Source organism: Triticum urartu, chromosome 6A (genome assembly GCF_056163025.1).
Source record: "Triticum urartu cultivar PI428250 chromosome 6A, HENAU_Tu73, whole genome shotgun sequence".
Classification (NCBI taxonomy): domain Eukaryota; kingdom Viridiplantae; phylum Streptophyta; class Magnoliopsida; order Poales; family Poaceae; genus Triticum; species Triticum urartu.
In genome coordinates this window covers 34,749,899-34,820,519 of record NC_141878.1, presented here as the reverse complement: position 1 = coordinate 34,820,519, position 70,621 = coordinate 34,749,899, and the positions used below count along the sequence as shown (strand labels likewise).

The window sequence follows — 70,621 nt, the reverse complement described above, 5'->3', positions numbered from 1 at the left end:
CGAAGGAGTCTTGCTATTTTTTTTGAGTGGCAGGGGTACGTCAATCCATCAATCTACGCAGCCAATAGGATTTGCCCTGGGCCTGTTGGGAGTTCGATTAACGCTCACTTCACAAGCACATGTTCATGGGCCGCAGCCCACCAAATGATTATTTCCTGGTTTTGGTTATAAGTTGTTGTTGTCCCGTTTGTCGGGTTCTTAGGTGCTTTGGATGGCAACAGACATCTGCCTTACCGAAATATTATCGGTGTTGGCCGAAGTCGTCCGTTTGGTTGGACGACAAAATTATCTAAAAGGCGTAAAAAATAAACGGAAACACTAATGTCCATATGTATGGGCGTTTGCATCTCGCCCACACGCGTGGATCCGCGTTCGTTTGTGGGTGCATGAATCTTGGCATGTTTATGATGCCACGTAGGACTGGGCTGGTGTGTGGGCATTCATCCGGTCGCCCACACGTCCATTTCACTACACGGAGGGTCCGGTGTGTGGGCGTCTAGCAGTTCGTCCACACGTCAGTTTTTACTCATGCACAAGGGTTGGTGTGTGGGCATTTGCCATCTCGCCCACACGCCCGTCTCCTCTCTCCGCATCCAAGCTGCCAGTTGCCATGCGTTTTGCAGTGTACATGGCAACTGCCCTAGCGTGCTTGTAAGCATATGGCAACTTTTTTTTTACCGAACATGTCAGTTGCCATGTGTTTTGCAGGGTACACAGCAACTGCCCTATTGTGCTTGTAAACAGATGGCAACTCTTTTTTACCCGAACATGTTGTTTTGCCATGTCTCTTTGTAGCGCTACGCGGCAATTGCCTAGTGTTAGTAGGTGGCAACTCTAAGGTTTTCAAACCATGGCAACTGTAGTAAACCAGACCATACATGGCAACTGCTTAGTGTTAGTAGGTGGCAACCTCTAAAGTTTTCAAATCATGGCAACTATAGTAAACCAGACCATACAACAGCTGCAGTTGTCCAAAATGGCATCTGGGACTTGACCTGAGATGGCAACTGCAGTTGAGCAACCATGGCAACTGTAGTTGTCGACATGGCAACTACAGTTAAACGGACATTGAAGAGGGTCCGGACCATGGCAACTGCAGGGACGCGTGGTGACTGTCATGCGGGGCGTGCGGGACCGTGAGGTAGGTGGCTGAGAGAGGTCGTGTGGCCGTTATGCATTTTGCCCACACGTAGGTGTGTGAGAGGGACCGTAAGAAAAAAGGAGATGTGTGGACGCTAGTTGTTTTGCCCACATGTAGGTGTGTGGGCTGGTCCTCTTAAACACGATACAAAACATGCAGGCAGACCCCTTAGGATGCGTTTGGATGCAAAGTATTTTTGCAGTTTTCTGAAAATACTATGGTTTTTGAAAAAACTTTGATATTAAATACTTTGAGGTGTTTGGATAAAATAAATATTATAGTTTGAAATACCAAGGTATCTGTCATACTGTGGTTTTTTTGTGGTATCTAAAAAAGAGGTCGGGACTTTTTTTTTAAACCGAACTGAGCAAATTCGTTGCCTGCTCGTCTACATCTATCTATTGTCTTTTCAACAGAGTGCTCCTAATTATTTGGCGTTTCAGGTTGTTTGTTGGTTTGTCTACGGAGACGACGCGCATGTTACGTTCTTCTAGTGATCTTGCAAGCTTCTATCCGATCACTGGCTGCAAAATACACGAGTAAAGCGGGATTCAAACAAACTTGCTCGTGGAGTATATCGATTGGTCGTTGGAGCACTCGTACGCAGCAGGTCAAAGCGAGCTACACAATCGATTCTATCCGTATATAGGCGCATGTACACACACAATTTATTTATTTATTTTTGCCCGGGTAGCTAGGAGGGGATTTGACGTGCATGACATGCTGCATGCATTAGGCGCCGTTTCTACATGCAGATCAGCTCCATGGGTATAGTTGAGCAAGGCACAGCAAGTCAAACATCAGTTGCCAAACTCATCGGTGGTATTGTGAAAACTGAGGAAAACCATGGTTTTTAAAAACCGAAGTATTCGTTGCCCATGCATTTAAAAATTGAGGTTTTGGATTACTGTGTTTTTTCAAAAATAGTGCTGCCAAACTAAGCCTTAACACCTATACGTGTGGCAGTTATCGTCGTCTAAAATAAATCACAAAATTATGATAAACGCACGAACCTCTCGTCGTGAATTCGCGGTGCCGAATTTCATCGCCAACTATTTGCACTAGTAGAAAACAGGCCTATTGTCCCGGTTCGTAAGGGCCTTTTGTCCCGGTTCCTGAACCGGGACTAAAGGGTCGTTACTAATGCCCTCACCCTTTAGTCCCGGTTCAAACCAGAACCGGGACAGATGGGCCTCCACATGGCCTGTGCGCCGAGCCCAGTCAGGAGGGCCTTTGGTTCCGGTTGGTGGCACCAACCGGGACTAATAGACCTCCACACGTCAGCATTTCTGTGGCTGGGGTTTTTGGTCTTTTTTTAAAGGGAGGGGGTTTGGGGGTTTTGGGGGGGTTAATTTAGGTATTTCATATATTGTGTTAGATAGCTAATTAATAGAGAGAAGTGTCCTCTCTTATGTCCGTGCTTGGTCGACGCTACATACTATACATACGTATAGAAAGGACTAGGCACGCTAACTAGCTAGTAAGCAAACGAAGGAAACCGAAGATCGTCATGAACATATATGCATACAGAGAGAAGTGATATCGACCACCTCTCCTTCTCCGAGAGATTGGTCGAACAACAAATTCTCGTATATCTATCGTCCGACACTACCGGCTACATATATACAATAATTATCTTTTACAAATATAATCTCCTAAATTATGGGCGCATGGTCCATATAGTATTCTCCGTCTTCAGCGACCACGTGGTCAAGAAAGAATGCCGCCAATTCCTTTTGAATTGCTCGCATGCGATCTGGTGCTAGGAGTTCATCCCGCTACCGAAACATCTAATTTGAAAAAGGGGGTCAATACACACACACACACACACACACACACACACACACACATATATATATATATATATATATGAATGAATGAAACTCAACACAAATGATGGTAATAAACAAAAATTGTGAATATTATTTCTTACGCACTTCATATTGTTCGTCAGAGTACCCGCCCCGCTCATAGGTCGTGTGGCGGATGGACTCGCAAACGTAGTATTCACAGAAATCATTCCCTTGTTCCTGCCACAACCACTTTACAAGAAATAGAGGTCAATCAAACAGATAAGCAAGAATGCCAAATGGTATTGATAAAACTAGCGCTTGAATCAATAGCTAGGAGACGCGCGGAACATGGTACTATAGTACTTACTTTCGGGTATCTAAATTCCAGCTCCTTCGGCAGACCCGGAGATTTTGTGCTGAATTTTCTCCAAACCCTGCCAGACAAAAGAAAACAATTACTTGATATCAGGAAATGAACAAATTTGCTGATATGGTGGATAATGATCGATTTAACTTACTTCTCGAGGATTGCAGTCATGTCCGCATACTCCTGGGGATCTTTTCGTCTCGAGTCCAAGACAGTTACTACTCCTTGCTCAAGCCTAATCTCCAGGAGAATATAGTGGAAACTGCGCACGCATGCATAACTCATCAATTACATTACTATAATCTGAACTAATATATAAGGGAAACCGAATATGCACAAGACAACACTCACTTGAAGTTGTAAGGAAAGAGTATTATATCTTTGTGTTCATTTATTTGGAATGATCGTAGCAAGCTGGCCTCGGTTTGTGCGGCATGATGTTTAACCTGAACTGCATCTATGAGATTTGTGTTAACGAACCCAATATCACCGATTTGTCTTTTCTTCAATTCGGCGATCTTCAATCTGCATAATATAGTGAGGATAATTATAAATACATGCAATGAAAGAGCTGAGCCGAGGGCCAATTGATTGAAAAACTGATAGAACTCCTCAAATGGAATAGGCAACAGATCAATTCCAACAAGGTCATGCTCCGGTTTAACTCTCGCATACAAAGTACTCCTCCCCCCAGACTCTCTGCATATTTTCAGGTACCAATCGTGCAATCTTCGCATCATCGTTGATAGAGATCTTTCATCTTTGACGAGAGGCTTCCCGTACTCGTATCTGTGTATCTGCACGTCCAGGAAATCATAATGTACATCGTCGGGCAGGTAATCGTCAAGATTGTTATAACCGGGCACCATCCTCGGATCGACGCTAGGCACCTTGAGCGGGGGGCACGATTGCTTTGCTTGTTCGCCGAGCTGGGCAATTTGTTTCCCAGCTTGTCGTTCTTTCATCCTTTGATCACTGACAGTACTTCCCGACCGCTCCGCTTCGACAAATGCCTTTCCAATAATGCGCTCATAGTTGCCTTTCGGCGAAGACTTGGGTGGTTTTGCCAGGGCAGCCAAAGTGCGCTTCACTTTCACCGGATCTACCTTCTCCTTCGGAGGTGGATGTCTCTGTGCTTTCAACCCTTGAAACCAGTCATCCTTCTCGATTCGCGCGATCCTCGCGTTCTCCTCCGGGGTCCTCTCGTATGGTAACTTCTCCGGAGTCTTCAGAGAAGGACCGAATTTGTATTTCCTCCCGCCTCTGGCTGTACTGCTAGACGTCGGCAGAGCAGACGGAGCGGCAGTCTTCTTGACTTGCTTACGAGGCGGAGGAGAAGGACTACGACGCGCTGGAGCAGCTGCCGGAGCGGCGGCGGATCTCTTCCGCCCTTGCTGACGAGGCGGAGAAGGAGTAGGCTAGCTGCTCGGGCGCGCCGACGCAGGCGGAGAAGGAGGCGGAGTGCCGCCACGCGCCGGAGAAGGAGCCGGCCGAGGGCCCTGATCGTCACTCGCCAGAGGAGGAGGCGGTGGAGGAGGCGGAGTGCCCTGACTCGCCGGAGGAGGAGGAGGCGGAGGCGTCCAGTTTGGAAGGTTGATGAGTTCCTTCCGCCATAGGCATGGAGTCTTCAGAGCAGAACCCAGCCGAGTCTCCCCTTCTCCGGTAGGGTGGTCAAGCGGGAGGTCCTCAAATCCCTCCGTTATTTCATCCACCATCACCTTAGCATATCCTTCTGGAATCGGCTGGCAGTGAAAAGTTGCGTCGGGTTCATTAGGAAAAACAGAGCCAACAGCCGCCTTGACCTTCATATTCATCCATTGCGTCATAAGGTGGCAATTTTGAGCCTCCGTGATAGCATCCACGGGATAGCTGGCAGGAGCCGTCAAAACAAGCTCCGGCTGAAGCAGCTCGGTGGAAGCCATGCTGCTTCTCCGCTGAGATGGAGGGGTAGCTTCGGCAGTTCGTTTGCTGCGATTTGCTTCTCGTTCCTCTATCCCGAGTACCCTTGCTTTAAGCGCCTGCAGTTCGGACTGCTACACTTTCTTCCTCCTCTCCTGGCTTTTGTAACTGCCTGCGTCCGGAAACCCAGCCTTTCACGGAATGGAGCCTGGTGTGCCTCGTATCCATCCAGGGTGCTCAGGATTCCCGAGGACCGATGTGAGCTCGTCGTTCTCTCTGTTTGGAAGGAACGTCCCTTTCTGCGCTGCAGCGATATAGTACCAAAGCTTCTTCAAGGGTATGTCAAGTTGCTCGTCCGTCCAAATGCACTTCCCTGTTACAGGGTCCAAGGTTCCGCCAGCCCCGAAGAACCAAGTCCGGCAACGGTCTGGCCAGCTCATTGTCTCTGGTTCGATCCCTTTTTGAACCAGATCATTCTCAGCCTTGGCCCACTTAGGCCGGGCTACGAGGTAGCCACCTGACCCCGTGCGATGGTGAAGCTTCTTCTTCGCAGCATTTTTCTTGTTTGTCGCCGACATCTTCTTACTCTTTTCCGATGTCTTGTGGGCCACAAATGCAGGCCAGTCATCTCTGATCTTCTCATATATGCCCTTGAATTCTGGTGTCTCTTTTTTCTCGACAAACCTATTCAGGTCTTTCTTCCACTTCCTGAATAGGTCTGCCATCCTCTTAAGAGCAAAAAACTTGATTAATTGCTCTTTAACTGGTTTCTCCGGATCATCCTCTGGCGGTAGGGTGAAATTTGTCTTCAGCTCAGTCCAAAGATCATTTTTCTGCATATCATTGACGTTAGACACCTCAGGGTCTTCAGTAGCCGGCTTCAACCATTGCTGGATGCTGATCGGGATCTTGTCCCTAACCAGAACCCCGCACTGAGCAACAAATGCCTTCTTTGTTCGGATGGGTTCAATAGGTTGGCCGTTGGGCGCGATTGCTATGATCTCAAACCTTTCATCCGAGCTCAACTTTTTCTTCGGGCCTCGTCTCTTTACCTCAGTTGTGCTCGATCCGGAGGGCTAGAAAAAAGAACAAAGACTTAATTAATATGTGTACATACCAAAACAATGAATGCATCAATTAGCTAGTTAGCACAGGCTTAACTAATATATATATACCTGGCCGGACTCGGTTCGGTCACCGGAGCCGTCATCACGGTCTCCTTCTTGCACCGGCATTGGGTCACCGGAGCCGTCCTCATGTTCTTCTTCTTGCACCGGCATTAGGTCACCGGAGCCAGCTTCTTCACCCTCTCCTTCCAGACCATCAGTGTCGTTGAGAAACAACGAGACGGCATCACTTCCTTGTGCGATTATGTCCCTCAACATCGCTTCGTTTGCTTCGTCTCGGGCGGTGTCCATAGTTTCTACAAATATTTACAACATGGCAATTATTATTCAAACATGACAAATGGATATATTAGTGGCAAACGTAGTAAGGAATCATATATATTAATTAGTGGCCTCGACGCTGCTTCTCTAGGGTTTGGGGTGGCCTCGACAACGCTTCAAGGGTTTGGGGTGGCCTCGAGAACGCTTCAAGGAGGGGGTAATATCGACCCCCCCCCACGTGTTGAAGCTATCGGGAGGGGGTATATCGACAACGACGACACTACATCTATGTCCCTCGACGACCCTTGTTCCCGATAAAAAAAAGAGGAAGAAGAAGAAAAAAAAGAGGAGAAGAAAGAATGTTCGAGAGGATCGCCGAGGGGTCGGGAGGTTGCCTAGTGCCGAGCGATCCTCGACCCCTCGAACCCTCGACCCTAGTTCCCGACCCTCGACCCCTCGGCGATCCTCGACACCCTCGTTCCCGATAAAAACTAAGAAGAAGAAGAAGAAAAAAAAGAAAAAAAGAGGAGAAGATCGAAGAAAAAAAAGAAGAAAAAGAAGAGGAGAAGAAGAAAGGAATAGTGGAGAGGAAGAGAAAATAGAAAAAAAAAGAAAAGGCTTTGGTCCCGGTTCATGGCACCAACCAGGACCAATGTCCCCCTTTAGTCCCGGTTGGTGCCACCAACCGGGACCAAAGGTCCCTTTTCAACAGCCCAAAGGGCGGGAAGCGGCGGTCTTTGGTCCCGGTTGGTGGCACCAACCGGGACTAAAGGGTGGCATTAGTCCCAGGTCGTAGCACCAACTGGGACTAATGCCCCCCTTTAGCCCCGGTTGGAGCCAACAACCGGGACCAAAGGCCTGTGCTGCCCCGAACCCAAATATTTAGTCCCACCTTGCTAGTTGAGAGGGAGGCGCACCTGTTTATAAGGTGCGGTGCGCCATCCCTCTCGAGCTCCTCTCTAAAGCAGGCTTTTGGGCCTAACACTGCAATCTGTGCCTGTGGGCCTACTGGGCCTCCCGCGGGCCTGAATCCTGGCCCATGGTAGGGTTTCTAGTCGTATTCAGGCCGTGGGGGCCTAGTAGGTGGCACTTTTTTGTTTTTTTTTGTTTCTACTTAGAACTAAATACTTATTGTTCCTATATTTAATTTTTTTTCCAGTTTTTTTGTTTTGTTTTCTGCATTATTTATTTTCTTTTGTTTCTTGCTTTATTTTTTAATTCTTTTAGCTTTTAGTTTTAGAAAAATTATAAACTTTCTGTTAGTGCCATTATTTTTCAAATTTGAAAACACTTTTTTAGTTTTTTTTGTTTTCTTTGTTGCTTTATTTATTTTATTTTGTTTCTGGCTTTATTTTTTAATTCTTTTTGCTTTTAGGTCAGCAAAATTATAAACTTTCTGATAGTGCCATTAGTTTTAGAAAAAATATAAACTTTCTCTTAGTGCCATTAGTTTTCAAATTTGAATAGTTAAAATTTGAATTCTTTGAAATTGGTGTGAATCACATTTGTGATTAACTTTACTAAAAAAATGAACATAGATGCACCTATAGAGAAAATTCGACCTAAATTCATAGTTTTCAAATGAACTCTGAAAAAGTTGGCATAGCATACTCGTCTGTTACAAATTTGGCATGGTATCATCATAATAGTTGTGGGAGAAAGTTTTCACTTTTTTTTCGCTTGTGTCATTTGCTTATTGCGCCGTAACCATGGATATTCTTCATCGTTTATCAGGATGCTTGGGTCAGCCTTGACATTGAAGGCAGGAATTTCATGAAACCTTTCATAATCTTCAGACATGTCTGTCTTGCCCTCCACTCCCAGGATGTCCCTTTTTCCTAAAAAAACTATATGGCGCTTTGGCTCATCGTATGATGTATTCATTTCCTTATCTTTTCTTTTTCTTGGTCCGGTAGACATGTCCTTCACATAGATAACCTGTACCACATCATTGGCTAGGACGAACGATTCGTCAGTGTACCCAAGATTTTTCAGATCGACTGTTGTCATTCCGTACTGTGGGTCTACATGTACCCCGCCTCCTGACAGATTGACCCATTTGCATTTAAACAAAGGGACCTTAAAATCTTGTCCGTAGTCAAGTTCCCATATGTCCACTATATAACCATAATATGTGTCCTTTCCCTTCTCGGTTGTTGCATCAAAGCGGACACCGCTGTTCTGGTTGGTACTCTTTTGATCTTGGTCAATCGTGTAAAATGTATTCCCATTTATCTCGTATCCTTTGTAAATCAATACAGTCAAAGATGGTCCCCTGGACAACAAGTACAACTCATCACAAACAGTGTTGTCACCTCTGAGACGTGCTTCCAACCAACTGCTGAAAGTCCTAATGTGTTCACATGTAATCCAGTCGTCGCACTACTCCGGGTGTTTGGAGCGCAGACTGTTCTTGTGTTTATCGACATACGGGGTCACCAAGGTAGAGTTCTGTAGAACTGTGTAGTGTGCTTGAGACCAAGAATGCCCGTCCCTGCATATTATTGAGTCCGCTCCTAGCGTGCCTTTTCCAGTCAGTCTCCCCTCATACCGCGATTTAGGGAGACCTATCTTCTTAAGGCCAGGAATGAAGTCAACACAAAACCCGATGACATCCTCTGTTTGATGGCCCATGGAGATGCTTCCTTCTGGCCTAGCGCGGTTACGGACATATTTCTTTAGGACTCCCATGAACCTCTCAAAGGGGAACATATTGTGTAGAAATACGGGCCCCAGAATGACAATCTCGTCGACTAGATGAACTAGGACATGCGTCATGATATTGAAGAAGGATGGTGGGAACACCAGCTCGAAACTGACAAGACATTGCGCCACATCACTCCTTAGCCTTGGTACCATTTCTGGATCGATCACCTTCTGAAAGATTGCATTGAGGAATGCACATAGCTTCACAATGGCTAATCAGACGTTTTCCGGTAGAAGCCCCCTCAATGCAACCGGAAGCAGTTGCGTCATAATCACGTGGCAGTCATGAGACTTTAGGTTCTGGAACTTTTTCTCTGGGATATTTATTATTCCCTTTATATTCGACGAGAAGCCAGTCGGGACCTTCATACTGAGCAAGCATTCAAAGAAGATTTCTTTCTCTTCTTTCGTAAGAGCGTAGCTGGCAGGACCTTCATACTGCTTCGGAGGCATGCCGTCTTTTTCGTGCAAACGTTGCAGGTCCTCCCGTGCCTCATGTGTATCTTTTGTCTTTCCATACACGCCCAAGAAGCCTAGCAGGTTCACGCAAAGGTTCTTCGTCACGTGCATCACGTTAATTGAAGAGCGGACCTCTAGGTCTTTCCAGTAGGGTAGGTCCCAAAATATAGATTTCTTCTTCCACATGGGTGCGTATCCCTTAGCGTCATTCGGAACAGTTATTGCGCCGGGACCCTTTCCAAAGATTACGTGTAAATCATTGACCATAGCAAGTACGTGATCACCGGTACGCATGGCGAGCTTCTTCCGGTGATCTGCCTCGCCTTTAAAATGCTTGCCTTTCTTTCGACATTGATGGTTGGTCGGAAGAAATCGACGATGGCCCAGGTACACATTCTTCCTGCATTTGTCCAGGTATATACTTTCAGTGTCATCTAAACAGTGTGTGCATGCGTGGTATCCTTTGTTTGTCTGTCCTGAAAGGTTACTGAGAGTGGGCCAATCGTTGATGGTCACGAACAGCAATGCCTTTAGGTTAAATTCCTCTTGTCTGTGCTCATCCCACGTACATACACCGTTTCCATTCCACAGCTGTAAAAATTCTTCAACTAATGGCCTTAGGTACATATCAATGTCGTTGCCGGGTTGCTTAGGGCCTTGGATGAGAACTGGCATCATAATGAACTTCCGCTTCATGCACATCCAAGAAGGAAGGTTATACATACATAGAGTCACAGGCCAGGTGCTGTGATTGCTGCTCTGCTCCCCGAAAGGATTAATGCCATCCGCGCTTAAAGCAAACCATACGTTCCTTGGGTCCTTTGCAAACTCATCCCAGTACTTTCTCACGATTTTTCTCCACTGCGACCCGTCAGCGGGTGCTCTTAACTTCCCGTCTTTCTTACGGTCCTCACTGTGCCATCGCATCGACTTGGCATGCTTTCCGTTTCTGAACAGACGTTTCAACCGTGATATTATAGGAGCATACCACATCACCTTCGCAGGAACCCTCTTCCTGCGGGGCTCGCCGTGAACATCATCAGGGTCATCTTGTCTGATCTTATACCGCAATGCACCGCATACCGGGCATGCGTTCAGATCCTTGTATGCACTGCGGTATAGGATGCAGTCATTAGGGCATGCATGTATCTTCTCCACCTCCAATCCTAGAGGGCATACGACCTTCTTTGCTACGTATGTACTGTCGGGCAATTCGTTATCCTTTGGAAGCTTCTTTTTCAATATTTTCAGTAGCTTCTCAAATCCTTTGTCAGGCACAGCATTCTCTGCCTTCCACTACAGCAATTCCAGTACGGTACCGAGCTTTGTGTTGCCATCTTCGCAATTGGGGTACAACCCTTTTTTGTGATCTTCTAACATGCGATCGAACTTCAGCTTCTCCTTTTGACTTTCGCATTGCGTCCTTGCATCGACAATGACCTTGCATTGCGTCCTTGCATCGACAATCACCCGGCGGAGGTGTGTCTATCACCGTACATCCATTGCCGGTTCATCTGCGTGCATTATATATAATTGAGTGTCCAAATTAATAGAAGTTCATCATCACATTAAAACCAAAGTACATACATAGTTCTCATCTAACAACATATAGCTCTCCAGAGCATCTAATTAATTAAACCATACATTGATACTATGTAAAACATTTAAATGCGAAAACGAAGATGATCATAATCGCAACCAAGGTAACAATTGATCCAACGGCATAATGATACCAAGCCTCGGTATGAATGACATATTTTCTAATCTTTCTAATCTTCAAGCGCATTGTATCCATCTTGATCTTGTGATCATCGACGACATCCGCAACATGCAACTCCAATATCATCTTCTCCTCCTCAATTTTTTTTATTTTTTCCTTCAAGAAATTGTTTTCTTCTTCAACTAAATTTAACCTCTCGACAATAGGGTCGGTTGGAATTTCCGGTTCACATACATCCTAGATAAATAAAATCTATGTCACGTTGGTCGGCATAATTTTCATAAACAATAAATGAACCAATAGTTATAAAGATTAATATATATACCACATCCGAATCATAGACAGGACGAGGACCGACGGGGGCGGATACCAAAACCATCGCACTATATAAGATGCAATAATAAAAGTAAGAAAATGATACAAGTATCTATCTAAACATACAAGTAAGAATATTTTTCCTTTCAGAAAGAAGATAAGAACAAGAGGCTCATCACGGTGGTGTCGGTGATGAGATCGGCGAGGGTGATCGACGGCGGTGAAGACGGGGGTGGGGCGTGACGGACCGCTAAATCTAGACAAATCTCGAGGAAAATGGAGTTTTGAGGTCGAGCTTCAAGAGGAGAAAGCTTAACTAGTGTGGCTTGGGCATTTCATCGAACACCTCATGTGCATAGGAGGTGAGCTAGAGCACCACAAACCCCTCCCCTCGCCGGCCCAGAAAAACGGAGCACTGAAGTGCTCTGCTCGCGGGCGAGGGTATATATAGGCACCTCATTAGTCCCGGTTCGTGGCGCGAACCGGGACTAAAGGCACCCATTTGGTCCTGGTTCATGCCTCCAACCGGGGCCAATGATGGTGGGCCAGGAGCCAGGACCATTGGTCCCGGTTCGTCCCACAAACCGGGACCAAAAAGTCCAGACGAACTGGAACCAATGGCCCACGTGACCTGACCGGCCCCCTGGGCTCACGAACCGGGTCCAATGCCCCCATCTGTCCCGGTTCTAGACTGTACCGGGACTAATGGGCTGACCCGGCCTGGACCGTTGCCCCCTTTTCTACTAGTGTTGGCTCGCTCGGTTTTGGCATGGCCGGACGCCAACCAAACGACCCTTGTATTCTTGTTTAGTTAGAGGGGCTGGCTTTTCGATGTATTGTCTGGTCCGTTACGCGTAGATCGGCGTGGCTTTTCTCTATTCTTCTTTCTCTTTGTTTTTCATGTTTGTTACTTATGCATTTTGTTTTCATTCTTTTTTTCCTATTCCCTTTTTGCCTGTACATTCTTTCCTTTTTTCTATTTTATTTTATTGTATGAACGTGCATAAAGCAGCCGTTAGCACAAGCTGGTCAGATCGTGTAGCTCCTTGAGTGTAGCTGAGTTTGGCTCAGCTCGATATCTTCATGATTATCCATGCAACCTAACAATCGCTGAAAATCAGAGAAAAGTGACTTGGCAGACGCGTCAGTGGTTTTCCCAAAGCCATGGAAAACTGCATTTTTTAGATACTGAAATACCTTCAGGATCCGCTGAGGTTTTGACATACTGCAGTTTTAGACAAACTGTGCTGCCCAAAGCTTTTGACCCAGAACTGAAACCTGGTGTGGGGATTTGACTGCAATTTATCATCCCCAGCTACACACTCAACTCTATACAGTACAGATCGGTCAGCTCTGCCTGCGAAGAAAACCTAGACATGTCGGCGATAACGCTAACTGACATTGATGCTGGACATGGGCTGCCTTCCAATCGACGTTGCTGCATGGCAGGGCGTGATCGGTGTTCGCCATTCCTCACTGTCACCGGGAGAACCCGGCTGAAGTTGGCATTTCTTCTCCTAGTACTGAAATTCCTTCAGGACCCGCTGTCCTACCCACTACCATATGCCTGGTGATATCCGTTTAAAAAATTGGGGCGACCATCACATAGCTTCAGCCGGATGAGAGATGCTGCAAGAGATGCTGCAAGAGGAGCTCAACCGGACACCTTGTCTCTCTAGTTGAACTGTTCTATGTGCAGAGTGTTATAGAAACGATCATATATACTACTGTTAAAAGGAGTAACTCTAGTGTTGTGTGAAAAATCTACTGCGCTTCTGACGGGTGATTAACACTAGAATACCAGCTAGAGTAACAGGATACTCACCGTGTTTCGACGGGCGTTGTCAGGTGCAAATCTCCTGCTCTTCCGATGTGTGTTGACAGGTGAAAACATTCTGTTACTCCTTTTACCAAAAAGGGAACTAGAGTTGCTGTCTTCAGTAAAAAAAAACCTCCAATTTCCGGCTTCAAATTGACACAAACAGAATTTGGCATCTCAAGCTGTTTCGACCTCCCAGCAACGCACATATGCACACCTCAATCAGAGCCAAAGGATTCAAAGAGCACTGCAACGCACATATGCACACCTCACCATGCCCATCACAAAAAATTGCTACCAGAAACCACCCATTATCAGAGCCAAAGGATTCAAAGAGCACTCCAACGCCTTGGCACAGAATTTGGCCGATACCATACACCTTTGTCAACAAAACAACTCTACAAGTACACTGCATCACAAAGTTGGAGTCCACCACATTGGTGATGAACATAATCGCCGTGCTCGCCATATCATATACGGACTGAGAGAGATCCGCCGTTCCAAAGTAATGGATCTTAGAAATACCCAAAGCAGCGCCAGCCTAGCAAGTTCATGCTCATCCAAGCTACAAGGTCTACAACAACATGCAAAACACCAACCAAATCAAACAGCCTCAAACTTCACCAGTACATTAACTTCATCAAACGAATCTTCAGATTCAGATCCTAGAATAATAGCACTTCTGCTTCATAGTAGCATCTCAGGGATTTATAAGCCTGCCTGTCACCGCCGACACCTCAATCAGAGCCAAAGGATTGATAGTAGCATCTTGATTTCGCACAATTGCTCCCATCCTCCTGTCCTTCTGTCAGCATAAAAGAAGCCATCTGTGTTAGCATTTAACTGCTATACTGCATTCTCAAAATATGCATTTAACTGCTATACTGCATTCTCAAAATATTTTTAGTCAGATGTACCTGAAGAACTTAGATTTTTGTCCTTTCTCCCGAGTATACAATGCGCACGTGCATCTGCAAATGGTATCACAACAGCAGGGAGGAACCAGCGTGCAGCAGCATACCTTCCCCAAGAACCACCGACGGGGCGCTGAAACAGCACCTTCCGCTCCTCCATGGAGTAGACGCCCCAGGTGACGTAGGAGTAGTCATCAACCTCACCCACAAAGTAGATGCAGTTGCTCATGCACCCCGGCACCTCCGAGGCACGCACAGAGAACGATGATTGCTCACTCACGAAAAGCGCCCTGTCAGCAGCAAGCCTCTCCACTTTCACCCATCGTGCCGCCTCGACATCCAGCCTGTACACCTCGAAGCCACCGATGGTATCACGGCATGTGGGTTGTCGTGGTGCGAGCACCGGACCAACAAACAGGACTGCCCCTTCCGACTCCAGCAGGTGCGAGTAGCAGAGGAAGCGCCCGCGGATCGGGGTGTACTGCTCGAGAATGCTCGGCGCACGGAGCTTCTTCAGGCGCCATGGTGGTGGCACGCGTGTGTCCACCGTGTAGGCGCAACCCCGGAATTCCAGCGCGTAGAAGACACCGTCTGTGTAGGCCATCAGATAAATGTTCTTGAACTCTTCAGAGAGCAGCTTCCGCTCGGACCACTCCCCCGTGCACCAGCAGAGCGGGACGCTCCTCTCGGCGTAGTCGTGATCGAAGATCGCGTTGGCGCTGGCGACGGCCCTCACCTTAGCTCCAGTCCCGAAGGGCGCATACACGTCGCTCCGGAACGCGCCGGTGATGGGGTTGACGAGGACAACGCGGTTGCCGACCGCGAAGGAGAGGAGGCCGCAGGGCAGGGCGCCGGATAGCTTAAAGTTCATGCCTTTTGGGTCGCGGACCACGGAGGGCAAGCGGGCAGGGGCCACCAGCGACGGCGAGCCCTCCTCGTTCACCGGCAGGGAGTAGATGGCCCCGCGGTGGCGGCGCTCCTCCTCGGGCGGCAGCATGAACCGTAACGGGGACTGGCTGTGCACGTTGGCGAGCTTGAGCGCGAACAGGTGGGGGGTGGGTCTCGCTAGCCGCTCGGAGACGGCCGCCGCCCAGGACTTGCAGACGACGGCGAGGCACACCGAATCCAGCGGGCTCGTGCTGGACGCGAATCCGAGGATCTTCTCAATGAGGTGGATAGGGAGGGCGCCGATAGCCCCGCTCGCCGCATATCCGCCGTCAGCGGGCTCGTGCTGGACGCGGATCTTGCTCGCTTGGGTGGCCGTGGGTTGGATCGGCTCCATGGGGGGGCGGAGGAGAATGCGGGGGGCGTCGGCGACGAGGGAGGGTGGAGGCGAGGCCGGGGCTGGAGGCGGCGTTGGCCGGAGCGAGACGAGAGAGGTGAAAGGGGATCGGGGAGGAGGACGGACGGAGCCAGGGTTTGGACTTTGGAGCGGGGGGTTCCGTGGTGGACGCAGCTGCTGGGCCGGGTCGGGCTTTGGAGACGGGCTATTTCGAAATCTCATGCAAGGAAAGGAAGTTGATTTTTTTTTCTTGTATATATAACACCTCTAAAGAGGGGTATAAAAACCTTGAAAGAGGAGCAGTAGGTTCGTGCATCTCTCCTCCCCCACGGGAGTTGGTAGCGTCGCCTCACCTTTCACCAACACTATATTACGACTACGAGCGTCTGACAGATGATGTTTCACTCAAGCGCAGCCAATTTGGGCCAGCCCATTTGACGCGTGCATTATAACTAAATTAAATAAACTGACACTTTTCCAAAAGAAACATCATGCATTAACTTATTCAAATTAAATCTTAATAAAATATAAACTAAATCCAAATTATTCTTGTCTTCCTCTACTCATACCCAAATTAAAATGGGATCTTACCAAAACATCAACTATAATCGAAGTTGGCCGGCCAAATTGGCGAGTGCGCGCGTTTCAATTTTTATTTGTTCTCGATGTTTGTTTTTTATTTTTCTATAACTAACCTACTTTTTCCGTACGTAATCGTTGTTTGGTTTTCGCAGTCATTTATGCAAAAAGCGCATATATAAGCAAGGCCCTGCCTGCTTGCTGCTTTAAGCCCGATTGTTGCTTTAAGATATTACTCTTTAAATTATTAGACTTTTTTAGTTTGGAAACAATCAAAGGAGACATACTGGCAATAATAAAACAGAGAAAAATAAAAAAATATATGGAAAAAGACAAGTTTGATTCGGCCGATAGAGATAATCCTTGAGAAAAATTATAGTGAAAAGAAGGAACGTAGAATTTCTTGCTTTTTTTGGCCAACCCTTTTGCATCATAGTTTTATCCAAGGTTTGTTAGTATTGGTGAAAGAAATCAGATAGAGAGAAGGCAAGTCTCGGTGGGCTACCCAATTATGAGCCCAGGCTCAGATGATCCCGAATCTCCCCCATTCATTCGCATGTGGGTCAGCGCCCTGCAATGTATTCCAATTTGTATTCAGGTACTAGTATTGTTTTCGATCACAGCGCGTGTGCTGGCGCATTTATTTCGCTACGCGGAACAGCGGTATTGGACACGACCCAATCATTTTTCTGTACGAGTCTGAGCCGTCCCGAGGTCGCCAGCTACTTCCTCCGTTTGGGTTTATTAGGCCTCGCAACATCACAAGCATGTCCCCTTTTATAAGGCATCGCTTTGAAAAGGTGCATGCATGCAACCACTTCATTGGTTGCACTGAAAGCCATTGTTGTTGATGCCATGGCCAGGGAATTAATACACCGCATGCGTGATTTTTCATTGGCTGCATGGATGTGAGAGAGTGCATTGAGAGTGAAATGAAAGAATTAACAGTTTGTCTAATTCACATCTAGATGTTTTTTAAGAATGTCACATCTAAGCTCCCACAAGTATATAATGTAGCAATAAGAAACAAAAAAAAACTAGGACAAAAAAAGACCACAAACAAAGTAAACATCAGCTTAGATGTGTCCTAGACAGACCTAAGAATTAATGTGAGCAAATTACTACGGGGGTGTTTGTTTCAGAAGTTCTAAGACTTTTTCTAATCCCAGGGACTAATCAAAAAAGACTCTCCAATAGAGTCTTTTTCTAGTCCATGTAGAAAAAGTCCCTCCCGTTTGTTTCCTAGGGACTTTTTAGGGACTTTTTCTAGTCTCTGGGACTAAAAAGTCCCTGAACCAAACACCCCCTATGTGTCTTGGTCCAAGAGAAGTTGTCTTTAGTCCTAATAAACCCGGACGGAGGGAGTACATGGAGGAAAGAAGTAGTTGAGCAGCACTTCGTAGCTGCAGATACGAATGTCATATTGAGTATTCCACTTTGCACAAGAAGGCAGGATGATTTGAGAAAAAGGGTTTCCCCCCGCTTTATATTATAAAGCAACGAACCAAGCATCCGACATAGCAGTACAAAGTACAATCAAATCATAAAGTCATGTTGGGGGCACAACAGGACAAGCCCCAAAGAAAACAAAAGAAAACTAATCCGCCTCGGGAGGGGGTGGCGGTGGTGGCGGTGCTGGAGCAAAAGCTGATGCCGAGGAACGAAGACCCGCAATGACGTTGCCGATGACGTCCCGATCGCGCTGCTTGCTAAGCGGTCTCCAAAGCTGTAAGAAGCCACACATTTTATAAATTGCATCAGTCACACGGCATGGAATCACACGCTCGATGACAAGTTTATTGCGGGTACACCAGAGGGTCCAAGCTAGGGTTCCCAAAGCCACCCAAGTGGGGGCTTTCCTCGGACCCAGGAGCCTAAAGCCCCCCCCCCCAAACAAGTCCAGGAGGTTATCGTGGCACCAGTTGCCGCCCACGACCTCCCGGAAGCATCTCCATAGGAATTGTGCCGCAGGACACCGAAAGAAGATGTGGTTGGAATCCTCCGGCACCAAACAAATGGGGCAGAGACCATCCCCAGGGCCACTACGCTTTCGGACCTCTGTGCCCGAGGGGAGCCGGCCTCGGACCCATTGCCATAGAAATATGCGGATTTTCAAGGGGAGTTTGATTTCCTAAAGAACGGATAATTCCACCGGGCCCGGCGTGGGAACAATCGCCTGATATAGGGACCTAGTCGAGAATCGGCCACTTGGCTCAAGATGCCAAGATAGCGCATCCGACTCGAGGGAGGGGGTGTGGAGGGCGATACATTCGACTAGTTCGTCCCATTGCGCTAGTTCCACCGCCCCGAAGGTACGGCGGAAGGCAATAGCACCCAAGTCAGCTAAGGCCACGGCCAACGATAGGAGTGGGCGGGTGCAGATCGAGAATAATGCGGAAAAGCGATCCGCAAAGGGGCGGGTCCCAGCCCACCTATCAAGCCAGAATAGGGTACCAGACCCGGTACCCACTGTAATAGAGGTCCCAATGCGCATGACTGGCATTAGACGGATCATCGATTGCCAGAATTGGGATCCGCCCGATCTAGAGGCAAATGCCAGCGGTTGCCCACGAAGGTATTTCGCGCGGATAATCTCTAGCCACAGACCTCCCTCCTCGGTCTGAATCCGCCAAAGCCATTTAGACAGGAGGGCAATATTCATCCGCTTGGATGAGATGACCCCAAGACCTCCTTGGTCTTTAGGTTTACAAATCTCGGACCACTTCACCATGTGGTATTTCTGTTTATTGTTCTCGCCAGCCCAGAAGAACCGGGATAGGAGTTTGGTAACCTTCTGATGAAGGGATTCATGTAAACTATAGAATCCCATGATGTACATCAATAGGCTAATAAGGGAGGAGTTCATCAGAATCACTCGAGCGGCCTTGGATAGCCATCTCCCTTGCCATGGCTCCATCCTTGGTTGGAGCTTGGCGATTATAGGGCGGAAGTCTGGGAATCATGAGCGGAATGAAATTTTCACTGCCCGGTTTGCGTACCGAATGCTAGTCGGTACTAAGAAGAGGAGCAAAGATTGGCTTGAAGGTAGAGCCGGTAGCTCAGATCCTGGGGTAGAAGGTAAGGCTTGTCATCTTTGTGGTCCGTTCAGGTTTCGGGAAAAATGCGTAACTTCCTATGGAGATTGGCTAGGCACTCGATTCCTACTAAGGATGTGCGTCTTAACAGGAAGATGGCGACAGGTGACAAATGTCAAATGTGTGGAGCATATGACTCATGGTGACATTCTCTCCTAGAGTGTTCTATGGCTTGATGCGTTTGGGTCTTAGCTGATGATGAAATTACTGACTACATGCAAGCCACGAGGGAGGGAAATGCCAAGCTATAGATTTTCAATACGAATGAGGCCCTGCCACATGCATGTTTAATCAAAGTGGTGGTAGCAATATGGGCAATTTGGACTGCGCGGCGGAAGGCCATACATGAGGGGATTCTTCAGAGCCCACACGCCACTCACTATTTTGTTAATTCCTTCATTTCTGAACTTGAAACGATTAAGTTTGCGCTGCGGTCTCTGGTTCAGCAAGGGAGTTCATCAAATAGAACTATAGAAGGGCTGATCCTGGTTATGTGTGGAAAGCGCGGGGAGTTGCTGTGGCGAAGATACATGTTGATGGTGGTTTGTCCAGGGATGGAAAAGGAGGAGCTTCTGCGACACTGTATAGAGATCACGAGGGTGATTATCTGGACTCCTGCAATGGTTTTTAGCAACATTCATGACCCGGCGACATTGAGAGCTCTAGCTGTGCATGAAGATCTAGCCCTTGCTCTTGACCTCCCGCAAAGGCAAATTGTTATCGCATGTGATTGTAAGCCGGTTGTAGAGGAGATAAAGATGGGCTCGAAGGGAAGCTACAGTGCAATCATCCAGGAAGTTCAAGTAAGAACAAGGGAGTTTATTTCATGTGATGTAATTTTTGAACGTCCTACTTTAAATTTTAAGGCTCATAGTTTAGCTAAAATTTTGACTTATTTAACAGAGGGTCGCCATATGTGGCTGGGCTTACCCCATGACCCATTCATTAGTTAACGACCATCCTCCCGGCAGGGCCTTATCATTTATATTTAAGTATTGCTGCACAAGGGGGATTAATGACTGCGATTTACTTAATTAGGACGGGCCACACCACTTAAAATCCCGGGGGGGGGGGGGGGGGGGGGGGGGCAATTAGATTACGACACATTCTCCACCCCGTGAACGTCCGTTGGAACTTGCCCATGAATGTAGTATTATCGTTTATATTTTCGCTCGTTCCCACATCGGAACCTACACAAACTCATCCCCTGTTTCTCAAAAAAAAAAAACACAATCTCATCCTCATGCCCCACTGCGGTCCTCCACGCCTCTCCTTCTAATCCCACAGTTAACAGTGTCCGCGTCCGCATGTTTTGACTGCCCGCTGTGCACAGGCGTCTGCATCAGTTTAGCTGCTTTCATTAGTGCGTACGGTCAGCTTTGTGTCCCGGTGAGCACGCTATATACGATTTCAGTGTCCAGGTGCAAACTAGCTTGCACATGCATCAATGCTAGCTTTGTATCAGTTTCACATTCAGATTTCAGTCCTGAACAATGTCAAAACTACATTCAGATTTGCAGCAACGAGCAAATCTTCGGTCCATTTAATACAATCACTATCAGAATTTAGGCAGTTGCCGACGGCCATATCTATGCCGACGGTCCCTGTCGGCATATATGGGCATACCCCGACGGCCCAACTAAAGCCGTCGGCGTATAACCATCTATGCCGACGGGGGCCGTCGGCATAGATAAGCCATCGGCGTTTCTCCGAATATACCGACGGGGGCCGTCGGCATAGAGCAGGCCGTCGGCATATCACGTGGGCCCGTCTACCCGGGCGGCGACGGCAGTTTGACGGCGTCAGGCTACGCCGACGGGCTAACGGTGGCCGTCGGCATAGCGACGCCGACGGCCTAGCCGTCGGCATAGCTTCGCCGACGTCATCGATCCGCCGCGCCGCCACGTCATCGATCCGCGTCGTTGGCCGGTCCCGTGGGGTGGCATTTCTATGCCGACGGCTAGGCCGTCGGCATAGGCCTGGCCCATGGTTTTTGCCACGTCATTGATCCCCGCCCCACGCCACGTCATCGATCTAGGGCTCTACCGTTCCGTGGCCGTAGTTATGCCGACGGCTAGGCCGTAGGCATAGATTTCTAATAATATTTTTATATTTTTTGTATTTTCTCTTATTATTTTTTATTTTTTTTCAATACTAATTTCATTAACTTAAATGTACAGAAAACATATATCGATTGCCCCCCACACGGGCCTTCTTCCGTCGTGTCACGGAGAGGTTAGACGGGACGGGCCGGGTACCTGTGGGGGGTAGCAATGCCGCCAGGTGTTGCGGTGGGCCCTCCTACGGTTGTGGAAACGTGGTGGCAGGCGCAGGCACGCGGCTCCGGGGTGTGCCCCCTCCCCCCTCACGGGCGTCAATGCCGCCGTGCCCCGGGGGGGGGGGGGTTGAAACGGCCACGTCGGGCCGACGCAGAGGGAATCTTGGGGTGGGTTGTGCCGGGACTGTGTTGGGGGGTGTACCTATGGCTGGGCTATGACAACAAGGTGAAAAGGTCCACCGGTCAAACTACGTCCAGCGAAAGTCAAAGGGATAGACCCGGCGGTCTTCTGTGTCAGGGTTAGACGGGACGGGGTACCTGGGGGGTAGCAATGCCGCCAGGTGTTGCGGTGGCCCTCCTACGGTTATATAAGCCCGTCCGGCAAAAGTCAAAGGGCTAGATCTACTGGTCAACTGGGATTCGGGATGGCCTTCGGGGTGTAGCTATGCCACCGAAACATCGCATGGGTCGCGATGCATGTGTGAAAGTGTTCTGGCATGCGTAGACACCCGTCTTGGGGCTCCGTGGTGTGGCCCCCCTCCATGGAAGGCAGAGCAGCCGTCAGTTAGAGGGGGGGGATGGTGCGGGTGCGGTGGAATCGGAGGGAATCTAGTGTTGGGTTGGGTCCAGACCGTGTTTGGGGATGTTGCTATGGGCTGACCTATCGCAACCAGGTGGAAGAGTCCACCGGTCAAAGCCCGTCCGACGAAAGTCAAAGGGCTAGATCTACTGGTCAACTAGGATTCGGGGTGGCCTTCGGGGTCTAGCTATGCCACCGAAACATCGCACGGGTCCCGATGCATGTGTGAAAGTGTTCTGGCATGTGTAGACGCCCGTCTTGGGGCTCCGTGGTGTGGCCCCCCTCCACGGAAGGCAGAGCTGCCGTCACTTAGAGGGGGGATGGTGCGGGTGCGGTGGAACCGGAGGGAATCTAGTGTTGGGTTGGGTCCAGACCGTGTTCGGGGATGTTGCTATGGGCCTGGCTGACCTATCGCAACCAGGTGGAAGAGTCCACCGGTCAAAGCCCGTCCGACAAAAGTCAAAGGGCTAGATCTACTGGTCAACTGGGATTCGGGGTGGCCTTCGGGGTCTAGCTATGCCACCGAAACATCGCACGGGTCGCGATGCATGTGTGAAAGTGTTCTGGCATGCGTAGACACCCGTCTTGGGGCTCCGTGGTGTGGCCCCCCTCCGCGGAAGGCAGAGCTGCCGTCACTTAGAGGGGGGGATGGTGCGGGTGCGGTGGAACCGGAGGGAATCTAGTGTTGGGTTGGGTCCAGACCGTGTTCGGGGATGTTCCTACGGGCTGACTTATCGCAACCAGGTGGAAGAGTCCACAGGTCAAAGCCCGTCCGGCGAAAGTCAAAGTGCTAGATCTACTGGTCAACTCGGATTTGGGGTGGCCTTCGGGTGTAGCTATGCCACCGAAACATCGCACGGGTCCCGATGCATGTGTGAAAGTGTTCTGGCATGCGTAGACGCCCGTCTTGGGGCTCCATGGTGTGGCCCCCCTCCACGGAAGGTAGAGCAGCCTTCACTTAGAGGGGGGGATGCGCGAAAGAGTAGAGAGGGTCACGGCAAAAACTGGACGCACTTCGTGTACAAACTGGACAAACTCTTTCCGAGTATCAGGGTTTCGGAGTCCGGAGTGGGTACTAATGTGCATCCCACCAATCAGGAAGAATCACACGGACCGTGTGTTTCTTTCTAGCTCTTGCGAGTCGTTGGATCAAGGGTGTGTTTCTTCCTAGCTCATGTGAGTCGTTGGATCGAAACTACCACGGTCAAACGCTACAGGGTTAGGCGGGACGGGGGCACTGGGGGTAGCAATGCCACCGGAGCGTCGCACCGGGCCCTCATACATGCGGGGTGGTGTGGTGGCATGTCCGAAGAGGCGAGACGCGTCTCCGGGGCGTGGCCCCCCTCACGGACGGCGATGACACGGTAGTAGACGTTCTGTGGTAACGATGCGGCGTCAATATTACTAAATACTCGGAGCGCGATAAAATCATGATTTTTTTTGCACGACGTGGGCACATGTGCTATAGTAACGATGGTATTTTTTCATAATTTTTGGTGATGGAGAAGTATCCGAAAAATTCCCTCTACGTGGATTGCCCTTCGCGCGTCTACGGCTGTGGCCGGCGGCCTCCGGGGGCTAGCATGCCGCCAAATCTTGCGCCGGCGGCCTCTCACAAGTCTGGAAGTGTTGTCGCGGTTGCAAACGCCCGGCACGCGTGTCCGGGGTGTGCCCCCCTCACGGACGGCGCTGCTGCCGGCACCTGGAGGGGGGAAACGGACGCGTGGGGTCTACACGGAGGGGATCTTGCTGTGGGTCTGCCCCGGATATTGCTCCAAAGTGTTCCTATGGGCTGACCTAACACAACCGGGTGGGGAGGTCCACTGGTCAAAGCCCGTCCGTGCAAAGTCAAAGGGGTAGATCCCGTGGTCAAACACTACAGGGTTAGACGGGACGGGGGCACTGGGGGGGGGGGGTAGCAATGCCACCGGAGCGTCGCACCGGGCCCTCATACATGCGGGGTGGTGTGGTGGCATGTCCGAAGAGGCGGGACGCGTCTCCGGGGCGTGGCCCCCCTCACGGACGGCGATGACACGGTAGTAGACGTTCTGCGGTAACGATGCGGCGTCAATATTACTAAATACTCGGAGCGCGATAAAATCATGATTTTTTTGCACGACGTGGGCACATGTGCTATAGTAACGATGGTATTTTTTCATAATTTTTGGTGATGGAGAAGTATCCGGAAAATTCCCTCTACGCGGATTTCCCTTCGCGCGTCTACGGCTATGGCCGGCGGCCTCCGGGGGCTAGCATGCCGCCAAATCTTGCGCCGGCGGCCTCTCACAAGTCTGGAAGTGTTGTCGCGGTTGCAAACGCCCGGCACGCGTGTCCGGGGTGTGCCCCCCTCACGGACGGCGCTGCCGCCGGCACCTGGAGGGGGGAAACGGACGCGTGGGGTCTACACGGAGGGGATCTTGCTGTGCGTCTGCCCCGGATATTGCTCCAAAGTGTTCCTATGGGCTGACCTAACACAACTGGGTGGGGAGGTCCACTGGTCAAAGCCCGTCCGTGCAAAGTCAAAGGGGTAGATCCCGTGGTCAAACGCTACAGGGTTAGACGGGACGGGGGCACTGGGGGGGGGGGGGTAGCAATGCCACCGGAGCGTCGCACCGGGCCCTCATACATGCGGGGTGGTGTGGTGGCATGTCCGAAGAGGCGGGACGCGTCTCCGGGGCGTGGCCCCCCTCACGGACGGCGATGACACGGTAGTAGACGTTCTGCGGTAACGATGCGGCGTCAATATTACTAAATACTCGGAGCGCGATAAAATCATGATTTTTTTTGCACGACGTGGGCACATGTGCTATAGTAACGATGGTATTTTTTCATAATTTTTGGTGATGGAGAAGTATCCGGAAAATTCCCTCTACGCGGATTGCCCTTCGCGCGTCTACGGATGTGGCCGGCGGCCTCCGGGGGCTAGCATGCCGCCAAATCTTGCGCCGGCGGCCTCTCACAAGTCTGGAAGTGTTGTCGCGGTTGCAAACTCCCGGCACGCGTGTCCGGGGTGTGCCCCCCTCACGGACGGCGCTGCCGCCGGCACCTGGAGGGGGGAAACAGATGCGTGGGGTCTACACGGAGGGGGTCTTGCTGTGGGTCTGTCCCGGATGTTGCTCCAAAGTGTTCCTATGGGCTGACCTAACACAACCGGGTGGGGAGGTCCACTGGTCAAAGCCCGTCCGTGCAAAGTCAAAGGGGTAGATCCCGTGGTCAAACGCTACAGGGTTAGGCGGGACGGGGGCACTTGGGGGGGGGGTAGCAATGCCACCGAAGCGTCGGGATTGTCCAGCGTTTTCCATGGACAACCCGAGGATGTGTAGATTGGGTATGTTCTCCATGTTCTACCCCGTTCTGAGACAGGATTTCGGCGGCGCCTCCCCATTGTTCTCCGGAGCACATTCTCTCGGCTATTTGCCGAGACGTGTATCTGGAGAACAGCGGGGAGGTGCTGCCGAAATTTTGTCTCGGAACGGGGTAGAATGGAGAACGTACTCAATCTACACATCCTCGGGTGGGATTAGGACCCATCTTTACCTATTAGAGATGTAGGTGGATTAAACGCGGTAGAAACTGAAAATTTGATGTGATTAATTTAAGTGAATCCTTAATTATGTTGTGTGGCTTGCAAAAAAGCAGAGGATGGCAGATAATCAGTGGATGTACAGTGGTTTTATCCGTTGGAATCGAGTAACATCAGAGTGGATCGCGAAAACCGATGTGTATTTGAAGGAGATATTCCGTCGTCCAATGTGAATTATCCCACCATGCCCCTGTGCGAGATGTGCCAGACGTCACCGTAGAAATCAGACGGACATGAGTGAGCACCTTCGCACACACGGATATATGCCAAACTTTGACATGCCGCCGATAAACATAGCCGAGCAGGACCGTGGTAGAGAGGAGGTGATGCGACAACGCATCGATGGATATGAGGACGACGGGGTCAGGGACATGCTAGATGATGTCATTGTTGCAGAAATGGCAAATGCGACACCTTCAGAGAATGAACCGGAGGAGCGGAGGCAACCGCAAAGGCCTTCTTGGAGGTCTTGGCCTCGTCGAAGAAACCTCTTTATGCGGGTGCGAAATTATCTCAGCTGGATGCCATCTCGCAACTGATTGCAGTGAAGGCCGAGTACGGCTGTAGCCAGAAATGCTTCGAAGCATTCCTGGGAGTATGGGCTAACAGCCTCCGTGAGGGTCATGAACTGCCGAAAAGCATGTACGATACAAAGAAAATCATGAAGGCACTCTCTATGGATTATGAGAAAATAGATGTTTGCCCGAAGAATTGCCTTTTGTTTAGGCACGAGTATGCGGATGACAAGTACTGTAGGAAGCGCGGTTCGTCTCGGTACATTGAGGTGGTCGGTGAGGATGGTGAGAAAAAGCAGCTAACCATCCCCGTTAAGGTTCTTCGGTATCTTGATTTTATAAAAAGACTGCAACGCCTTTTCATCATGAAAGAGTCTGCCAAAATGATGAAGTGGCACAAGGAAGGTATAAGGTACAATCCAAAAAAAATCGTACATCCATCGGGAGGGGAAGCATGGAAGTCATTCGATGAAGAATACCCCGAGGAAGCAGCCGAGGCTGGGAATGTAAGAATAGCCATATCAGGTGATGGGTTGAATCCATATGGTATGTCGTCCAATCCATACAGCTGCTGGCCTGTGTTTGTAATTCCGCTCAATCTTCCTCCCGGTGCCCTAATGCAACGGAAGACCATGTTCTTGTCGCTCATCATTCTGGGGCCTGACTACCCGGGGAAGCAATTGGGTGTGTTTATGCAGCCGCTTGTGGATGCTTTGCACCATTCTTGGTACTTTCCGAGGTTGACATATGACCGGGATCTGCAGAGAAATTTCTTGATGAAAGTTTGGTTGCACTACTGCATGCATGACTTTCCCGGCTATGCTCTATTCTGCGGATGGTGTACAAGTGGTAAGATGCCATGCCCAGTGTGCATGCAGGCTCTGCGAATGATTTGGCTGAGTAAGGGTGGCAAGTATGTTGCCTTTGACCTGCATCGACAGTTCCTCCCTCCAGACCATCCAGACAGGGAAGACAAGAAGAACTTCACGAAAGGCCGGGTTGTTCATGAAGTAACCGAGATTCCAACATTTTCGGGGGCAGATGTTCTTGCTCAGTTAAAAGCTCTCAAGCCTAAAGTCAAAGGCAAAGGCAAAGCCAAAGCCAAAGGCTTCGAGGGATATGGTGAGACGCACAACTGGACGCACATTACCCCCTTCTCGCAGCTTCCCTATTTCAAGGACCTCAAACTTCCTTACAATATTGATGTGATGCACACCGAAAAGAATGTGGCAGAGTCCCTTTTCCACACGATCCTCAACATTCCCGATAAGACGAAGGATAACGTAAAAGCTAGAGCCGATCAATAGAGAATTTGTGATAGACCACGCCTGAACATGAAGCCTCCCACAGGCGGTCGAAAAAACTGGTTCAAGCCAGATGCTGACTTTGTCCTTAAACCGCCAGAAAAAAAAGAAGTGCTTATCTGGCTGAAACAAATTTTGAAGTTCACCGATGGTTATGCATCGAATATAAGTAAGGGAGTCAATCTTTCAACGGGTAAAGTGACCGGCCTGAAGAGTCATGACTACCATGTGTGGATTGAGCGGATAATGCCGGTGATGGTTCGAGGCTATGTCCCCGAGCATGTCTGGCGAGTGCTTGCCGAGCTTAGCCATTTCTTCCGCACGCTCTGTGCTAAAGAAGTAAGTAAAGAGGTGATTGAAAAATTGCATAAGAAGGCACCGGAGTTGATAGTCAAGCTAGAGAAGATCTTTCCGCCAGGCTTCTTTACTCCGATGACACATCTCATTCTGCACCTCGCGAACGAGGTATTGTTGGGGGGCCCTGTGCAAAATCGCTGGCAGTACGGCCCTGAGAGGCAGAACAAGCATCTCCGACGAAAATGTGGAAACAAAGCTAAGATTGAAGCTTCCATAGCTGAGGCAGTTATCCTGGAGGAGGTGTCAGACCTCAGGACATCATACTATCCAGACCACGTTCCCCATCTGCATAACAAGGTGCCTCGATACAATATAGAAGAGCCCAAGTATCAACCCAGACTCGATCTATTCAACGCGCAAGGTGGGAGGGCTGGGGCCTCGAAATCTTATAACATGCCACGACAAGAGTGGGAGGACCTCATGTTCTATATCTTGCACAACATCAAGGAAGTCGAGGAAGTGTGGATGAGGTAATACCACTACACCATTCCTTTATGTCTTCCACATCATCATGTTTCATGTTCACTTAGTCTCGGTCTAACACCGCTTATCTTTTTTGTAGTGATTTCGTTCAAGAGGAATGGACGGGAGTGAATCCTCCTACTGAGGCGGAGGCACTTACTCTTCTCCGTCATGGAAACCCTGGACGTAAAAATTTTGTTGCTTGGTTCATGGACAAAGTAATTTTCCACACTCCCCTATTAAATACCTACTTCAACATTTATTAGTTAACCGAACTAATGCACGCAACAATTTCCATTATACTTGTAGGGAAAAGATCCGAACATATCTATGGATGATGAATTGAGATGGGTTTCCATGGGTTTTGACCCTGCCGTCATGACATGTAAAAAGTATGATGTGAATGGGTATCGCTTCCATACAGAGGAGCACCAAATCAGCCGCCCCGATCCCAAAACTATAAATACTGGAGTGTACACCCCCGGTCAAAATTCAGTAGACTACTATGGAAGGGTACAAAATATATACGAGGTTAAATTCCGCCAGGGGCGTGAGACCCTAAGTCTGCCTGTGTTCAAATGCCGATGGTTCGATCCGTGGGAGGGGGTAAAACATACGCCTTCCATTGGTTTGGTCGAAGTTAAATCATCAACCGTCTATGCCGGAGCCGATCTCTTCATTGCGGCTACCCAAGCTACCCAAGTATATTATCTGCCTTACCCATGCCAGAAAGTGTATCTAAAGGGTTGGGAAGTTGTGTTCAAGGTGTCGCCACATGGTAAGCTACCAGACCCGAATGAAGACGATTACTACAACATTAACCCCATGACATACGAGGGAGTGTTCTATCAAGAGCAACCTGATGATGATGATGATGATGATGTGGTTAGAAACGATGACGCTAGACCATTGGGTGATGATGATGTGGACCCAAACGTCGACGATGCACGGAATGATGGTGAGACCATTGTCAATGAAAATGACATACTTATGCTAGAAAAGTTAAACGAAGACGCTAACGACGAGGAAGAGCCTCCACCTCCGTCGGACAACGAAGATGATATGATTGATAGTGATGATGAGACGGACCGAGAAAGAGGTTACAACAGTGATGATTCATATGGGTTCTAGCAGATGTACGTTTCAAGTATTTTTTTCTATAGTTTAGGAATATGCCTTTTTATGCATTTTTATTAATGTGTTTATTATCATGCTTTTTCCTTCATTTCATTAATTTACTAATTGCTTTTTCTCTTTTCAATGCAGGTTCGTGGAACATGGGCAAGGGGAAGGCCGACGGTGTGGGTTTCCTACGCAAGGTCGTCGGCCTGCCTAGTCGGAGTGGTCGAGCACGTAATCCTCCCCCTCGGCTACTTGACGATGACTCCTCACAGGGAGGTCGAGGGAGAGGTGCCCCTAGAGGAGGAGGGGGCGGGGGGAGAGCCTCTAGAGGACGAGGTGCTGGGGGGAGAGCCACTACAGGGGGTCGCGGCCAGAAACAGCGCACCCTCACCGACTTAGGGGTGTTGTCTTCGAGGCCCTCCTCTAGTGAGGTACCCTCCTCTAGTGAGGTACACTCTAGGGAGGAGGAGGAGGAGGAGGTGGTGGTGGTGGAGGAGGAGGAGGAGGAGGAGGAGGAGGAGGTGGTGGTGGAGGAGGAGGAGGAGGAGGAGGTTGGGGAGGGGGAGGCAGGCGAGGAGGAGGGTGGTGGCGGGGATGATGGTGGTGACGGGAAGGGGGTTGACACGAAGGGGTGGCTGCGTGGCAACGCAAAGCTACCAAAGCAGGTTCCTGCTACTGAGGAGCAGAAGTGGCTCATTGAGCCCACGGGAAAAGAGTAAGTGGTTCATTATGTTGCTTGTCACATGCTTATTCCGGTTGTTATTTATTTTTCTTGTCACATGCTAATAGTTCATTCTTTTGCAGCAACTGGATATATTCTAAAGGGGTCCGTATTCCCAACGGCCTCATCACCGTCTTGCTGAAGTTATATTGGCCGGGGTTGTACTGTCCTGATCCAGTCAGGCAGCCGGACCGTCGAGTTTTGGCCACGAGCTGGGACCACTGGGAAGCGGCCCGCCACGCGGACCATGAGACCCATGCCAAGGCCGTGATCACTACTTTCTGGGTGAGTTCTCTTCAGAAGCACAAGTCCATTCTAGTTTCATGAATGATTTAACTCATGGCTTCTCCCATTCTTGTTTCATGCATGATTGCAGAAATTCTATCGAGTTCTTCCGGAGCACAGGGCTAGAGCGGACTAGATCGTGCTGCGCCAATGCAAGAAGAAGGCCCGCCAGATGCAGTACGAGGTGCGCTATGTGGCCATCTCCACATACTACCACGACTATCTTGGTGTGAAGATGACCAAGGAAGAAGCGCAGAGGATGGGCATTACCTTGGAGAGGCCCGAGTTCTTGACGGTAAGTATAAAAGATTTTTCATTATGCTTTCATTACCTTGTGGTACATTATGCTTTATGCTTTATGCTTCCATAACACCAATTTGGACACACCTACATGTCATTATGCTTTTATTATGTAGGTGTGTCCAAATTGGTGTTATGGAAAAGACGAGTCCTGGGCGGCATTGGTGGATCTTTGGTGTGATGAGGCTGGAGCCTGGGCGGCTATGAGAACCAAAAATAAGGCTAACCGAGGGACGGAGGGAGTACATGCTCAGGGAAACCGAAACCACTATCTCCACAAGGCAGTTAATGTATGACTAACCCCATTAAACATTCTTCTTCTTCTATTTACCATCACTTTCTTATGTATGACTAACCTCTGTTTGGTGGTGCAGGAGGAGAAACTGAAGCGGCCGCTCTCACACATGCAGGCATGGGAGATCGCCCATACGCGGAAGGACCCCAAGCCTGGCGAGCCCAAGTACTATGTCAAGAAGACCGCAGGGAGGAAGAAGGCCTACTCCGAAGCGTATCTGGAGTTACATCCTGACACACCTGACCCCATTGCGGCACCTCTGGACGACATGGCGGTGGTGAGGATGGGGCCCAAGGAGCACGGTCGGGAGGCGGTTCTCGATGCTGTGATCACTCCTAGTATCTCCTACACACAGCTTCGTCGGATCGACCCGAGCCTGAGCCAGCGCACGAGCCAGCCAGTGACTAGTACACAGTCCCTCTTTCAGGAGCAACAATCTGTAAGTATTTTCCCTCTTATCTTCATTTCTCACTTCATTTTCCGCATTTAGTAGTTTTATGAGTTCCATCATGTCATACCGTAGGCCTACATGGAGTACACATGCCAGGAGACCATGGCGTGGCATCAGAGGCTTTATGAACACCAAGTGCAGAGGGATAGCCAGATGCAACAGGCTTTTCAGGATATGGCGGCCGGCAGGTGTCCTCAGTTCCCTACAGCACAATGCCCTCCAGCACAACCAGTGCTGATGAGCTTTGAGGAGTTTGTGGCACAGAACGCTGGCCCCTCGCCGGTTAGTTCATCCCCAATCTATTCACCCAAAGCATTGTTGGGGAACGTAGTAATTTCGAAAATTTTCCTACGCACACGCAAGATCATGGTGATGCATAGCAACGAGAGGGGAGAGTGTTGTCTACGTACCAACGCAGACCGACTGCAGAAGCGATCACACAACGTAGAGGAAGTAGTCGTACGTCTTCTTCCCGATCCGACCGATCCAAGCACCGTTACTCCGGCACCTTCGAGTTCTTAGCACACGTTCAGCTCGATGACGATCCTCGGGCTCCGATCTAGCAAAGCGTCGAGGAAGAGTTCCGTCAGCACGACGGTGTGGTGACGATCTTGATGTACTACCGACGCAGGGCTTCGCCTAAGCACTACAACGGTATGATCGAGGTGGAATTTGGTGGCAGGGGCACCGCACACGGCTAAGGAACGATCTCAAGGATCAACTTGTGTATCTATGGGGTGCCCCCTGCCCCCGTATATAAAGGAGCAGGGGGAGGGGTTCGGCCGGCTAGGGAGAGAGAGGCGCAGGAGGAGTCCTACTCCTACCGGGAGTAGGACTCCCCCCCAATCCTATTCCTAATAGGACTCTCCAAAGAGAAGAGAGAAAGAGGGGGGCCGGCCCCTTCTCCTAGTCCTAATAGGACTAGGGAAGGGGGGAAGGCGCGCAGCCCTTGTGGGCAGCCCCTTTCACTTTTCCACTAAGGCCCAATAGGCCCATTTGCCTCCCGGGGGGTTCCGGTAACCCTCCCGGTATTCCGGTAAAATCCTGATTTCACCCGGAACACTTCCGGTGTCCAAACATAGGCTTCCAATATATCAATCTTTACGTCTCGACCATTTCGAGACTCCTCGTCATGTCCATGATCACATCCGGGACTCCGAACAACCTTCGGTACATCAAAATGCATAAACTCATAATAACTGTCATCGTAACGTTAAGCGTGCGGACCCTACGGTTCGAGAACAATGTAGACATGACCGAGACACGTCTCCGGTCAATAACCAATAGCGGGACCTGGATGCCCATATTGGCTCCTACATATTCTACGAAGATCTTTATCGGTCAGACCGCATAACAACATACGTTGTTCCCTTTGTCATCGGTATGTTACTTGCCCGAGATTCGATCGTCGGTATCCAATACCTGGTTCAATCTCGTTACCGGCAAGTCTCTTTACTCGTTCCGTAATACATCATCTCACAACTAACATATTAGTTGCAGTGCTTGCAAGGCTTATGTGATGTGCATTACCGAGAGGGCCCAGAGATACCTCTCCGACACTCGGAGTGACAAACCCTAATCTCGAAATACGCCAACCCAACATCTACCATTGGAGACACCTGTAGTACTCCTTTATAATCACCTAGTTACGTTGTGACGTTTGGTAGTACCCAAAGTATTCCTCCGGTAAACGGGAGTTGCATAATCTCATAGTTATAGGAACATGTATAAGTCATGAAGAAAGCAATAGCAACATACTAAACGATCGGGTGCTAAGCTAATGGAATGGGTCATGTCAATCAGATCATTCAAGTAATGATGTGACCTTGTTAATCAAATAACAACTCTTTGTTCATGGTTAGGAAACATAACCATCTTTGATTAACGAGCTAGTCAAGTAGAGGCATACTAGTGACACTCTGTTTGTCTATGTATTCACACATGTATTATGTTTCCGGTTAATACAATTCTAGCATGAATAATAAACATTTATCATGATATAAGGAAATAAATAATAACTTTATTATTGCCTCTAGGGCATATTTCCTTCAGTCTCCCACTTGCACTAGAGTCAATAATCTAGTTCACATCACCATGTGATTTAACAGCAATAGTTCACATCACCATGTGATTAACACCCATAGTTCACATCGTCATGTGACCAACACTCAAAGGGTTTACTAGAGTCAGTAATCTAGTTCACACATCTATGTGATTAACACCCAAAGAGTACTAAGGTGTGATCATGTTTTGCTTGTGAGATAATTTTAGTCAACGGGTCTGTCACATTCAGATCCGTAAGTATTTTGCAAGTTCTATGTCTACAATGCTCTACACGGAGCTACTCTAGCTAATTGCTCCCACTTTCAATATGTATCCAGATTGAGACTTAGAATCATCTGGATCAGTGTCAAAAACTTGCTTCGACGTAACCCTTTACGACGAACCTTTTTGTCACGTCCATAATCGAGAAACATATCCTTATTTCACTAAGGATAATTCTGACCGCTGTCCAGTGATCTACTCCTAGATCACTATTGTACTCCCTTGCCAAATCAGTGCAGGGTATACAATAGATCTGGTATAAAGCATGACATACTTTATAGAACCTATGGCCAAGGCATAGGGAATGACTTTCATTCTCTTTCTATCTTCTGCCGTGGTCGGGCTTTGAGTCTTACTCAACTTCACACCTTATAATACAAGCAATAACTCTTTCTTTGACTGCTCCATTTTGAACTACTTCAAAATCTTGTCAAGGTATGTACTCATTGAAAAAACTTATCAAGCGTCTTGATCTATCTCTATAGATCTTGAAGCTCAATATGTAAGCAGCTTTACCGAAGTCTTTCTTTGAAAAACTCCTTTCAAACACTCCTTTTATGCTTTACAGAATAATTCTACATTATTTCCGATCAACAATATGTCATTCACATATACTTATCAGAAATGCTGTAGTGCTCCCACTCACTTTCTCGTAAATACAAGCTTCACCGCAAGTCTGTATAAAACTATATGCTTTGATCAACTTATCAAAGCGTATATTCCAACTCCGAGATGCTTGCACTAGTCCACAGATGGATCGCTGGAGCTTGCACATTTTGTTAGCACCTTTCGGATTGACAAAACCTTCTAGTTGCATCACATACAACTCTTCTTTAATAAATCCATTAAGGAATGCAGTTTTGTTTATCCATTTGCCAGATTTCATAAAATGCGGCAATTGCTAACATGATTCAGACAGACTTAAGCATAGATACGAGTGAGAAAAACTCATCGTAGTCAACACCTTGAACTTGTCGAAAACCTTTTTGCGAAAATTCTAGCTTTGTAGATAGTAACACTACTATCAGCATCCGTCTTCCTCTTGAAGATCCATTTATTCTCAATTGCTTGCCGATCATCGGGCAAGTCAACCAAAGTCCAAACTTTGTTCTCATACATGGATCATATCTCAGATTTCATGGCCTCAAACCATTTTGCGGAATCTGGGCTCATCATCGCTTCCTCATAGTTCGTAGGTTCGTCATGGTCAAGTAACATGACCTCCAGAATAGGATTACCGTACCACTCTGGTGCGGATCTCACTCTAGTTTACCTACGAGATTCGGTAGTAACTTGATCTGAAGTTACATGATCATCATCATTAGCTTCCTCACTAATTGGTGTAGTAGTCACAGGAACAAATTTCTATGATGAACTATTTTCCAATAAGGGAGAAGGTACAATTACCTTATCAAGTTTTCTAGTTTCCTCCCACTCACTTCTTTCGAGAGAAACTCCTTCTCCAGAAAGTTTCCGAATTTTAGCAACAAAAGTCTTGCCTTCGGATCTGTGATAGAAGGTGTATCCAATAGTTTCCTTTGGATATCCTATGAAGACGCACTTCTCCGATTTGAGTTTGAGCTTATCAGGATGAAACTTTTTCATATAAGCATCGCAACCCCAAACTTTAAGAAACGACAGCTTAGGTTTCTTGCCAAACCATAGTTCACATGGTGTCGTCTCAACGGATTTAGATGGTGCCCTATTTAATGTGAATGCAGCTGTCTCTAATGCATAACCCCAAAACGATAGTAGTAAATCGGTAAGAAACATCATAGATTGCACTATATCCAATAAAGTACGGTTATGACGTTCGGACACACCATTATGCTGTGGTGTTCCAAGTGGCGTGAGTAGTGAAACTATTTCACATTGTTTTAACTAAAGACCAAACTCGTAACTCAAACATTTTACCTCTGCGATCATATCGTAGAAACTTTTATTTTCTTGTCACGATGGTTTTTCCACTTCACTCTAAAATTCTTTGAACTGTTCAAATGTTTCAGACTTATGTTTCATCAAGTAGATATCCCCATATCTGCTCAAATCATCTGTGAAGGTCAGAAAATAATGATACCTGCTGCAACCCTTAATATTCATCGGACCACATACATCAGTATGTATGATTTTCAACAAATCTGTTGCTTGCTTCATTGTTCCGGAGAACGGCGTTTAGTCATCTTGCCCATAAGGCATGGTTTGCAAGCATCAAGTGATTCCAAAATCCCATCAGCATGGAGTTTCTTCATGCGCTTTACACCAATATGACCTAAACGGTAGTGCCACAAATAAGTTGCACTATCATTATTAACTTTGCATCTTTTTGTTTCAATATTATGAATATGTGTATTATTAAGACCGAGATCCAATGAACTATTTTCATTGGGTGTGTAACCATATAAGGTTTTATTCATGTAAACAGAACAACAATTTATTCTTTTACTTAAATGAATAACCGTATTATAATAAACATGATCAAATCATATTCATGCTCAACGCAAACACCAAATAACACTTATTTAGGTTCAACACTAATCCCGAAAGTATAGGGAGTGTGCGATGATGATCATATCAATCTTGGAACCACTTCCAACACACATCGTCACTTCACCCTTAACTAGTCTCTGTTCATTCTGCAACTCCCGTTTCGAGTTACTACTCTTAGCAACTGAACTAGCATCAAATACTAAGGGGTTGCTATAAACACTAGTAAAGTACACATCAATAACATGTATATCAAATATACTTATGTTCACTTTGCCATCCTTCTTATCCGCCAATCACTTGGGGTAGTTCCGCTTCCAGTGACCAGTCCCTTTGCAGTAGAAGCACTCAGTCTCAGGCTTAGGTCCAGACTTGGGCTTCTTCACTTGAGCAGCAACTTGCTTGCTGTTCTTTTTGAAGTTCCCCTTCTTCCCTCTGCCCTTTTCTTGAAACTAGTAGTCTTGTCTACCATCAACACTTGATGTTTTTCTTGATTTCTACCTTCATCGATTTCATCATCATGAAAAACTCGGGAGTCGTTTTCGTCACCCCTTGCATACTATAGTTCATCACGAAGTTCTACTAACTTGGTCATGGTGACTAGAGAATTCTGTCAATCACTATCTTATCTGGAAGATTAACTCCCACTTGATTCAAGCGATTGTAGTACCCAGACAATCTGAGCACATGCTCACTAGTTGAGCGATTCTCCTCCATCTTTTAGCTATAGAACTTGTTGGAGACTTCATATCTCTCAACTCGGGTATTTGCTTGAAATATTAACTTCAACTCCTGGAACATCTCATATGGTCCATGACGTTCAAAACGTCTTTGAAGTCCCGATTCTAAGCCATTAAGCATGGTGCACTAAACTATCGAGTAGTCATCATATTGAGCTAGCCAAACGTTCATAACGTCTGCATCTGCTCCTGCAATAGGTCTGTCACCTAGCGGTGCATCAAGGACATAATTTTTCTGTACAGCAATGAGGATAAACCTCAGATTACGGATCCAATCCCCATCATTGCTACTAACATCTTTCAACACAATTTTCTCTAGGAACATATCAAAAATAAACACAGGGAAGCAACAACGCGAGCTATTGATCTACAACATAATTTGCAAAATACTACCAGGACTAAGTTCATGATAAATTTAAAGTTCAATTAATCATATTACTTAAGAACTCCCACTTAGATAGACATCCCTCTAATCCTCTAAGTGATCACGTGATCCAAATCAACTAAACCATAACCGATCATCACGTGAGATGGAGTAGTTTTCAATGGTGAACATCGTTATGTTGATCATATCTACTATATGATTCACGCTCGACCTTTCGGTCTCTGTGTTCCGAGGCCATATCTGCATATGCTAGGCTCGTCAAGTTTAACCTGAGTATTCTGCGTGTGCAAAACTGGCTTGCACCCGTTGTAGATGAACGTAGAGCTTATCACACCCGATCATCACGTGGTGTCTGGGCACGACGAACTTTGGCAACGGTGCATACTCAGGGAGAACACTTCTTGATAATTTAGTGAGAGATCATCTTATAATGCTACCGTCAATCAAAGCAAGATAAGATGCATAAAAGGATAAACATCACATGCAATCAATATAAGTGATATGATATGGCCATCATCATCTTGTGCTTGTGATCTCCATCTTCGAAGCACCGTCATGATCACCATCATCACCGGCGCGACACCTTGATCTCCATCGTAGCATCGTTGTCGTCTTGCCAATCTTATGCTTCTACGACTATCACTACCGCTTAGTAATAAAGTAAAGCATTACATCGCGATTGCATTGCATACAATAAAGCGACAACCATATGGCTCCTGCCAGTTGCCGATAACTTGGTTACAAAACATGATCATCTCATACAATAAAATCAGCATCATGCCTTGACCATATCACATCACAACATGCCCTGCAAAAACAAGTTAGACGTCCTCTACTTTGTTGTTGCAAGTTTTACGTGGCTGCTACGGGCTTAAGTAAGAACTCATCTCACCTACGCATCAAAACCACAACGATAGTTCGTCAAATAGACTCCGTTTTAACCTTCTCAAGGACCGGGCGTAGCCACACTTGGTTCAACTAAAGTTGGAGAGACAGTCTTCCGCAAGCCATCTATGTGCAAAGCACGTCGAGGGAACCGGTCTCGCGTAAGAGTACGCGTAAGGTTGGTCCGGATCGTCTCGTCCAACAATACCGCCGAACCAAAGTATGACATGCTGGTAGGCAGTATGACATGTATCGCCCACAACTCACTTGTGTTCTACTCGTGCAAATAACATCAAACCATAAAAACCTAGGCTCGGATGCCACTGTTGGGGAACGTAGTAATTTCGAAAATTTTCCTACGCACACGCAAGATCATGGTGATGCATAGCAATGAGAGGGGAGAGTGTTGTCTACGTACCAACGCAGACCGACTGCGGAAGCGATCACACAACGTAGAGGAAGTAGTCGTACCTCTTCTTCCCGATCCGACCGATCCAAGCACCGTTACTCCGGCACCTCCGAGTTCTTAGCACACGTTCAGCTTGATGACGATCCTCGGGCTCCGATCCAGCAAAGCGTCGAGGAAGAGTTCCGTCAGCACGACGGCGTGGTGACGATCTTGATGTACTACCGACGCAGGGCTTCGCCTAAGCACTACAACGGTATGATCGAGGTGGAATTTGGTGGCAGGGGGCACCGCACACGGCTAAGGAACGATCTCAAGGATCAACTTGTGTATCTATGGGGTGCCCCCTGCCCCCGTATATAAAGGAGCAGGGGGAGGGGTTCGGCCGGCTAGGGAGAGAGAGGCGCAGGAGGAGTCCTACTCCTACCGGGAGTAGGACTCCCCCCCAATCCTATTCCTAATAGGACTCTCCAAAGAGAAGAGAGAAAGAGGGGGGCTGGCCCCTTCTCCTAGTCCTAATAGGACTAGGGAAGGGGGGAAGGCGCGCAGCCCTTGTGGGCAGCCCCTTTCACTTTTCCACTAAGGCCCAATAGGCCCATTTGCCTCCCGGGGGGTTCCGGTAACCCTCCCGGTATTCCGGTAAAATCCTGATTTCACCCGGAACACTTCCGGTGTCCAAACATAGGCTTCCAATATATCAATCTTTACGTCTCGACCATTTCGAGACTCCTCGTCATGTCCATGATCACATCCGGGACTCCGAACAACCTTCGGTACATCAAAATGCATAAACTCATAATAACTGTCATCGTAACGTTAAGCGTGCGGACCCTACGGTTCGAGAACAATGTAGACATGACCGAGACACGTCTCCGGTCAATAACCAATAGCGGGACCTGGATGCCCATATTGGCTCCTACATATTCTACGAAGATCTTTATCGGTCAGACCGCATAACAACATACGTTGTTCCCTTTGTCATCGGTATGTTACTTGCCCGAGATTCGATCGTCGGTATCCAATACCTGGTTCAATCTCGTTACCGGCAAGTCTCTTTACTCGTTCTGTAATACATCATCTCACAACTAACATATTAGTTGCAGTGCTTGCAAGGCTTATGTGATGTGCATTACCGAGAGGGCCCAGAGATACCTCTCCGACACTCGGAGTGACAAACCCTAATCTCGAAATACGCCAACCCAACATCTACCATTGGAGACACCTGTAGTACTCCTTTATAATCACCCAGTTACGTTGTGACATTTGGTAGTACCCAAAGTATTCCTCCGGTAAACGGGAGTTGCATAATCTCATAGTTATAGGAACATGTATAAGTCATGAAGAAAGCAATAGCAACATACTAAACGATCGGGTGCTAAGCTAATGGAATGGGTCATGTCAATCAGATCATTCAACTAATGATGTGACCTCGTTAATCAAATAACAACTCTTTGTTCATGGTTAGGAAACATAACCATCTTTGATTAACGAGCTAGTCAAGTAGAGGCATACTAGTGACACTCCGTTTGTCTATGTATTCACACATGTATTATGTTTCCGGTTAATACAATTCTAGCATGAATAATAAACATTTATCATGATATAAGGAAATAAATAATAACTTTATTATTGCCTCTAGGGCATATTTCCTTCAAGCATGTCATGCCTTTCAACACAGTCATAGATCCTGTGCATATGTCTTTTCAACATGCAGGGAACAGGTGGATCTACCGTTGGCGGTGGTCTTCGCAGCACTCCGGAGACACGGAGCCCGACCACTCCGATCCACGAAGGCGGAGGAGGAGGCGGTCTTGGCGGTACCGCTGCCGCTAGCAGTGACGACCTGGGCTTCGGCGGTCTTGGCGGTGACGACCTCCGTGGTGCTCGACGTCCTGGCGCTTAAGCCTTTGGGTCACATTGTGGCGGTCTTGGTGGTGATGATACTTATATCCTTGTGATGTTTCTTATTGTTGTTTGTGAGATTCTTATGCTTGGTGGTGATGATACTTATATGTTTATGCTTTGCGATGCTTCTTATGATGTGTGATGATGAATTTGTTGTGTGATGCTGCTGGGTCAGCTGTTATGTGATGCATATATTTGTTGTGTGCTATATATATTCAAATGAATTGAGCTGAAACAAAACAGAAAAAAGAAAAAAAAACAGACAGAAACTATGCCGACGGCAAGGCCGTCGGCATAGAGCTGCCGTGAGCTCCCAGTGGCTGCCACGTGGCAGGCCTATGCCGACGGTCTTGCTGTCGGCATACTTTCAAACTAAGCCGACGGCTAAGCCGTCGGCATAGGCCTGCTCCAGGAGCTCCCAGTGGCTGCCACGTGGCAGGTCTATGCCGATGGTCTGGCCGTCGGCATAGTTTCAACCTAAGCCGATAGCTTGGCCGTCGGCATAGACCCGCCCCAGGGGTGATGCCTGCTCGCCACGTGGCATGTCTATGCCGACGGCCTAGCCGTCAGCTTAGTTTCAAACTATGCCGACGGCTAGACCGTCGGCGTAGACCTACCATGTGGCGAGCGTTGGTCAGCACTTGACGGCGGCCGCCGTTAGGCGATAACGTTGCCGACGGCCGGGGCCGTCGGCATAGATGTACGGACACCGTCGGGATAGGGCGTATGCCGATGGTCTTTCTATGCCGACGGCATTCCTGGCTACGCCGACGGATATGTTGCCGACGGCCCTATGCCGACAGGGGCCATCGGCATAGGCCTGTCCCGACGGCGATTCAGGGCTATGCCGACGGCCCAGGCCGTCGGCATAGGGTGCGATTCCGGTAGTGAATGTTAGATTCAGTTTATCAAATCCAGTAACAAGCAAATCTCCGCTCCATTTGATACAATGTTAGATTCAGTTTATCAAATGCAGCAACAAGCAGTTTCAAAACTAACATAATTTCAGTGAGCACACATCAGTGCTAGCTTGAACATCAGATTCGGGTTTCAGATTTCACATCCTGAACATGTGCTTGAACACCAGATTTCATAGGACGGTAGGATGATGATCCGGATGATACACTCGATGATCCAAGAAGAAGAGTAGGGGAGAAAACTTCAACATCCGGGAGGACGAGCTGTTGTGTGATGCATGGTTGGCTACTAGCCTCGATCTTGTCCATGGCACAAAGCAAAAGGGCAGAACCTTTTGGCGAAACATTCACATATGGTTCTATGAACACAAGCATTTCGCGCCCTGCTCCAACGCAATCATCCGCAATCGTGAATGCAAGTATCTCAACCATCGATGGTACAACATCCAAGAGGCCGTGTCCAAGTATTGTGGGCACTTGAAGCATCTCATCGCACGGTGGCCTAGCGGTGCATAAATCACCGCACAAGTAAGTTGATCACTAGCTTGACATGCATTGTTTTGTTGCTCACTAGCTGGATATGCTTATTAGTTTTGTTGATCACTAGCCGGACATGCATTGTTTTGTTGCTCACTTGTCGACAATGTTTCACTTTGTAGCCTACTCATGGTTGTTTGGTGTACAAGAAGGGGGAGAAGAAGTCCTTCACCGTCATGCATTGTTGGTTGAAGTAGTAGAACATTTTCATAGCCAAGACTGCCGTCCAAGCCAACGAGGAAGAAACAGGTGACCCTACCGACCCAACCCAAGAACCGCTGAAGAAGGTTTGAAGAAATTTACGGAGGAAGAAGTGGGAGGAGGAGAGGGCGAAGTGAGAAGGTGCGGCGGCCAAGCTGACAGAGAGGTTTGAGGACATCTTGGCGAAGAAGGAGGAGGCATGCGTGGAGCGCTTGGACATAAAAGAGGGTAAAAAGGTGGAGAGGTTCAAATTGTTGATAGAGACGACGGACAAGAAGCTCAAGCTCGAAGAGAGAAGGACCATGATTGAAGATAGGAAGGCCGCGCTCGAGAAAGAGAAGGTGAATATTGCCGCCAAGAAGATGCCAAGATGTTGACCTTGAATGTGGTCTCTTTGGATGCCGACGCAAGAATGATCTTGCAATCCATCCGCTACAAAATGTTGGAGTGGTGGCGGTGGGGGGCAATGAGGACGCGGTGGAGACGGACGTGGGCGCAGGCATATGCCAGATGTTGCAGTGGTAGAATGATCTTGCCTTTTTTTTAATGTGATTAGGCATGTGATCCGGCGTGTTGTGTGGATCGAAGTAATTCAAATTTAAAGTGTCCTTTACTTACGGACATATATAAAATAACGTTGTATGACGGTCTCCTGCATTCGTGTTCGTGGACTGGTCTCTCTGTCAGCGAGCGGATGGGGGAGAAAATTTGGCTGGTGAACCTGAGAACATGGTCCTTCTCTCTTCGAGCTAGAAATGTTTTTGACACTAGAGAAGGTGAATATTGCCGCCAGAAAGATGCCAAGATGTTGACGTTGAATGTGGACTCTTTGGATGCCGACGCAAGAATGATTTTGCAATCCGTCCGCTATCAGATGTTGCAGTGGCAGAAAGATCAGTTGGCGGTGGCGGGCAATGAGGACGCGGCATAGACGGACGCGGACGCGGACGCGGACATGGAGACCGACTACGTGGTGACAATGGCACCACCATGATCAGGAAGCAGATGAGTGGGATTGCCGGTCCGGTAGGGCAGAAAATTATACGGACTGTGAGACTAATATTCTTTTGGATTCTGACATGTAAAAAGTAAGCACTTGCCTTTTTTTTGGTTGTGATTAGACATGCGATCTGGTGTGCGGTGTGGATGGAAGTAATTCAAATTTAAAGTGTCCTTTACTTAAGGACATATATAAAATAACGTTGTACGACGGTCTCCCGTATTTGTGTTCACGGACTGGTCTCTTTTCAGCGGGCAGATGGGGGAGAAAATTTGGCTGGTGAACCTGAGAACATGCAAGAGAAATGCCTCTGTGGAACCACCAGGTTCGGAGCCGCCGGAAGTGAGCCCTCTCCACTTGGCTGCTCACGAGAGGAATGGGAAAAGGTAAGGAAGGTTTAGGGTTTAGCAGCCTGCCACCCTGTTTCTTCGTTATCACTTTCCAAAGCACGTGTTTGCCAACCTAGCAAGGGACCGCAGCTTTGACCTAACTTTGACCCATGCATGAGCATGCATGCATGTGTGGGTCTACGCGAGTCGTCGCACTGGTAGAAAACGAGGCTTCCATACGCCCCCATTAGTCCCCAAAACAATCGAACCGCGACCAAAGGGGTCTTTAGTCGCGGTTCGGGAGAAGACCCGCGACCAACTACCTGGGCCCAGCGCGCTCGGTCGACAGCTGGCGGACGGGAGGGGCTTTAGTCCCGGTTGGCGTGGCCAACCGGGACTAAAGGTCCCAGAAGGCCTTTAGTCGCGGTTGGCCAGGCCAACCGGGACTAAAGCCCATCCAGCTGGCGGACGGGAGGGGCTTTAGTCCCGGTTGGCCTGGCCAACCGCGACTAAAGGCCCATCCCTATATATACTCAGCTCACTTCACTTCACTCGGCTCACTTCACAATTTTCAGAAGGTGGTGGTGGGGTGGTGGTGGGTTTGCTTTTGGTTTCTCCTATGCACACAAGGTGTTTGATGAAATGCCCGAGAGCCTGAAACAAGCCACACTTGAGCTTTCTCATTTATTTTTCCTCCGCGATCGCGGTTAGCAACTCGAACCTTTCATGTGTCATTGATAAAATACGCATGTGTGTAGTTCATTGTTTAATTTGTATTATTTCTAGCTAGTTAGTTTAACAAATGCATGATGGTTAATTATATACTTTATATAATAATAATGCAGATGAATCGGCAATGGATGTACGGTTCCCGACTCTCCGGCGAGTTCACTACGGGTTTGAAAGATTTCCTCGTAGTGGCAAATGCGAACAAGCAGCAAGGTTTTATTATCTGTCCATGTGCTGTCTGTAAGAATGAGAAGGGTTACTCCTCCTCAAGAAGAGTTCACATGGACCTGCTTAAGCATGGTTTCATGCCAAGCTATTATTGTTGGACCAAGCATGGAGAAAGAGGGGTTAGAATGGAAGAAGATGAAGAAGGGGATGATATCGATGACAACTATCGTGATCTTTTCGGTGATACTTTCATGGAGGATGATGCTGAAGGTGTGGAAGGGTTAGGTGAAGGTGAAGAAGAGGCACATGATGAGCCCGCTGATGATCTTGGTCGGACCATTGCTGATGCACGGAGACGCTGCGAAACTGACAAGGAGAGGGAGAATTTGGATCGCATGTTAGAGGATCACAAAAAGTCGTTGTATCCAGGATGCGATAATAGTCTGAAAAAGCTGGGCTGCACACTGGATTTGCTAAAATGGAAGGCACAGGAAGGTGTAGGTGACTCATCATTTGAAAATTTGCTGAAAATATTGAAGAATATGTTGCCGAAGAATAATAAATTGCCCGCCAGTACGTACGAAGCAAAGAAGGTTGTCTGCCCTCTAGGTTTAGAGGTTTAGAAGATACATGCATGCATTAATGACTGCATCCTCTACCGCGGTGAATACGAGGTTTGAATGAATGCCCTGTATGCACTGCATTGCGTTATAAGATCAGAGGCGATGACCCTGGTGACGATGTTGAGGGCGAGAAACCCAGGAAGAGGGTTCCCGCCAAGGTGATGTGGTATGCTCCTATAATACCACGGGTGAAACGTCTGTTCATGAATGAAAAGCATGCCAAGTTGTTGCGATGGCACAAAGAGGACCGTTTGTCCGACGGGCAGTCGAGACACACCGCTGATGGAACGCAATGGAGAAAGATCGACAGAGTTTTCAAAGATTTTGCAGCTGACGCAAGGAACTTAAGATTTGGTCTAAATACTGATGGCATTAATCCTTTTGGCGAGCAGAGCTCCAACCATAGCACCTGGCCCGTGACTCTATGCATCTACAACCTTCCTCCTTGGTTGTGCATGAAGCGGAAGTTCATTACGGCACAATCGTAAGCAAGCAGGGACGTACAAGGGAAGAATTGATGTGTAATAATTTATTGTACCAAACTTTGTATTTGGTCGATGAACTGAATGATGTATCAAACCTTTTGTCAAACCTTCAAGGGATTTTAAAATGAATTAGTTTTATTTTTCTGATTTTTTTGATATATAATTGTATTTTTAAGATTTTAAAATGTCAGAAGATTTTAAAAAAGGAAAAAGGAAGAAAGGAAGAAAAAAAAGAAGAAAAACAAGAAAAAGGAAGAAACGAACAGAAGAAAAAAACAGAAGAAAAAAGGAAGAAAAAAACAGAAGAAAAACAAGAATTTAAAATGAATTAGTTTTATTTTTCTGATTTTTTTGATATATAATTGTATTTTTAAGATTTTAAAATGTCAGAAGATTTTAAAAAAGGAAAAAGGAAGAAAGGAAGAAAAAAAAGAAGAAAAACAAGAAAAAGGAAGAAACAAACAGAAGAAAAAAACAGAAGAAAAAAGGAAGAAAAAAACAGAAGAAAAACAAGAATTTAAAATGAATTAGTTTTATTTTATGATTTTTTTGATATATAATTGTATTTTTCAGATTTTAAAATGAATTAGAAACAAAATAATATAAACTTTAATAAAATAAAATAATTATCATAAAGTAAAATAAATAAGTAATTATCATAAAGTAAAAATAAATAAGTAATTAGAAACAAAATAAAATAAAATAAATAAGTTTTTTGTTGTAAGTAGAAACAAAACAAAATAATAAAGCAAAAATGAAAACAAAAAACAGGCAAAAAATAAAGAATATGCCACCTACTGGGCCACCACGGCCTGAATACGACTAGAAACCCATTAATGGGCCAGGATTCAGGCCCGCAGAAGGCCTAGTAGGCCCACAGGCTCATAGTAACAGAATAGGCCCGTAAGCCTGCATTCGAGAGGAGCTCGAAGTGGTGAGCGCAGCCGCGCTTATAAACCACTGTCGAAGCCTCTCGGCTAGCGAGGTGGGACTAAACATCCCACCGCACCGCGCCAGTTCAGCACAGACCCTTTAGTCCCGGCTGGGGAGGCGGACCGCGACTAAAGGGTACCCTTTAGTCGCGGTTGTTGTCCCCAACCGCGACTAAAGGGTCTTTCTGCACACCTCAAAGTTTGTCAACCAATGCGGAGTCGTTGTTAGAGACAACGTCCCGATCACCGTCCAGGAATGGAAAGAGCCAAAGAAGGCACGTCTTGGTTTCAGTTTTGTCGACAAGAGAACGAAAAAGGATTGCTGGAGAAAGCTTATGGAACATTTCATTCTACCTCCGGAATACAACAAAGTCGATGAATTCGGTAACGAGGTTCCGGGTGGACGTCAGAGGAGGAGGCTAGTTAAAGAGTTCGCTCTTCAGAATATGGCCGATGCATTCCGGAACTTCAAGAAAAATTTAACCCGTGACTATGTCAACAAGGGCAAGACTCCGGATTTCAATGGACAATATGAGAAACTGAAAGATGATTGGCCAGAATTTGTGAGGCAAAAGCAATCGGACCATTTCAAGGAAATATCGAAAAAAAATAAGGATAATGCGGCTAAGAAAAAGTACCATCATATTATGGGGCCAGGAGGATACCGCCTTGCGGACCCTAGGTGGCAGAAGATGGAGGAGGACCTGAGGGTGCGAGGAATCCCTCTAGGTACAGAGGGATGGGACCCAAGGGCCAAAATCTGGTGGTACGGGCATGGGGGATCACTAGACCCGGAGACAGGGGTGTGTGTTCACCGGCATCGACACTTTGCTCCGACCCAAGCCCTTATTGACGCAATGACCCAAGCTCAAGCGGGCTTGATCAAGTTCAACAGAGAGAAAGACGCACTGACTTTAGCCCTCGGGAATGATGAACACGGAGGACGTGTACGAGGCAAAGGCAAAGTTTCGTGGAAAGTAGGGTTTTCCCAGGACAATGACCCGTACGGTTACAGAAGCCGTAAGAGAAAGACGGACCGGGATGCAGATCTTATGACGAAGTTTGCATCGGAACTCCATGAGTTGAAGCAGACCGTGCATGAACTATTGAAAGAAAAATCGGCTGCAGGGCCGCATGAAGATCATGAAGCGGATTGCGGAAGCCAGCAGCGGAGAAGCAGCGTGGCTTCCACGGATGCCCCGCCTGGTGCTAGTGCACCGATGATCGAGATTCGTGCACCGGAGCCTCACTACCCCGTGGATGATGTAAAGAAGATGAAAGACTGTGATCTGCATTATCCCGTGGGGAACGTTTCCACGAAGGTAGCTAGCGGCAGTGCTTTACCCTGTAAACCTGGAGCACTCCACCACAACAACCCCATTCCATATGGCTATGCTTGTGTCACGGTGGAAGACATAGTCCAAGGGTTTGAGGACCTGGAGATTGACAAACCTACACCCGAAGGGGATAGCAGACTTGGAGATGTCAAGCGCCAGTACATTCTATGGAAAAAGAAGTACATAGTGTTTCCAGACGAGGCGCCAAGGCTAGCAAGTCCACCCCCCTCCGATGGTGGTGGTGGTGGTGGCGGTGGTGGCGGTGGTGGTGGTCGTGGTGGTTCACCTACACCTCCTTCACGCCATTCGACGCCGTCCCCCGATCCACAACCTCCGGCGGGTACGACGCCCCCCAATCCTCCTTCGGCGGGTACGACGCCCCCCAATCCACCTCCGGCGGGTACGACGCCCCCCCAATCCTCCTCCGGCGGGTACGACGCCCCCCAATCCACCTCCGGCGAAGAAGCAGAAGCAGGCGGACAGCAAGGAAACCTGCTCCTGGACTATTAACCCGGACCCTTATGTACCTAAGACCACAAGGGTACCGGAGCCATCGCTGAAGCGTCTCCTCCCAAGGCCTGGGGAACTTAGTGAAGCTGACCTCACATTGGCCGCGTCTACTGATTATGAGAAATGGAAGGCGGATATGAAGGCGAAAAAAGTGCCTGAGCCCAAGCAAGTATTCACTGAGAAGCAAAAGAAGTGGGCTAAGGATTTTTTGACGACACCGTCCCAAGCCGAGCTGAATATGCCTGACGACTATGGACATGAACTTCGTAGGCAAGCAAAAATATTGAAGGAGGAAGAAAGTAAAAAACGCGGGAAACAAGTTGACCAGCTCGGGATGCAGAAGAAACAATCGATCCCCCCGCTCATAGTGAAAGCCGGTCCGGAAGAGGACCCCGAGATCATAGCAGCTGCAGCAGCACTTGGATTGACTGTAGCGGCTGCCATGAAACAAGCGTCCGAGATGGGTTTGACTGTTCGTGCCTTCTTAGACCTTGAGGATGCGCCTGTAGGTGAGATAACATTACAATATGTGCGGAAGGGGCCTCTCGTCGAGCCTGAGAAGGAAAATAGTCTACCAACACAAATGCGAAATCTGCTACGTTGGTACAAGCAATTCATAACATGGGCCGACAAAGAATATGTTTATGCGGATGTTACACATGAGCATCACATCAAACGGTACTCTGTAGAAGTTCATATGAGTGAATTATTCCAGCTGTTCAATCTGCGCGCCCTCGACAAATCTATGCTGAGTTGCTACGTTCTGTAAGTGATTTATTTCTACCTCATCTCGTTCTTCATTGCCTGCACTATATATATATATTGTCCTAACTATATTGTTGCGTACGCTATTATGCAGATTGAAGATTTGGGAATGCAAAATAAGAAACATCCATGATGTTGGGTTCATTGACCCACATATCGTTAATGGACATGTGTTAGAACATCACCACAAAGACATGGAGAAAGACCTGTACAAGTTTCTTAGAAAGCATCAACTCAAAAGTCATATTCTATTTCCTTACCATTTTGGGTGAGTGTTTCTCTCTTGTGCCCATTCTATTTTGTTTACTCCATGCATGGTATGTCTAATCGATGAGTTATGCATGACTGTGCATGTAACGTGTCCGCAGGTTCCACTGGATTCTGCTAAATATTGAACTTCACACCTCCACAGTTCTAATCATGGACTCTAAGGATTCGGATCCAAAGCGTTGGGCCGACATGAGAAAAATGCTGCAAAAGTAATTATTTTCAATCATTTGAGCTCTATATCGATCGGTCTCTTCATTTCCTAATATCAACTAACTAATAAATCCCTTATTCATTTAATTTTCTTTGCCCTGTAGGGTTTGGAGACGGTTCTCAGAAGAAACTGTCGGTGAATTCAAACATGAGCTAGATTTCAGAAAGTTAGTTAATGTGGATAAGCAACCATCGGGGACCGATCTATGTGGATACTATGTTTGTGAGAACATCCGGAGACAAACCACTGAGCGGAAGGCATCAGCTAGCGTGCGGAACGCGACGGATAACTTGCGGAGGAGGCTTAGTCCAGAAGCTCGCTTCCGACCAATTCAAGAAGAATTAGCAGGATTTTTCATGAGGGAAGTCATCAATCCTAAAGGACAACACTATACCGAGGACGAAGAAATTTATATGCATACCCGAGATTGAAACTTGTTCGAAGTTGTATATGGTCATCCATCCTAATTGTGTATGGAAACTTGTTCGAAGTTGTATATGGTCACCCGAGATTGAATATATATTATATATTCCTCTTGAATTCTTCTTGTTTGAAATTTCATATGCATGTATATAGAAGCGTAGAATATGTGTACTGAAACTTCATCAAAAATAAAATAAAACACAAAATAAAATAAAACACAAAATAAAATATAAAACAAATAAAACACTACAAATTAAAAAGAAACCAGGTTTAGGGGGGCTAAAACCCTAAACCTGCGGAGGAGGCCTTTAGTCCCGGTTGGCCACGAGAGCCGGGACTAAAGGTCCTCGGGCCCGACGGACCACGGGCGCCCACGTGGCGGGCCTTTGGTCCCGGTCAGCCACAAGAACCGGGACTAAAGACTTTTGTCGCGGTCCGTAAGAGCCGCGGCTAAAGGGGGGGGGTCTTTAGTCGCGCTTATTTAGTCCCGGTTGCACAGCCGGGACTAAAGGCTGTTGCGAACCGGGACTAAAGGGCTTTTTTCTACAAGTGTCGCCTCGTCAAGCATCCTAGCTACCGTTCCGGCCTGCCCTATAAAAACCCTCACTGTGAGATCTGAGATTCAGTCAAGAGCCGAGAGCTAGCCAGAGGAATCCATCATGGGGCGCTCTTCTTCTTCCTCCCCATCTTCCTCTTCTTCTACCGCACACGTCGTGGCACTGGTGGCTCTCCTATGGTGTTCCCTTGCATGCTCCGCAGCGGCCCAAAGTAAGTAACTACACTAACTCAATTATTATTTTCTTTTCTTTTTCCTTAAAAAATACTCTCTCCGTCCCATAATATAAAAATGTTTTTGACGTCACACACTAGTGTCAAGAACAAACGGAGGGAGTATCTAATACTGGTATGAAGCAGGAGTAATTTCCTTAGCTGGGACAGATCATGCGTGCCGATAATAATGATGATATATATTGCAGTTCATCTGGATGGAAACCGTCACGGCCAAAGCCCTCCGTCGCCGCTTTCCGGTGGGCTCCGAAGGTTGCAGCCGACGCCGGAGCCTCCGAGCGCGTGGCCACCGCCACCGACAGACACTAGTAGAAAAGGGGGCAACGGTTCAGGCCGGAGCAGCCCATTAGTCCCGGTTCAGACCAGAACCGGGATCAATGGAGGCATTGGTCCCGGTTCGTGCGCCCATTAGTCCACGTGGGCCATTGGTCCCGGTTTGTCTGGACCTTTTGGTCCCGGTTGGTGGGATGAACCGGGACCAATGGGTCTGGCTCCTGGCCCACCACCATTGGTCCCGGTTGGTGGCCTGAACCGGGACCAAAGGCTCCCCTTTAGTCCCGGTCCATGCCATGAACCGGGACCAATAGTGCTGCCTATATATACCCTCGCCCGCGAGCAGAGCACTCCAGTGCTCTGTTTTTCTGGGCCGGCGAGGGGAGGTGTTTGTGGTGCTCTAGCTCACCTCCTATGCACATGAGGTGTTCGATGAAATGCCCGAGCCATACTAGTTAAGCTTTCTCCTCTCGAAGCTCGACCTCAAAGCTCCATTTTCCTCGAGATTTGTCTAGATTTAGCGGTCCGTCACGCCCCACCCCCGTCTTCACCGCCGTCGATCACCCGCGCCGATCTCATCACCGACACCACCGTGGTGAGCCTCTTGTTCTTATCTTCTTTCTGAAAGGAAAAATATTGTTACTTGTATGTTTAGATAGATACTTGTATCATTTTCTTACTTTTATTATTGCATCTTATATAGTGCGATGGTTTCGGTATCCGCCCCCGTCGGCCCTCGTCCTGTCTATGATTCGGATGTGGTATATACATTAATCTTTATAACTATTGGTTCATTTATTGTTTATGAAAATTATGCGAACCAACGTGACATAGATTTTATTTGTCTAGGATGTATGTGAACCGGAAATTCCAACCGACCCTATTGTCGAGAGGTTAAATTTAGTTGAAGAAGAAAACAATTTCTTGAAGAAAAAAGTAAAAAAAATTGAGGAGGAGAAGATGATATTGGAGTTGCATGTTGCGGATGTCGTCGATGATCACAAGATCAAGATGGATGCAATGCGCTTGAAGATTAGAAAGATTAGAAAATATGCCATTCATACCGAGGCTTGGTATCATTATGCCGTTGGATCAATTGTTACCTTGGTTGCGATTATGACCGCCTTTGTTTTCGCATTAAAATGTTTTACATAGTTTCAATGTATGGTTTAATTAATTAGATGCTCTGGAGAGCTATATGTTGTTAGATGAGAACTATTTATGTACTTTGCTTTTAATGCATGTCATGATGAACTTCTATTAATTTGGACACTTAATTATATATAATGCACGCAGATGAACCGGCAATGGATGTACAGTGACAGACACACCCGCGAGTACATTAAGGGCGTGCATGAGTTTCTCGATGCGGCTGAGGCAAACAAGCAGAATGGTTTTATGTGTTGTCCATGCACTGAATGTGGGAATACGAGGTCTTACTCTAACCAGAAAATCCTTCACTCCCACCTGCTTTACAAGGATTTCATGCCACACTATAATGTTTGGACGAGGCACGGAGAAATAGGGGTTATGATGGAAGACAGCGAAGAAGAAGAGTACGATGACAACTATGTGCCCCCTGAATACGGTGATGCTGCAACGGTGGGAGCTGGTGAAGATCAAGAGGAACCAGACGATGTGCCCAATGATGCTGCCACGGGTGAAGCTGCTGAAGATCAAGAGGAACCAGACGATGTGCCCGATGATGATGCTCTCCGCCTTTATTTTCGCATTAAAATGTTTTACATAGTTTCAATGTATGGTTTAATTAATTAGATGCTCTGGAGAGCTATATGTTATTAGATGAGAATATGTATGCACTTTGGTTTTAATGTGATGATGAACTTCTATTAATTTGGACACTTAATTATATATAATGCACGCAGATGAACCGACAATGGATGTACGGTGACAGACACACCTCCGAGTACATTAAGGGCGTGCATGAGTTTCTCGATGCGGCTGAGGCAAACAAGCAGAATGGTTTTATGTGTTGTCCATGCCCTGATTGTGGGAATACGAAGTCTTACTCTGACCGGAAAATCCTTCACACCCACCTGCTTTACAAGGGTTTCATGCCACACTATAATGTTTGGACGAGGCACGGAGAAATAGGGGTTATGATGGAAGACGACGAAGAAGAAGAGTATGATGACAACTATGTGCCCCCTGAATACCGTGATGCTGCAACGGGGGGAGCTGGTGAAGATCAAGAGGAACCAGACGATGTGCCCAATGATGTTGCAACGGGTGAAGGTGCTGAAGATCAAGAGGAACCAGACGATGTGCCCAATGATGATGATCTCCGCCGGGTCATTGTCGATGCAAGGACGCAATGCGAAAGTCAAAAGGAGAAGCTGAAGTTCTATCGCATGTTAGAGGATAAAAAAAAAGGGTTGTACCCCAATTTCGAAGATGGCAACACAAAGCTCGGTACCGTACTGGAATTGCTGCAGTGGAAGGCAGAGAATGCTGTGCCTAACAAAGGATTTGAGAAGCTACTGAAAATATTGAAGAAGAAGCTTCCAAAGGATAACGAATTGCCCGACAGTACATACGCAGCAAAGAAGGTCGTATGCCCTCTAGGATTGGAGGTGGAGAAGGTACATGCATGCCCTAATGACTGCATCCTATACCGCGGTGCATACAAGGATCTAAACGCATGCCCCGTATGCGGTGCATTGCGGTATAAGATCAGACGAGATGACCCTAGTGATGTTCACGGCGAGCCCCACAGGAAGAGGGTTCCTGCGAAGGTGATGTGATATGCTCCTATAATACCATGGTTGAAATGTCTGTTCAGAAACGGAAAGCATGCCAAGTCGATGCGATGGCACAGTGAGGACCGTAAGAAAGACGGGAAGTTGAGAGCACCCGCTGACGGGTCGCAGTGGAGAAAAATCGTGAGAAAGTACTGGGATGAGTTTGCAAAGGACCCAAGAAACGTATGGTTTGCTTTAAGCGCGGATGGCATTAATCCTTTCGGGGAGCAGAGCAGCAATCACAACACCTGGCCGGTCACTCTATGTATGTATAACCTTCCTCCTTGGATGTGCATGAAGCGGAAGTTCATTATGATGCCAATTCTCATCCAAGGCCCTAAGCAACCTGGCAACGACATTGATGTGTACCTAAGGCCATTAGTTGAAGAACTTTTACAGCCGTGGAATGGAAACGGTGTACGTACGTGGGATGAGCACGGACAGGAGGAATTTAACCTAAAGGCGTTGCTGTTCGTGACCATCAACGATTGGCCCGCTCTTAGTAACCTTTCAGGATAGACAAACAAAGGATACCACGCATGCACACACTGTTTAGATGACACTGAAAGTATATACCTGAACAAATGCAGGAAGAATGTGTACCTGGGCCATCGTCGATTTCTTCCGACCAACCATCAATGTCGAAAGAAAGGCAAGCATTTCAAAGGCGAGATAGATCACCGGAAGAAGCCCGCCATGCGTACCAGTGATCACGTACTTGCTATGGTCAATGATTTACACGTAATCTTTGGAAAGGGTCCCGGCGCAGTAGTTGTTCCGAATGACGCTGAGGGACACGCACCCATGTGGAAGAAGAAATCTATATTTTGAGACCTACCCTACTAGAAAGACCTAGAGGTCCGCTCTTCAATCGACGTGATGCACGTGACGAAGAACCTTTGCGTGAACCTGCTAGGCTTCTTGGGCGTGTATGGAAAGACAAAAGATACACCTGAGGCACGGGAGGACCTGCAACGTTTGCACGAAAAAGACGGCATGCCTCAGAAGCAGTATGAAAGTCCTGCCAGCTACGCTCTTACGAAAGATGAGAAAGAAATCTTCTTTGAATGCCTGCTCAGTATGAAGGTCCCGACTGGCTTCTCGTCAAATATAAAGGGAATAATAAATATCCCAGAGAAAAAGTTCCAGAACCTAAAGTCTTATGACTGCCACGTGATTATGACGCAACTGCTTCCGGTTGCATTGAGGGGGCTTCTACCGGAAAACATCCGATTAGCCATTGTGAAGCTATGTGCATTTCTCAATGCAATCTCTCAGAAGGTGATCGATCCAGAAATGGTACCAAGGCTAAGGAGTGATGTGGCGCAATGTCTTGTCAGTTTCGAGCTGGTGTTCCCACCATCCTTCTTCAATATCATGACGCATGTCCTAGTTCATCTAGTCGACGAGATTGTCGTTCTGGGGCCCGTATTTCTACACAATATGTTCCCCTTTGAGAGGTTCATGGGAGTTCTAAATAAATATGTCCGTAACCGCGCTAGGCCAGAAGGAAGCATCTCCATGGGCCATGAAACAGAGGATGTCATCGGGTTTTGTGTTGACTTCATTCCTGGCCTTAAAAAGACAGGTCTCCCTAAATCACGGTATGAGGGGAGACTGACTGGAAAAGGCACGCTAGGAGCAGACTCAATAATATGCAGGGACGGGCATTTTTGGTCTCAAGCACACTACAGAGTTCTACAGAACTCTACCTTGGTGACCCCGTATGTCGATGAACACAAGAATAGTCTACGCTCCAAACACCCGGAGCAGTGCGACGACTGGATTACATGTGAACACATTAGGACTTTCAGCAGTTGGTTGGAAGCACGTCTCAGAGGTGACAACACTGTTTGTGATGAGTTGTACTTGTTGTCCAGGGGACCATCTTTGACTGTATTGATTTACAAAGGATACGAGATAAATGGGAATACATTTTACACGATTAACCAAGATCAAAAGAGCACCAACCAAAACATCAGTGTCCGCTTTGATGCAACAACCGAGAAGGGAAAGGACACATATTATGGTTACATAGTGGACATATGGGAACTTGACTACGGACAAGATTTTAAGGTCCCTTTGTTTAAGTGCAAATGGGTCAATCTGTCAGGAGGCGGGGTACATGTAGACCCACAGTACAGAATGACAATAGTGGATCTGAAAAATCTTGGGTACACTGACGAACCGTTCGTCCTAGCCAATGATGTGGCACAGGTTATCTATGTGAAGGACATGTCTACCAGACCGAGAAAAAGAAAAGATAAGGAAACGAATACATCATACGATGAGCCAAAGCGCCACATAGTTCTTTCAGGAAAAAGGGATATCCCGGGAGTGGAGGGTAAGACAGACATGTCTGAAGATTATGAAAGGTTTCATGAAATTCCTCCCTTCAATGTCAAGGCTGACCCAAGCATCCTGATAAACGATGAAGATTATCCATGGTTACGGCGCAATAAGCAAATGACAAAAGCGAAGAAAAAGTGAAGACTTTCTCCCACAACTATTATGATGATACCATGCCAAATTTGTAGCAAACGAGCATGCTATGCCAACTTTTTCAGAGTTCATTGGAAAACTATGAATTTAGGTCGAATTTTCTCTATAGGTGCATCTATGTTCATTTTTTTAGTAAAGTTAATCACAAACTTGTGATTCACACAAATTTCAAGGAATTCAAATTTTAACTATTCAAATTTGAGTTTATAATTTTTCTAAAACTAATGACACTAACAGAAAGTTTATAATTTTGCTGACCTAAAAGCAAAAAGAATAAAAAAATAAAGCAAAAAACAAAAGAAAAATGCCTATAATATTGTTATGACTAACTAAAATTAACAAAATTGAGTATAATGATAAAACACAGTAATATTAAATAGCAGGAAAAACAATGACTCAAAAATCAATTTTTATTGTAAAGTTATTCATAAGCTAGTGACAAAAAATAAAAAAGAAATCACTACAAAACTATAAGTATTTAGTTCTAAGTAGAAATGAAAAAAATAGCAAAAAAAATGCCACCAACTGGGTCACCACGGCCTGAATACGACTAGAAACCCAACCATGGGCCAGGATTCAGGCCCGCAGCAGGCCCAGTAGGCCCACAGGCATTGCAGTGACAGATTAGGCCCGAAAGCCTGCAGTTGAGAGGAGCTCGAGAGGGTGGGCGCATCAGCGCTTATAAACCACTCTCGAGCCCTCTCAACTAGCAAGGTGGGACTAAACTTTTGGGCGCGAGGCAGCACAAGACCATTGGTCCCGGTTGGTGGGACGAACCGGGACCAAAGGGGTGCATTGGTACCGGTTCGTGGCACCAACCGGGACCAATGCCCCTCTTTAGTCCCGGTTGGTGCCACCAACCGGGACCAAAGGCCGCCGCTTCCCGCCCTTTGGGCTGCTGAAAAGAGGCCTTTGGTCCCGGTTGGTGGCACCAACCGGGACTAAAGGGGGGCATTAGTCCCGGTTTACGCCACCAACCGGGACTAAAGCTTAGACTATATAACAAACACTTGTGAAAATTTTCAGTTTGCATCGCCAGTTCCCCCCTCCCCCGCCGACGACGCCGTGAGGCTGCTCCACCTCGCCATCTACGCCGCCGCCGGCAACGTCGTCGCCTCCCCGAGCCCGTGCCGTCCTCATCGCCGGCATCCCCGAGCCCGCCGTCCTCGTCGTCCCCGTCGCTGCGTACGTGCCTCCCCTAGCCCACCCCTCCTCGTCCCTGTCGCCGGCCGCGCGCCGTCCCGAGACCGCGCGCCATCCCCGTCACCGCGTGCCGCCCCGAGCCCGCCGTCCTCGTCGCCGGACTCCTGCCATCGCGGCCCCCCTCGAAGTGAGCCCCCCTTTCCCATGCATGCATGGTCCCGATCAAGTGCGGCCCTTGCTCTCTGCCCCTGCTCCATGGTCGCCGCCGGCCCCGACGCATTGAAGAGCAGAAGGAGAGGAGAGGAGAAGGATCGAGTGGAGCAGCAACAAACTTTTTTGAAATTTCTGATTTTTTTACAGAAATGCTAAGAATTTCTGAAGTTTTTTGTTCATACAAAGTTTTTTGTTCATAGAAAGTTTTTTGTTCATAGGCAGAAATTTTTTATATATGACTATGGATATATGAGCAATGATGATCCATGGATGTATGCATTGATATATATGAGAAACGATGTTTCATAGAATATTTACCAAGTATATATGTATTTTTGTTCATAGCATTTTTCCATTTATATATTTATATGGTTATAGATGGATATATATGAGAAATGATGATCCATGGAAAAGTTTTATATATGCAAAAGTTACATTTTTAGAAAAGTTTTATATATCTAGCTAGGAAAGGAAGAAGAAAGAAAAGGAGAGGAAAAACAAAAATAGGAAGAGGAAGAAAGGAGAAGAAGAGGAGAGGAAGAAGAGGAGAAATAAATAAGAAGAGGAAAAAAGAAGAAAAAGAAGAGGAGAAGAAGAAAGGAATAGAGGAGAAGAAGAAAAAAAATAAAAATTTCTATTTTTTCATCTTCTCCTCTATTCCTTTCTTCTTCTCCTCTTTTTTCTTCTTCTTCTTTTTCTTCGATCTTCTCCTCTATTCCTTTCTTCTTCTCCTCTCTATTCCCTCTCCCGATAACTTGAACACGAGGGGGGGGGTCGATATACCCCTCGGATAACTTCGACATGAGGGGCGGTCGATATATATACCCCCTGTCTACTGTGATAATAACTTATACCGCGGGAGCACTCCCCGTGTCACACCCTAGCTAGGTTATGCATTAGAGTGTGCATCATGTTTACTTCCATCAGAAATGGAAATGGGGAAAGCAGAACCCCCAGCACCCCCCCCCTGAAATCAACTAGGGTTTACTAAAAATAAATTCAATGAACCTGAAATGCCCTTCAAATATGTTCACCCTCTTTGCCTTGGGTTAGAACCCTTGGGAAAAATGGCGCATATAATTTTAGGTCAACAAAAGGGGCATTGATTTAATTCATAAATATTTGAATTTGGGCATTTAAATACTATTAAATAATTCAAATGCTCAAATAATGTTGGAATTATTTTTGGGCCACTGAAATATTTCAGAAAGTGTCCATAAATATTTTCAGGATTTTATAAAATGATTTAGTATTTAAACTAAATCAAAACAGAATAACAGAAATAGAAAATAAAATGAATTAGAAAGAGAGACAGAGGCTCACCTGGACTCACCTGGCGGCCCAGCTGTGGCCCAGCACTGTTGGCCCAGCCCACCAGGCCGTGCCAGTCGTCCCCTAGCTGCTGCCAGGAGGACGCCGGGCGTGTGCCCGCGGCGCGCCGGCACGCGCGCGGCCACCGACGGCCAGCTCCTGCTTGCCGCGCCCTCCCCTCGACGCCTGGACGTCGCTATGGACGCCACGCACCCCTGGCCCCCTCTTATTCCTCTCCCTCGCTCTCCCTCCTCCCCTGTTTCTCTCCTGCGCGACCACCCGAACGCGCCGTCGCCGTCGTTCGCTGCCACCGCGCTCCCCGACCCCCTCTCGCCTTCCCGTGTTGCGTGGAAGCTCCGCCACTGTCGCCTACGCCTTCTGCACCGAGCCAAGCGAGCCGAGAAGCCTTGCTTCGTCCTCGGTGTCGTCTTCTTCAACCTCGGGACCGCCGGCCATCTCCGTCAAATTCGCCGTTGCAGAAGCGTCCCCGAGCCCGCTGAGTCCTCCCTCGAGATCGCTGTGAGCTCCCGAGCATTTCCCCCTTCTCCCCGCAGTGATTCTCTTCCCCTAACTAGTCTAGCCACTGGAGCCGTGAGCTCCTCGCCGCCGGCCATGGCGCCGTCGTGGCTACGGCCGTGCAAGCACGCAACCGAGCACACCATCGTGCTCAGTGCAACGCCAGGACCCTAAAACCCTCACCTGCTGCCCCTGCCATGCACCGTAGCCCCTTCTCCCCTCCCCGCCGAACTCCGGCCGCCGCCCAAGTGGTCGCCGCCGTCGACTTAGGCCGTCTCCGGTGAAACGGAGGGCACTAGTGGATGCGCGCGAGCACCAGCTCCTCGGAGATGGTCTCCGCGGCCCATTTGGTCACCAGAGACGCATTTCCGACGCCCTCCGCCGTGTCTGGCTCGCCGGCGACAAGCCGCCGGTGGCTTTGACCCCGCTGACCAGGGTTGACCCTCCCCCTTGTGTCACTGGCGTGTGGGCCAGGCCCCTTTTAATTAGTATTAGTTTTAGTTAGTCCTAATTAACTTAATTACGTTAAATAGACACTGACATGCGGGCCCAGGCTCTAATTAATTTTAATTAGTTAATTAGTCACTGACCAGTGGGACCCACTGGTCAGGTTTGACCTGGAGGCAGCTCAGTTGACTTGCTGATGTCATGCTGATGTAGTGCTGACGCAGTAAATCATTTTCTAGTTTAAAAATAATTCAGGAAATTCCAGAAAATACCCAAAACTTTGAAAAATCATAGAAATTCAACCATAACTCCAAATGAGACAAATTATATATGAAAAATTATCAGAAAAATTCAAGGAATCCATCTGTACCATTTTCATGCATGTTTGAACAATGTTTGTCCTCTGTTTTGGACAAAACAAATAAAGGGCATTTAAATAATCATATATGGGGTTGGAATTTGAATCTTGTACTCAAACCAACTCCATTTAAATCATAGCTAGTTGCATAAGCTCAAGACACATCCATATTGCCATGTCATAGCATGCATCATATTGTTGCATATAGTCATGTGTTGATTGTGCTCGGTTGTGTTCTTCGTGGTAGGTTCTGCCTCCGAGGATATTCACGAGTATCCAACTGAAGGGCAGTATCCCGTTACCACTCCATCAGGCAAGAAACCATTGATCATTCCGATACAACCCATGTTCTCGCTCCTGCTCTTGTTTACTGCATTAAGACAACACGATTCAAACTGCTGTGTGCTACGGTAGTTGAACCCTTATCCTCTGCATGACCTGTCATTGCCACAGTAACTAGATGAAACCCACTAGCATGTGTAGGAGTTGATTGAGCCATGTTTTGTGATTCCTACCTTGCTATGCCTGCTATGCTTAGAGTTGTCTCAGGTCTGGTTCATCTGGGTGATGGGCTAGAGTGAAATGCTTGTGCCAGTAATATGTGGGATGTGTTGAACATGTTTTGGTAAAGGTATCGATGAGAGGCCATGTAGGAGTACATGGTGGGTTGTTTCATTGAAGCCGTCCCTAAGAACTGAGTTCTGTATGCGTGAATTAAGATTCAGCTACTACCACACATTGGGCCCTGAAATATGACCCCGCTCGACTTACTGACCCCTCTCGCCTCAGTCCAGGAGTTGCAACTAGTTTCTGGTGTTTGTAGGATATGTGTTGGCGGCCGTGCGTAGCGCTGACCCTAGGGGTGGGCTATGTTGCGGTAGATACACCGTGGCACGGTGTACCGAGTCACCCGTTTGGTGTCTCGGGAACCCTGTTCACATCGTTCGGGGCCGTTGAGGACACCCCGGCCGGATTTCCTTGCGGATGGAACCTGAATAGGCGATGACCCTGGACTAGAGACTTGTGAGGTTAGTCAGGTCGTGGTCTACACCCACGTCGGATTTTGCTTGAAGTCTGCCGAGCACATTTCGTGTGCAGACGCTAAGTGGTGGAAACATGTGTGACGAAGTACACCCCTGCAGGGTAGGAAACTATTCGAATAGCCGTGTCCGCGGTAAAGGACTACTTGATTGCATATACAGTTCATAGACAAGTTAATGGATACTACTAAAAGACTCAAGATAAGTGTGAGTACCGAGGATGGCTCCCTCGCAGGATACGAGGGAGGATCCACGGTGGAGTATTGTGATGGTGAGTAGTGGACTCGTGTGCGAAAACTATTTTGCTAAAAGATTCCGTAGGATAGCTTAGCCAAGAGTCAAAGCTGGCTTGCTGCATAAACCCCACCACCTTCTTGAGAATGAGCATGTACAGTAGGTTCTGATGTAAGACTTGCTGAGTACCTTTGTACTCATGTTTGCTTATTTATTGTTTTCAGACGACAACACTGCCCCCTCCGATGGGTTTTACGTAGACCTTGACGTCGACGAGTGACTAGCCACCCAGGTGGTGATCCAGGCCATGGAGGCCCTATGTAGATAGACAGGCTTCGAGAAGCCTTCTTTCTTTCTAGAGTCTGTACTCAGACTAGTTGCTTCCGCTTGTGCTTGTATGACTGTATGACTTGAGTGTCGGGTCATGTGACCCCTACCTGTATGGATATGTTATGTATGGCTCCCTGGAGCCTTTAAATAAGTACTTGAGTTGTAGAGTTTTGTTGTGATGCCATGTTGTATGTACTCATATCGGGCATATTGTATGTATGATTGAAATGCTTGGTATGAGTGGGATCCGACAATCTAGTTGTTTGTCCTTCGCAGCCTTTCTTATGGGGAAATGTAGTCTAGTGCTCCTCGAGCCATAGTAGTCCGCTACAGCCCGGTTCACCGGAGTCCTGCTAGCCCAGCACTACTGTTCAGGACACTTGACTGGCCGGCATGTGTTTCACTTCGTCCCTATGTCTGTCCCTTTGGGGAAATGTCACGCGGTGATCTCCGGAGTCCTGTCCAGCCTGCTACAGCCCGGGATCCCCGGAGTCCTGTTAGCCCAGTGCTACAGCCCGGAATCACTCGTTGATGACCGACATGTTCGTTGTGAATCATGTATGCCTGTCTCCATAGGTCTGTGCCGCTTTGGGTTCACGACTAGCCATGTCGGCCCGGGTTCTCGGTCATATGGATGCTAGCGACATTGTCATATACGCGAGCCAAAAGGCGCAAACGGTCCCGGGCCATGGTAAGGCGACACCCGTGGGATACCGTGCGTGAGGCCGCAAAGTGATATGAGGTGTTACCGGCTAGATCGATGTGGCTTAGAATCGGGGTCCTGACACCCCGACCCTCTCGCTCGACCAAAAACTCTCGAGGACACCCAAACCCTAGAAAAAAACGATGTCGGTCTCCTACCCCCTCCCTCCATGCCCCTACCCGACAAACTCTCTCGAGGCCACCCCAAACCCTTGAAGCGTTGTCGAGGCCACCCCAAACCCTAGAAAGCAGCGTCGAGGCCACTAATTAATATATATGATTCCTTACTATGATTAGCTAGCTAGTTCTACGTTTGCCACTAATGTATCCATTTGTCATGTTTGAATAATAATTGCCATGTTGTAAATATTTGTAGAAACTATGGACACCACCCGAGACGAAGCAAACGAAGCGATGTTGAGGGACATAATCGCAGAAGGAAGTGATGCCGTCTTGTTGTATCTCAACGACACCGATGGTACTCTGGAAGGAGAGGGTGAAGAAGCTGGCTCTGGTGACCTAATGCCGGTGCAAGAAGAAGAACGTGAGGATGGCTCTGGTGACCCAATGCTGGTGCAAGAAGGAGACCGTGATGACGGCTCCGGTGACCGAACTGAGTCCGGCCAGGTATATATATTAGTTAAGCCTGTGCTGACTAACTAATTGATGCATTCATTGTTTTGGTATGTACACATATTAATCAAGTCTTTGCTCTTTTTTCTAGCCCTCCGGATCGAGCACAACTGAGGTAAAGAGACGAGGCCCGAAGAAAAAGTTGAGCTCGGATGAAAGGTTTGAGATCATAGCAATCGCGCCCAACGGCCAACCTATTGAACCCATCCGAACAAAGAAGGCATTTGTTGCTCAGTGCGGGGTTCTGCTTAGGGACAAGATCCCGATCAGCATCCAGCAATGGTTCAAGCCGGCTACAGAAGACCCTGAGGTGTCTTACGTCAATGATATGCAGAAAAATGATCTTTGGATGGAGCTGAAGACAAATTTCACCCTACCGCCAGAGGATGATCCGGAGAGGCCAGTTAAAGAGCAATTAATCAAGTCTTTTGCTCTTAAGAGGATAGCAGACCTATTCAGGAGGTGGAAGAATGACCTGAATAGGTTTGTCAAGAAAAAAGAGACACCAGAATTCAAGGGCATATATGAGAAGATCAGAGATGACTGGCCTGCATTTGTGGCCTACAAGACATCGGAAAAGAGTAGGCAGATGTCGGCGAGAAACAGGAAAAATGCTGCGAAGAAGAAGCTTCACCATGGCACGGGGTCAGGTGGCTACCTCGTAGCCCGGCCTAAGTGGGCCAAGGCTGAGAATGATCTTCTTGCAAAAGGGATCGAACCAGAGACAATGAGCTGGCCAGACCGTTGCCGGACTTGGTTCTTCGGGGCTGGCGGAACCTTGGACCCTGTAACAGGGAAGTGCATTTGGACGGATGAGCAACTTGACATACCCTTGAAGAAGCTTCGGTACTATATCGCTGCAGCGCAGAAAGGGACGTTCCTTCCAGATAGAGAGAACGACGAGCTCACAAAGGCCCTCGGAAATCCTGAGCACCCTGGACGGACATGAGGCATGCCAGGCTCCATTCCATGGAAGGCTGGGTTTCCGGACGCAGGCGGTTACAAAAGCCAGGAGAGGAGGAAGAAAGTGCAGGAGTCCGAACTGCAGGCGCTTAAAGAAAGGGTACTCGGGATAGAGGAACAAGAAGCAAATCGCAGCAAACGAACTGTCGAAGCTTCCCCTGAAGCTACCCCGCCATCTCAGCGGAGAAGCAGCGTGGCTTCCACCGAGCTGCTTCAGCCGGAGCTTGTCTTGACGGCTCCTGCCAGCTATCCCGTGGATGCTATCACGGAGGCTCAAATTTGCCACCTTATGACGCAATGGATGAATATGAAGGTCAAGGCGGCTGTTGGCTCTGTTTCTCCTAATGAACCCGACGCAACTTTTCACTGCCAGCCGATTCCAGAAGGATATGCTAAGGTGATGGTGGATGAAATAACGGAGGGATTTGAGGACCTCCCGCTTGACCACCCTACCGGAGAAGGGGAGACTCGGCTGGGTTCTGCTCTGAAGACTCCATGCCTATGGCGGAAAGAGCTCATCAAGCTTCCAAACTGGACGCCTCCGCCTCCTCCTCCTCCTCCGGCGAGTCAGGGCACTCCGCCTCCTCCACCGCCTCCTCCTCCAGCGAGTGACGATCAAGGCCCTCGGCCGGCTCCTTCTCCGGCGCGTGGCGGCACTCCGCCTCCTTCTCCGCCTGCGCCGGCGCGCCCGAGCAGCCATCCTACTCCTTCTCCGCCTCGTCAGCAAGGGCGGAAGAGACCCGCCGCCGCTCCGGCAGCTGCTCCGGCGCGTCGTAGTCCTTCTCCTCCGCCTCGTAAGCAAGTCAAGAAGACTGCCGCTCCGTCTGCTCTGCCGGCGTCTAGCAGTACAGCCAGAGGCGGGAGAAAATACAGATTCGGTCCTTCTCTGAAGACTCCAGAGAAGTTACCATACGAGATGACCCCGGAGGAGAACGCGAGGATCGCGCGAACCGAGAAGGATGACTGGTTTCAAGGGTTGAAAGCACGGAGACATCCACCTCCGAAGGAGAAGGTAGATCCGGTGAAAGTGAAGCGCACTCTGGCTGCCCTGGCAAAACCACCCAAGTCTCCGCCGAAAGGCAACTATGAGCGCATTATTGCAAAGACATGGGCCGAAGCGTCGCGGTCGGGAAGTACAGTCAGTGATCAAAGGCTAAAAGAACGATGAGTAGCTGGGAAACAAATTGCCCAGCTCGGCGAACAAGCAAAGCAATCGTGCCCCCCGCTCAAGGTGCCTAGCGTCAATCCGAGGATGGCGCCCGGTTATAACAATCTTGACGATTACTTGCCCGACGATGTAGATTATTATTTCCTGGACGTGCAGATACACAGATACGAGTACGGGAAGCCTCTCGTCAAAGATGAAAGATCTCTAACAACGATGATGCGAAGATTGCATGATTGGTACATGAAAACCTGCAGAGAGTCTGGGGGGAGGAATACTTTGTATATGAGAGTTAAACTGGAGCATGACCTCGTTCGAATTGAACTGTTGCATGTTCCATTTGAGGAGTTCTATATGTTTTTCAATCAATTGGCCCTTGATAAAGCAACGGTCACCTGCTACTGTCTGTAAGTACTAGTACTTCTGTCATTAAGTCTCTCTATATAGCTCAGCTCTTTCATTGCATGTATTTATAATTATCCTCACTATATTATGCAGATTGAAGATCGCCGAATTGAAGAAAAGACAAATCGGTGATATTGGGTTCATTAACACAAATCTCATAGATGCAGTTCAGGTTAAAGATCATGCCGCAGAAACCGAGGCCAACTTGCTATGATCATTCAAAATAAATGAACACAAAGATATAATACTCTTTCCTTACAACTTCAAGTGAGTGTTGTCTTGTGCATATTCGGTTTCCCTTATATATTAGTCCAGGTTATAGTAATGTAATTGATGAGTTATGCATGCATGCGCAGTTTCCACTATATTCTCCTGGAGATTAGGCTTGAGAAGGGAGTAGTAACTGTCTTGGACTCGAGACGAAAAGATCCCCAGGAATATGCGGACATGACTGAAATCCTAAAGAAGTAAGTTAAATCGATCATTATCCACCATATCAGCAAATTTGTTCATTTCCTAATATCAAGTAATTATTTTCTTTTGTCTGGCAGTGTTTGGAGAAAATTCAGCACAAAATCCCGGGGACTCCCGAAGGAGCTGGAATTTAGATACCCGAAAGTAAGTACTATAGTACCATGTTCCGCGCGTCTCCTAGCTATTGATTCAAGCGCTAGTTTCATCTATACCATTTGGCATTCTTGCTTATCTGTTTGATTGACCTCTATTTCTTGTAAAGTGGTTGTGGCAGGAACAAGGGAATGATTTCTGTGGATACTACGTCTGCGAGTCCATCCACCACACGACCTGTGAGCGGGGCGGGTACTCTGAGAAACAATATGAAGTGCGTAAGAAATAATATTCACAATTTTTGTTTATTACCATCATTTGTGTTGAGTTTCATTCATTCACATATATATATGTGTGTATTGACCCCCTTCTTCAAATTAGATGTTTCGGCAGCGGAATGAACTCCTAGGACCAGATCGCATGCGAGCAATTCAAGAGGAATTGGCGACATTCTTTTTTGACCACGTGATCGCTGAAGACGGAGAATACTATGTGGACCATGCGTCCATAATTTAAGAGATTATATTTGTAAAAGATAATTATTGTATATATGTAGCCGGTAGTGTTCGACCAATCTCTCGGAGAAGGAGAGGTGGTCGATATCACTTCTCTCTGTATGCATATATGTTCATGACGATCTTCTGTTTCCTTCGTTTGCTTACTAGCTAGTTAGCGTGCCTAGTCCTCTCTATACGTATGTATAGTACGTAGCGTCGACCAAGCACGGACATAAGAGAGGACACTTCTCTCTATTAATTAGCTATCTAACACAATATATGAAATACCTAAATTAACCCTCCAAACCCCCCCCCCCCCCCCCCCCCCGTTTTGAAAAAAACCAAAAATCCCAGCCACAGAAATGCTGACGCGTGGAGGTCTATTCGTCCTGGTTGATGCCACCAACCGGGACTGAAGGCCCTCCTGCCTGGGCTCGGCGCGCAGACCACGTGGAGGCCTATCTGTCCCAATTCTGGTTTGAACCGGGACTAAAGGGTGAGGGTATTAGTAACCACCCTTTAGTCCCGGTTCGGGAACCGGGACTAAAGGCCCTTACGAACCGGGACAAAAGGCCGGTTTTCTACTAATGGGAGTCGACACTTACGCCGCACCGCAAGACCCTGCAAGTTGCCCAGGGCGTCCCTAACACTTGAACCGCCGATGTGCCATGGCTCCACCTCCCTCCGCGGCCTCTTATATATTCCAGCAATCTAGTGTATGCACCGTCGACGAGGGTCTTGTCTTGTGTAGGGGCATGCGCGCTCGTTTACACCTTTCTCTGCTTGCTTGAGATGTCATTTTCTTAGTGGAGGATATACCCAGTTTGAGATGCGAATGGAGCTCCAGAATAAGGCTAGTCATAGTGTGGAATAACTAATAATATACATATGTTACTAATCTATATTACTATCTTCATAGTGAGAAGTGTCATAGATGTACACATACATATCTTCATTTATTGCTTTGTAGACAGATTTTGTATTGGGAACCGCTATATGATGGTAACATATTATGTTACTTTATTTGTCTCTCTTCTCTTTAATTACATGACACATTATCTTGTTTACTTATGTGGCATCTATGTTACTACTTATATTACTCTCACTATGACTAGCCTAATTACTTTAATTACTGCTTGCAGAGCAGACAAGGAGAATCGAATAATAATTAATGTCTTACTATCATGTTGCTTGCATAAACAATTGTCTATACTAGTACAAGAAAAGCCGCAATTTCCCGCATTATTTTTCTTTAATCATGTTAAATAAAAATGTTAAAAAATGTGACAATAGAACTATATTACTCTCTTCGTCCCATAATATAAGATCATTTTTCACATTACACCGACGTCAAAAACCAGTGGCGGTCTCATGTGTAAGTTGTGGGGTCAGCTGGCCCCACATTTTTTTGACTGCAAGCTTAGTTTTATTCATATTTATGCAAAAGATTAAGACATTCTAGATAGATTAGTGCACTTGAACCCATAGAATTTTTTGCTGGCATCGTCGCTGTAAAAACCTAGTAGAGTGCCCGTACGTTGCTACGGGCTAACAAAAGAATTTACTGAAAAAGACACTTATTCCGCAGCAACGACTAACATGCATGCAACCACATACAACAAGTCACCACGACACACACAACACACAAACACAAGGATGGCTAGGAACAACAACACCCACCAATCGAGCACCAACCACTCTACAGATGGACCAATTGCTTGGACTGCACCGAGACCTCCACCATGAGCTAGGAACCACGAAGAGGTGAAACCGCACACCGACGAAACATGTACTCCAAACTGTTGCCTAGACGAAGGATATGCCACTGGAGTGTCGCCATCGCCCGATCCCGTGGATCCAATTTTCATCCGGAGCAACACGAAGAACAGGGAGCGACCATGAAGGAACCTTCAAGAAGGTAACGACACCCGCGGATGCAGCGAGTCGGCCTTGCAAAAATCAGGCAACTTATGCACATCAACACTCACACACCTCTGCCGAACCAAGTACCGCCAGACGCCAAAGCTACTGAAATGAAAGCTGAATCTACATTCTCTAACATATGCTGCTTCGATTAATAAAGTTTATCCCTGAAAAAATAGACAAACTAACCGACAAATTTGTTTAGATTGGTCCACGTCACAATAGCATATGTCAAAGGTGAGGGAGGTGGCGTCGATGAGCCTGTTCTGCCCGGACATCCCTATGGCTACCTCAGCTCCAACCAGCACCTCCCCTTCTCCTCTAGAACCGACCGCTTCTCCATGGTGCACACATGCCCGCCCCTCCATCACCGGAGGAGAGCCTCACCGCCGATGTCATCCCTCGAGGAGAACCTCACTCCTCCTTGATGGATTTACCGGCCAATGGTCAACTCTAGTAGAGGCTCTATGAGCCTCCTCCATGCAATTCTTCATAGACTAAGAGCAAAGAATTTCATTCAGAGCAAACAAAATGTGAGCAGCGAGTTATATATTACAGATTAACCATATCACAGTCAAGTTGTCCTGAACTGGATACTGATTATGTGTAGCTAAACATGGTTAATGGCTTGCAGTGGAAACCTTATCTTCCCTGGTGTAAGCAAATATCAAGGCTTAAAATAAAGAACCGTGTATTACAACGGCTGAAATTTACCTGAAGAGCATCACTTGCAAATAAATTTCATGGAGAATTGTCAACCCTTAAATACAACAAGCAGGTGAAAAGAAGCTTCAAGTTGTACCATAATTCATCCAGTCAGCTATGTAGGATGCGTTATGATGTAATTCTCTCCGAAAGAGGCCTCTTATGGCCTTATCCAATCCAAAACCTGAAACCGAAATGACACAATGTTTGACATACCGGAAAATTTCTGACAGAGGACCAACACACTTTGAAGCTTTATACTGATGCTACACTTTTCCAGCACTAATAATTTCAGTTGTATCTGTTGAAAAGCATCAATAAAATAAAGCATGTACCTGTACTAATCTTGACCACATCAAGGGTCTTGTCAACCGGCAGTGGTTCTAACACCAAGTGTTTATGTTCCATGTGCAGATGCCAAGCTTTTTGTGTGACTACATTGGTCGTCGATTGGATCCGTCGTGATATTCAATGATCTCCTGATCGACCAAACCGGAAGGTAGGAAGCTCGATCAGGGCGACCATCGTCGGAACCTGATAAAGCGTAGAAAGATCTGCCCGAGTACAAATCCACAAACATGTAAAGCAAACTGGTTGCCACACATCTGGAGCTGGGGCATTGGTCTCGCCGCTAGGGATGGGACGTTGGTCTCGCTGCTAGCAATGTACGCACGACCGCGCCGCAATGACGGGACGACGACATAGGGAGGACGGCGATGGGGAACGGAGCTGGAGGTCGAGCGCGGGGAACAACGACGACGCGTAGGTTTGAGGTCATACGCGGCGCCGGCGGCTGCGGTGTATGGCGACTGAGGGAGCGCTATGAACCCTAGAGGAGGCACGAAC

The 70,621-nt window shown here is 47.6% G+C and overlaps 3 protein-coding genes and 1 pseudogene across 3 annotated transcripts; 3 read left to right on the top strand and 1 right to left on the bottom strand.

Moving 5' to 3' along the window:
- Window positions 1-14,051: 14,051 nt before the first annotated feature.
- On the bottom strand, window positions 14,052-15,973 carry LOC125517195 (uncharacterized). Its single transcript, XM_048682374.2, has 2 exons — window positions 14,525-15,973; window positions 14,052-14,412 (listed from the first exon to the last, which is right to left on the bottom strand). The coding sequence occupies exons 1-2, from the start codon at window positions 15,801-15,803 to the stop codon at window positions 14,345-14,347; spliced, it is 1,347 nt and encodes a 448-aa protein (XP_048538331.1). The 5' UTR covers window positions 15,804-15,973; the 3' UTR covers window positions 14,052-14,344.
- A 14,970-nt stretch (window positions 15,974-30,943) lies between these two features.
- On the top strand, window positions 30,944-40,858 carry LOC125516420 (uncharacterized). Its single transcript, XM_048681874.2, has 5 exons — window positions 30,944-30,979; window positions 31,101-31,274; window positions 31,359-31,718; window positions 31,803-32,012; window positions 40,670-40,858. Exons 1-5 carry the CDS (start codon window positions 30,944-30,946, stop codon window positions 40,856-40,858), a joined length of 969 nt encoding a protein of 322 aa, XP_048537831.2.
- A 6,780-nt stretch (window positions 40,859-47,638) lies between these two features.
- LOC147963585 (uncharacterized) lies at window positions 47,639-49,123 on the top strand (annotated as a pseudogene).
- An 88-nt stretch (window positions 49,124-49,211) lies between these two features.
- LOC125515987 (uncharacterized) lies at window positions 49,212-50,305 on the top strand. The gene is made up of 4 exons (XM_087529628.1): window positions 49,212-49,393; window positions 49,488-49,661; window positions 49,762-49,872; window positions 49,978-50,305. The coding sequence occupies exons 1-4, from the start codon at window positions 49,212-49,214 to the stop codon at window positions 50,303-50,305; spliced, it is 795 nt and encodes a 264-aa protein (XP_087385754.1).
- The last annotated feature ends 20,316 nt before the right edge of the window (window positions 50,306-70,621 follow it).

Bases quoted from the DNA above. Each gene is read 5' to 3' on its own strand.
- LOC125515987 (XM_087529628.1), top strand. From the start codon at position 49,212: ATGCGAAATCTGCTACGTTGGTACAAGCAATTCATAACATGGGCCGAC. The intron at 49,394-49,487 runs GTAAGTGATTTA...GCTATTATGCAG, and splicing joins ATGCTGAGTTGCTACGTTCT to ATTGAAGATTTGGGAATGCA. The intron at 49,873-49,977 runs GTAATTATTTTC...TTTGCCCTGTAG, and splicing joins ATGAGAAAAATGCTGCAAAA to GGTTTGGAGACGGTTCTCAG.
- LOC125517195 (XM_048682374.2), bottom strand. From the start codon at position 15,803: ATGGAGCCGATCCAACCCACGGCCACCCAAGCGAGCAAGATCCGCGTC. The intron at 14,413-14,524 runs GTACATCTGACT...TTATGCTGACAG, and splicing joins CAAAAATCTAAGTTCTTCAG to AAGGACAGGAGGATGGGAGC.
- LOC125516420 (XM_048681874.2), top strand. From the start codon at position 30,944: ATGGGCATTACCTTGGAGAGGCCCGAGTTCTTGACG. The intron at 31,275-31,358 runs GTATGACTAACC...TTGGTGGTGCAG, and splicing joins ATCTCCACAAGGCAGTTAAT to GAGGAGAAACTGAAGCGGCC. The intron at 32,013-40,669 runs GTTAGTTCATCC...TTCAACATGCAG, and splicing joins AGAACGCTGGCCCCTCGCCG to GGAACAGGTGGATCTACCGT.